Source organism: Dermacentor albipictus, chromosome 2, assembly GCF_038994185.2.
Source record: "Dermacentor albipictus isolate Rhodes 1998 colony chromosome 2, USDA_Dalb.pri_finalv2, whole genome shotgun sequence".
Taxonomy (NCBI): Eukaryota; Metazoa; Arthropoda; class Arachnida; order Ixodida; family Ixodidae; genus Dermacentor; species Dermacentor albipictus.
In genome coordinates this window covers 204,616,675-204,688,763 of record NC_091822.1, presented here as the reverse complement: position 1 = coordinate 204,688,763, position 72,089 = coordinate 204,616,675, and the positions used below count along the sequence as shown (strand labels likewise).

Sequence of the window (72,089 nt, the reverse complement as noted above, 5' to 3'; positions counted from 1 at the left end):
AACCGATTTCTTAAGGTCTCCCATCGGCAACGGTGATTTCGTTGGTTCTCTATATTTTGATTTTACTAAAGCCTTTGACATCATTAACTATAATATTTTATTTACTAAACTAGAATCATTGGGTATAACTAGTCCATCTGTAACATTAAAAAAAAGATATTACTTACTTGAACGCGAACAATCAGTCTGCATAGGCGGCGTTCATTCGTATGTTAAGGTCATTAATCAAGGGGTACCGCAGGGCTCAATACTTTGGCATTAATTGTTTTGTAGTACATTAATGAGTTACCTGATTGCATTAATATTTCTAACGTTGTCCTTTACGCTGATGACACTACTATTTCCATGTCACATAAATCGTCAACAACGCTAATCACTCAGCTTAACAACGAATTGACCAAAGTTATTCAATGGTGTTGTTTAAACAAACTAATTATGAACCCACTTAAAACTCAGTTCATGATGTTTAAAACAACTCAATATGTTCTCCCCTATCTACCGCAAGTATCCATAGGCCATCATTTAATCCCAGCGGCTGATTGTGTAACTTTCCTTGGCATAAAACTGAACCCTAACTTGAAGTTTATTAATCATATTGCTTGTGTTAAACAAAAAACTGCTTTTGGTATAAGAGCTCTCATTAAACGTAGTCCATTTTTTTTTTCTGATCACGCCTTGTTGTCTCTATACTTTGCCTTCATACATAATCAGATCACATATGGCATTACTTTGTGGGGAAATAATAAGCTTCTCTGTCGAGGGGAAATAATAAGCTCATAATGCAAAAAAGGGGGGGGGGGGGGCAGGCGTGCCGACACGCATGCAAGAGAAGTGGACAACACGAACGCCGACTATCAACTGAAGGAAGCACTGAAAAAAGAAAGAAGACACAAGACTCATCTGCGCATGCTCTGGAACGTGTCAATGGGGTACACGTGCCGGTCTACGTACGAGATAGCTGTTAAGGCATTTGATCTCTTCCTTATGTAAGGTAATCAAAGGCTGACTCACGCACGCACTTCCACCATATATCAATAACGGTCTCAACAAGTACTGCAGCTACGATGCAAGCTTAGAAGACTAAAAAAGAAAAAATCTAAACATGCGGGTTGCCCCTTGCTACAAGAAGCCATTTGTAAAATAGCAACGCAATTGAAACTACAAACTGATAATGATAAGGCAAAATACTACAGTGCATCACTTCTTTGCTTAAGACGTCCTCCGAAAAATTCTGGGGATCTATTGAGCCGTAGTCGTGCCCCAACATTTCGTTGTCATTTAATAGACTATGCGGTTTGTACAGCTTTCAATGATCATTTCAAATCTGTTTTCATGACAGATAATAATTATCTTCCAGTATTCAATATGTCTTTACCACGCATGCCGGATGTGCAAATTTCTGAGCTCGGCATTTTCAACCTTTTGTTAAAACTAGCTATTACAAATCTCCCGGCCCTGATGATATCCCAAATACTTTTTTAAAAATTTATGCAGAATGGTGTGCCAAGTGCTTGTTTGTATCGTTTAATAAGTCTCTGAAAGATGGTGTGTTGCCTGACGACTGGTCGACAGCTAGAATCAAAACACTGCACAAATCCGGTGACAAATCAAATGTCAGAAATCATCGACCCATTTCATTACCATCTACTTCTTGTAATATTTTCGAGCACATAATTTATACACATATAGTTGATTTTCTCGAACAACACAAAGTGCTAACCAATGAACAACATGGCTTTACACGAGGTTACTCAAGTAGCACACAACTAATTGGAATTACGGACGATATCGCAGTTGCAATAAATAAAAGAAAACAAACAGACATTATGTACATGTATTTTAGTAAAGCTTTTGATAAAGTCTCTTACAATAAACTACTACATAAATTAGGTTTTGTAATTACAAATCACAAACTGCTAGTATGGATTAGACCTTATTTTTCGAGCGGCTATCAGTATGTTTCCCTAAACGGCTCTTCCTCAAGTCAAGCTGGCTTTGATTCTGGTGTTCCCCGGGGATCTGTGCTTGGGCCACTACTGTTTCAGATTCTTATAAATGACATCACTACTGACATTAATGTTAATCTTAAACTATATGCGGACGACTGCGTGATTTACGAAATAGTTAGTTCAATTCAGGATCAAGTCAGGTTAAATGAGAACCTCCAAAAAATCATATCACGGTACGAGAAGTGGCAGATGACTATTAATTTTGAAACAAAGCGTCTTTATGCAAATAGCCCATAAGAAGAAGCCACTCCTCGTTCATTACACTGCAAACGGCGTTCTCTCTCAGAAGTAAGAGAATATTGATGCATGCACATTGCGCGTTTCTTGTGCACGATGCACACGAGCGCCCCGACGAAGACGGCGAACGCTCGGCGGCTTTCGAGCTGTCGGCTGGACGGGCCAGCACTGCAGTTGTAACTGTACTTCGTAAATAGTCTCCAGTTCTTAATCCTTCGTTCGCGTAACAATATAAATATCTACGCTTATGGATCACATTTATCTATCGTAGACAAAGCACATAGACGCAGTTACAAGTAAAGTACTACGCAAATTGTTTTTCCTGAGACGCTGATTAAAGTTAGCGATGCCTGCTGTACGTCTACTTGCATATCAGTCTATTATATGTCCTACGTTAGAGCATGCAGTACCCATTTTGGCACCCGTACACAAAGACAAACATCAACAAATTGGAAAGAACAAAAAAAAAGGGTAGCGCGATATATATTCATAATTCTTACGGGCGTACTTTAGTTACTAAACTTATCAAGAGAAGTGGATTACCTTCAGTTATCAACAGAAATCGAATTTGTCGACTAAAGTTCTTCTACTAGTTGGTAAAACGATATCATAGCACAGCTACATCACATATCATGCAATGCACATATTATCACTTACTGCGAAGGCTATACTAGAGGCAACGGCATTCTTTTACAGGAACACCTTTAGTCCCATGTAATAGCTGCTTTAAGCGCCCTTTTATTCCCCAGAACCATTGTAGAATGGAATAGCCTTGCCGATGATGTTGTAAGCCCGGATTCATTGTCTTGATTTGAGAAATACTCAGGAAAATTCATTGAGAAGTGTTACTTAATTATGTTTGCGTATGCCTTTTTTTCTTGTGCTATCTAGGGTTTGTTAGACGTGCAGTGTTATCTGGTCTTGTTCTGCCTTTTCAGTGTTACTTGGGGTTTGCTGTTCTGTCTCTAAATTATTTGTGTTATTCATCACTTTTCTGCATTTGAAATTTAACAACTTCTTATATTCATCCATTATTCTATAAGTAGTCTTCATTTTATCGTGTTTGTGTTTTTTTATGTAAAAAGTTTTTTATGTATCCCACATGCTATGATCTCTATTGGAAATCGCAGTATCCATCATCAGCATCATTATCATCATTATCATCATTACTATCATCATCATCGTCATCATCATCATCCTGGTTACGCCCACTGCAGGGCAAAGGCCTCTCCCATACTTCTCCAACTACCCCGGTCATGTACTAAGGGCCAGACAATGAAATCTTCCTTACCTCAGTAAGGAAGCCTTCATTGCAGTGAGGCTACCTTATGTCACTCTGAAAGGTTCCTTACTGAGGCGCCCTTGGTAAAGGCTTCCTTGGTGCTTCCTTGGTACTTCCTCAGCATAAGAAGCCAAACAATGAAATCTTCCTTACCTCACTAAGGAAGCCTTCATTGGGGTAAGGCTACCTTATGTCACTCTGAAAGCTTCCTTACTGAGGGGCCCTCGGTGAAGGCTTCCTTGGTGCTTCCTCAGCATAAGGTAGCTCCAAAGCTACCTTCATGCGTCCTTACGCCGCTCCTGGCCCTGAACGAGCGCTTCACCTCACTGCTTAACCACGTGGCATTCGCTTGCGCATGCGCACTGTCGCCCACCTGCGGAGAAGCGCGAGCACGGTACGTCTTGCCAGGCATGTTCGTTTCAGTCACGCGTGCGGCATGCAAGCATTGCTAGGCGTTGCTAGGCGTTGCAAGACGCCGGCGTGCCAGCGTTGCTGGAGCACATCAAGTTTTGCACTGTAATGCGCAACTTTTTTTAACTTTAGTAAACGAAACTAGAAGAAAGCGTCCACGCTTCTCCATATTAGCTATTCAATTTAAAGATTGTGTGACGATACTACAATTTTTAATAGAATAATGGTGTTCGCGGAAAGATTTGAAGAGATAATCTCGAACCCAGGCACGCGGCAACCGCTCCTTGGGTGAGGACGGGTGAAGGGAGCTTTCAGAGTACGCTTGCTTCCTCCATCGGTCCTACGCTGTAAGGAGGCCTCACGTAAGGTTAGGAAGCGCTCGAAGGAAAGGAACTAGGGGTGTGCGAATATTCGGAATTTCGAATACGAATAGAATATTTTCCATATTCGAAGCGTATTTGATTCGAGAAATGCATGTTCGGAAATTCACGAATATCCGAGGACGGCCGAATAACGGTGGAAACGGCGAATATTCGGATAGACTGCGAATAATTGAGCAATTAACCAATTGTATGCTTGCTCCGCATTCTCCTAAGAACATGTTTATTAACTGAGAACTTCGCATGATCCGCTCATTATCTGTATGCTCTGTTTCAGTCTATCTGCTTCAGGCATTTGAGACATGATCAGTTTCGGTTTCTTTTTCACCAAGCTTTATAATTCCAATTATTTTTGGAATGCCCCATTGCCTTGAAGGTTGCAAAGGCAACTCAGGGTTTGCTAACATTGTTGCAAAATGTATCAAGGCTCTTTGTGCGGAGTGGAAATTTGATGAAGTGGCCAGCCTAGGCATGTTTCTTGATCCGCGCTTTATGGCCACAGTTCATCAGGCATCTGGTCAGATGATCTGGGTGAAAAACCTTGTGACAAGGGAGCTCCAGGAAGCCATCGTGGAACACCGTGGGGACACCGCCGTGCCAGCGTCGACTTCGTGTCCACTGGTGGCATCGAGTGTATGGAATGCTTTTGACGATCTAGTGATGAACAAAGAGAAGACACATTTGGCATCTGCCCCTGAGAGGGAAGTCACAGACTACGCGCAAAAGCCTCTTCTGGAAAGGGGCATGAATCCTTGTGAGTGGTGGCAGTCCATTGGCCGCTTCAGGTACCCGCTTTTAAGTGCACTCGCCCGGAAGTACTTGGCGATCCCTGCCACTTCAGTTCCTAGTGAAAGAGTCTTTTCTACCGGTAGAAATGTGACAGTGCATAGAGAGCGTTCACTTTCTGGCCATATTGAGCAGTTAATTTTCCTTCACGACAATCTGTAACAAGCGTTTTACCTGACTGAGGGCATTACCTGAGTCAATTATCTATAATTGAGTACCTTTTTAATTTCAAGCAACCTTGTAAAATGCGATGTTATTTTTAAAAGGGTAATAAAGCTATTCTTACCTCTCTTGCAATTTTTTAATACTACACATGTATTCGATATTCGATTCGATATTCGAAGAGAGTTATTCGCCTTATTCGTATTCGATTCGTAATCGAAAATTTCAATATTGGCACACCGCTAAAAGGAACGTTTTTTTGTTTGGGCCAAGCTACCTTCATGCGTCCTTACGCCGCTCCTGGCCCTGAACAAGCGCTTCGCCTCACTGCTTAACCACGTGACGTTTGCTTGCGCGTGCGTGCTGTCGCCCACCTTCGAAGAAGCGCGAGCACGGTACGTTTTGCCAGGCACGTTCGTTTCAGTCACGCGTGCGGCATGGAAGCGTTGCTAGGCGTTGCTAGGCGTTGCACGACGCCGGCGTGCCAGCGTTGCTGGAGCACATCAAGTTTCGCACTGTAATCCACTCCTTCTTTAGATTTAGTAAACAAAACTAAAAAATAGCGTCCACGCTTCTCTATATTAGCTCATCAACTTAGAGATTGTGCGACGATACAACGTTTTTTATTGAATAGTGGTGTTCTGGTGTTCGCCTAAAGCTTTTAAGAGATAATCTCGAACCCAGGCATGGCGCCAACCGCTCCTTACGTGAGGACGGGTGAAGGGAGCTTTCAGAGTATGCTTGCTTCCTCCATCGCTCCTTCGCTGTAAGGAGGCCTCACGTAAGGTTAGGAAGCGCTCGAAGGAAAGGAACGTTTCATTGTTTGGGCCTAATTGTGACCATGTCGTCCCTGCAAACTGCTTAATCTCATCCGCCCACCTAACTTTCTGCCGCCCCCTGCTACGCTTCCCTTCCCTTGGAATCCAGTCCGTAACCCTTAATGACCATCAGTTATCTTCCCTCATCATTACATGTCCTGCCCATGCCCATTTCTTTTTCTTGATTTCAACTAAGATGTCATTAACTCGCGTGTGTTCCCTCACCCAATCTGCTCTTTTCTTATCCCTTAACGTTACACCTATCATTCTTCTTTCCATAGCTCGTTGCGTCGTCCTTAATTTAAATAGAACCCTTTTCGTAAGCCTCCAGGTTTCTGCCCTGTAGGTGAGTACTGGTAAGACACAGCTATTATACACTTTTCTCTTGAGGGATAATGGCAACCTGCTGTTCATGATCTGAGAATGCACCCTAGCCCATTCTTATTCTTCTGATTATTTCCGTATCATGATCCGGATCCGCCATCACTACCTGCCCTAAGTATATGTATACCCTTACCACTTACAGTGCCTCGCTACCTATTGTAAATTGTTCTTCCCTTCCGAGACTGTTAAACATTACTTTAGTTTCTTGCAGAATAATTTTTAGGCCCACCCTTCTGCTTTGCCTCTCCAGGTCAGTGAGCATGCATTGCAATTGGTCCCCGGAGTTACTAAGCAAGGCAATATCTTCAGCGAATCGCAAGTCACTAAGGTATTCTCCATTAACTTTTATCTCCAATTCTTCCCAATCCAGGTCTCTGAATACCTCCTGTAAACACGCTGTGAATAGCATTGGAGAGATCGTATCTCCATGCCTGACGCCTTCCTTTATTGGGATTTTGTTGCTTTCTTTATGGAGGACTATGATGGCTGTAGCGCCGCTATACTCAGTAACTTTACATATGGCTCATCTACACCCCGATTCCATAATGCCTCCATGACTGCTGAGGTTTCGACAGACTCAAACGCTTTCTCGTAATCAATGAAAGCTATATATAAGGGTTGGTTATATTCCGCATATTTCTCTATCACCTGATTGATAGTGTGAATATGGTCTATTGTTGAGCAGCCTTTACGGAATTCTGCCTGGTCCTTTGCTCGACAAAAGTCTAAGGCGTTGCTGATTCTATTTGCAATTACCTTAGTAAATACTTTGTAGGCAACAGACAATAAGCTGATCGGTCTATAATTTTTCAAGTCTTTGGCGTCCCCTTTCTTATGGTTTAGGATTTTGTTAGCGTTCTTCCAAGATTCCGGTACGTTCGAGGTCATGAGGCATTCCGTATACAGGGTGGCCAGTTTCTCTAGAACAATCTGCCCACTATCCTTCAACAAATCTGCTGTTACCTGATCCTCCCCAGCTGCCTTCCCCCTTTGCATAGCTCCCAAGGCTTTCTATACTTTTTCCGGCGTTACCTATGGGATTTCGAATACCTCTAGACTATTCTCTCTTCCATTATCGTCGTGGGTGCCACTGATACTGTGTAAATCTCTATAGAACTCTTCATCCACTTTAATAATCTCATCCATATTAGTAATGATATTGCCGGCTTTGTCTCTTAACGCATACATCTGATTCTTCCCAATTCCTAGTTTCTTCTTCTCTGCTTTTAGGCTTCCTACGTTCCTAAGAGCACGTTCAATGCTATCCATATTTTACTTTCTTATGTCAGCTGTCTTACGCTTGTTGATTAACTTTGAAAGTTCTGCCAGTTCTATTCTAGATGTAGGGTTAGAGGCTTTCATACATTGGCGTTTCTTGATCAGATCTTTCGTCTCCTGTGACAGCTTACTGGTATCCTGTCGAACGGAGTTACCACCGACTTCTATTGCACACTCCTTAATGATGCCCACAAGATTGTCATTCATTGCTTCAACACTAAGATCCTTTTCCTGAGTTAAAACCGAATACCTGTTCTGTAGCTTGATGTGGAATTCTTCTATTTTCCCTCTTACCGCTAACTCATTGATCTGCTTCTTATGTACCAGTTTCTTTCCTTCCCTCCTCAGGTCTAGGCTAATTCGAGTTCTTACCATCCTATGGTCACTGCAGCGCACCTTGCCAAGCATGTCCACATCTTGTAAGATGCCAGGGATAGTGCAGAGTATAAGGTCTATTTAATTTCTAGTCTCGCCGTTCGGGCTCCTCCACGTCCACTTTCGGCTATCCCGCTTGCGGAAGAAGGTATTCATTATCCGCATATTATTCTGTTCCGCAAACTCTACTAATAACTCTCCCCTGCTATTCCTAGTGCCTATGCCATATTCCCCCACTGCCTTGTCTCCATCCTGCTTCTTGCCTATCGTGGCATTGAAGTCGCCCATGAGTATAGTGTACTTTGTTTTCACTCTACCCATCGCCGATTCCACGTCTTCATAGAAGCTTTCTACTTCCTGGTCATCATGACTGGATGTAGGGGCGTAGACCTGTACAACCTTCATTTTGTACCTCTTATTAAGTTTCACAACAAGACCTGCCACCCTCTCACTAATGCTATAGAGTTTCTGTATGTTACCAGCTATATTCTTATTAATCGGGAATCCGACTCCTAGTTTCGGCCTCTCCGCTAAGCCCCGGTAGCACAGGACGAGCCCGCTTTTTAGCACTGTATATGCTTCTTTTGGCCTCCTAACTTCACTGAGCCCTATTATATCCCATTTAATGCCCCCTAATTCCTCCAATAACACTGCTAGACTCGCGTCACTAGATAACGTTCTAGCGTTAAACGTTGCCAGGTTCATATTCCAATGGCGGCCTGTCCGGAGCCAGTGATTCTTAGCACCCTCTGCTGCGTCGCAGGTCTGACCGCCGCCGTGGTCAGTTGCTTCGCAGCTGCTGGGGACTGAGGGCCGGGGTTTTATTGTTGTGTTCATATAGGATGTTGTGGCCAAGTACTGCACCAGGGTGGCCAATCCTGCTCTGGTGAGGGAATACGTTACCGGTTCTGGTCACCGGGATCAGGCCGCACTACAGGCCTGGTTGTGCAATTTTATCAACTCGCGGTTTTTTTTTTTTTTTTTTAGTGCGGTGGAAAATAGCGCGGCACCCGGATTCGAACCACGGACCTCTTGCACGCGAGGTGGGTGTTCTAACTCTACGCCACCACTGCACTATCCATAAATAAATAAATAAATAAATAAATAAATAAATAAATAAATAAATAAATAAATATAACTGTCACCTTTCGCCCACAGCACATTGAGAAACAGGTCGTTCGCATTATTGCCAACAGTTATTTTTACTCTATCGCTGCCCCGCTCCTTCAGGCTAACTTCATTCTTCCTATATCTGGCTTGTTGAAATATGGCTTACTTATCACTCTATTTAAATTACTTAACAAGCAGCTCGCATTTCAATTCATAGACTCTAGGTTGCTCAGAAATAGCAATATCACTACGTTTGCCCATAATCACAACTTTCTATCATCTAAATGCAGCACGAACTATGGCAAAATGACTTCCTCCTTCTCGGCGTATAAATTATTTAATGACTTACCCCATGCACCTAAATCATCAACAGATTTGCATGCATCGAAATATGAACTTAAGAATTTCGTTTTTTAGGACTAGTTTCCCTGATTAATTTACTTTGTGTGCAAAGTTTGTACATTACGTCCTAAATAGGTTTAAACAATTTAGATTGGTAATGTGCGGTTTCTTTTTATGTTACCTGTATGACTCCTCGTATAAAAATCTAATGTATTCCTTTTTCCTACTTCGTTCACGTTTTGTTTACTTGTAGATTGTATAATTTTACACTGCTGTATTAATTAATCATGTTGTACCAATCTTCTGGTTAACCAAGGGTCCTGCTGCAGTCATTTGTTTTTGAGATCCTCGCCTGTTCACTACTAACAAGCAACTATGTATATTAAAAAAACGTCACACTGCTATTCGGAGTATTACGGATTACATTTATTTATTTCCTTCAGTTCGCATAAATTTTCTTTTGCACCGCGTAAAAGAAAACAAATATTTAGCCTTGTCGTTATTCAAGGATGCGAGAAAAGAGCGAGTGGGAAGCAAAGCGACACTCTTTTTGCGAAGGCTAATCGGTAGTGTTGTTGTTCTTTTTTTATTACTTATTTCACCATTAACGGTATGCGCAACGTTTATTTTCGCAAACTATCAGGTGACTTTGACGCAGTCCAAATACTCCCTCGTTCAAAATAACGTAGGGCAAGGTCGCTACACGAGTGAGGTTTCTTTATCTCGTCTCGCGCAGAACACGCGCACAGTTCGCCCAAGGTGCGCGCAGCTTTTCCTTTCTTCGGCCGCAGCCCCCGATTGCTCGCTCCCATTCTGGCCGTGGAATAAATCACTCTCCCCAAGCGTAGATTATGAGTATCATGCAGGGGGGGGGGGGGGTCGAGCGGGCCGCCGCGAGTGGAAGGAGGAGAGACACGTGGTCCGTGCACTGCAGTGGAGATGCCCTTCCAGGAGGAAGCTGCGCCTCGCTGCCGCGTAGCCCTCGGCTAATCAGGTTCGCCGACAGTGTTGTGTGCAGATAAAGGCGGTGCGCGTGTCCCGACAGATTCGTGCTGACCGCGACGTCGGTCGGCCGCGACACGTTCCAGAATGGAGACGCGCTCCTACTACCGCGGGTCACTCGGCACTGGCCTCCAGCGCGCTGCACGTTTTTGAGCCTGAGAGCGAACAGCACAGCACACACACGGAATGAGATCGCTCCGTGTCCCCCATAGGTAACGACGCGCGAACCGCCCCGGTTCAATCCCTGCGCGGGCGCGTTCCGCAGGATCCGAGATCGATAGTTCGAACATTTTCAAATGACAAACGACGTAACCTTGCTGGTCGGCGCGGCATGGCGCCACCGATCAGGGCCGACGGGACAAGAAAAGAACGGGCGGCAGTTGCGAGGGCGAGCGGAGAAGCGAAACAAAAAGAACAGGGGCGGAACCGCGAGCGTTCATTGGCCGCCGTTCTGTCCAATCGGGAGCGGGAACAGGAAGTCTGGACCGTAAACGCACATACACCTAAACTGCGCAGATTACACTCCCCCCCTCCCCCTGCCGCTCTTTATTTTTCTTCCTCCTCTCTCGTACTACGCGTCCCCGCAGTCGCTCCGCTCACGACCGACCAGCGCAAGGTGGCGGTAGCTCGGTGCCGCCGCTAAGCCGGATGTAGTATCGTAGCACGATCAGGCTGCAGCGAAAATCCCTGAGAACGCTGTGGAAATGTTCTTGTCGAGTCAGGGTGCGGTGTTTCATCCGAGGAGCTGTTGTCGTCGGTTAAGAAAGAGAACAAAACGGAAATTTAATATTGTCGATGCAGGCCAGCATTATAATATATATATATATATATATATATATATATATATATATATATATAGATATATATATATATATTACAACCTTACGTAAGCACAACGCGCCACCCGATGGGGAACGACAACATGTGTTCCTCGCCCTTCTGTACAGACTCGCCCCCACTCTACGAAAAGAGAGAAGGGTCGCTTTTGCTCAACCGCAGTACAATGCTGCAAAGGGAGCGCCATCTCGTGAAGGAAACGTCGAAAGAAAGACAGAACTTCGTTCTGGTGGCTCGTGATTCGAGCACCAGATGGAGGGATTATTTGCTCCTTCAACTTCGACTTCTGGGAAACTAATACAGCGCACTTTATAGCAATTTGCTGCTAGACAAGGTTGCCTTGCATGAAAGTGGGACCCTAGAGTGCCCGAGAGCAGCCACATACCTGAAAGGTGGTTCTTCCAGGTTTCTCACGAAATGCTTACGTGCTGCGGGGGCAGCTGCCAAGCCGTAATGAGGCTCCACTCCCGAAAAAAAGGGGTAGTGGCCGACGGATTCCTTACCGAGAAGAATACAAAGAGTCGCGACCACCGGAAAACCAGACCTGTGGCTGAGAGAAGGCTGGCAGCGGTTTTTCAAAAATAATTTATTCTATCTCACGAATGTAGCACTTCTCGGTGCTAACTATAAGCAGCCCAAACTTCACTCAACTGAAACAGCGTATATGTTATCGAGGTACGACCAGTCTACAGTTAAACAGCGCCAGCCGGCGGACAGTTCGGTGACTACATCTGCATATCGTCACACGAATAATTTGCTTCGTTTGTTCTCGATATATATGCGCAGCCAAATTTGTTTACCCCTGGCCTTCAACGTATACGGGCTGAATTCACTTAGAGAGCCGCTAATTCATCTTAAGCATCGTTGCGTTATATTGCCGCGTAGCGTACACTTAGCTTAAAATTACGGGGTTTTACGTGCCAAAACCACTTCCTGATTATGAGGCACGCCGTAGTGGAAGACTCTGGAAATTTGGACCACCTGGGGTTCTCTAACGTGCACCTAAACCTAAGTACACGGATGTTTTTGCATTTCGCCCCCATTGAAATGCGGCCGCCGTGGCCGGGATTCGATCCCGCGACCTCGTGCTCAGCAGCCTAACACCATAGCCACTGAGCCGCGTACACTTAGTTCAAGTACACATTAAATTCTCAGACCTGAGGGCTGGTTGTACACAAATTAGGCCTCGGCGTGCGGTCGCAAGAAACTTCGTTCTCTTCTTCCCCGGTCACTCTTCCACCACACCATGTTGCATTACTGCTCCATTCCCTCCTCCTAACACGTATGTTGCCCAAAACATCGGCTATCAGGGAGTGTAGTACGCTTTTAACTGCACAACGTGCACAATTGTGGTAGTCGACGTCGGGACAGCTGGCTTCCGCGTCAGGATGACGTTGATAATTCATGTCACTAGCTCGCCTCAGCACTCCGAAGTAATGGCTCATAACTTTCTCGGACAGTGCTTTGCGGTGAACGGGGGGTCTAGGCCGAACCTGCTCACCAGGTTGGAACTCCGATTGAACAGGTTTGCGGTAACGCGAATAAAAGACAGGACGAAATAAGACACACACAGAGGAACACACGGCACCGTGTGTGCCCCTGTGTGTGTCCCGTCTCTTATTCGCTCTACCGTAAACCTGTTCCAGATGCGTTACCAACAAGCCCACATTGCAACCCTCGTGGAACTTCGCCTCTCGATGGCGGAGGATGTAACAGTTGCTTTTCACTCGGGCGAGCTAACATGCGTCTTGCGCGCATTGCTCGAATTGCTCGGCATCCTGGGATTGCAAGCTGATCGACGTTGTCAGACGGGACCTTAAGCGAGGTGTGAAGTGTTTTGCTTCTTGAGTAGGGGTGCCGCATACGCAAGCGCTACTTGCGACTCCCAAGCTCAAGCTTGCCGCCACTGCTTCCCCTGCATATAGGCGAGAGCAGCGTCGCCATCTAACGGCGTCGCCACGTAGCGCTCGAGTGCTGGCTCCGCGTATCGCCGTTGTTTCGCGGTGGCTGCAGCGGTCGCACGAGGCGGCGGCCAAGGAAGCCGCCATTGTTGCGTGCTGAGCTGCCGCAAGAACACCCAGCGTCTGCAGCCGCCTGCCAACGTCTAAAGATTCCCGGATAAATGGTATGGAAAACAAAGCAGACAGGCATGGATAACCACAGCCCGCAGAATCAAATAGATCGGAATGTCAAAGTTTCAAGTCGCGCGACACGACGACTCTGATGTCCCAGAAGTCACCAAACTCAAGACAAATTAAACGCCGTTCACACGGGCACTTCGGATCGCAATCGAGTCGCGTGCAGACGGGCATCTTCGACGTCCATTTCGTGCAGTCCAAATCCAGTAGCTCGCGACCGTCGTATACCCACCGTCACACGCTGAGTGAACTCAACCATCTCGATCCATCCTTGATCGTAATATAAAAAGGTTCTCCAGATCGGGCTTTATCGCGAACGAAAGTGCCCGTGTTGCACCGGTATTAAACAACGGCCGAAAGCCAAAACAAAAGCAACAGAACTCGCGGTCCGCATTCTTTTAACAAATAAGTTACCTAATCACACGCCTGTGCTAAAGCGCTTCAACTGCTTGCGACTTGCTACAACAGAAATGTTACCGATCAAGCACGCGCTGTCAAACAAGTTAACACGAGAAACACAATGTCTGTCGCACGCGCAAATCAGCAGAGCGCTCAAGGAATCGCTCAAAGCACGTGGAAGTAGAGCTTGCAGCAATATTCTCGTCGTCACGAGCGAACTCTTGACTGAGAAACAAGGAGACGCAACAACGTCACCGCAAATAATAGCAAGCGTTCGGGAAAACGACAAGCTTTCGCATATCGACTTCCTTGATTCTGCGGGCGGCGGTTAGCTATGCCTTATCTAAGCTAACAGCGTTGCAACGAAGGTTGGCTTACCCTCAATTGAAGCTAGTCACGTCGAAGGGTTGCATCGCCTTCCTTCTGGTCCAGGCAGAGTGCCTGTGGACATGATCCGTTTTTCCAGTTGAGCTACAAACTGGTTTTCAAAGCGAAGAGAATGCGATGATGACGTTAGATTCTTTGATAACCTAACCGTTTTCAACAAGAAGTTACTGTGGCTCGCTAAAACAAAGCCAAATAGATAAACTACGACTTCGTCTGGTCAAAAGAAGGAAACGTTTATGCTCGAAAGCAACCAGGGGCACGAGCCATTAGAATCCCCTGCGAGGAAGCCATTGGTAAGATTGTTTCAGATCACGTAGCTGCAGGGCTGCACAGTACGCTTGCTTAACGACGGCATCATTCACTTCCGAATCATTTTCTGACATGTTAAAAAATAGTGCTTAGAATTCGCGAAACGCTTTATCCTTTTGCCATTTAAACTGTCAGAGCTTAAGACATAAATCAGAACAAGTAGACGCCGAGTTAGAGAAATCGTCCGTTACTTTTGATTCTATTGCTTTTACAGAAACATCGTTTTGTTCAAATTCAGATGTCCTACAGTTTGCTGACTACAAACACATCTCAGTGTTTCGAGACGGAAAGCGAGGTAGTGGCGTGTCCTTATATATTCATAACCGGTTGTCCTTTGATGTCTTGTCCAGTTATTCTCTTGTTCATGATGACTTTGAAACAGTCTGCATTGTTAACTGTAGAGTAGCCGTAATGGTTGTGTATCGTCCACCTCAAGGCAATTTGTATAACTTCTTTCGGCAGATTGATTCCTTTTTTGAAGCATGGAAACCTTCAAAAATCACGTATCGTTGTGTTAAGTGATTTTAATATGAACTTGCTCGAAGGTAATCCTCAAAAGATTAGGTTGAGTGAAACTATGCTGTCAAATGGCTTCGCGAATGTTAATGATTCGCCCACGCGCATATCACAAAACTCGGGAGCATTAATAGATCTGTGTTTTACTAAGTACCCTCCGAATTGCAATATGCCAGGTGCATTTTCATATGAAAAAAGTGATACATTTACCTTTTTTTTGGCTCTTTCCGAAGAAAGCGACAATGAGTGCTCCCGCACGCCCGCGGTAAGATTATGATAAGAACCGTATCGCCCACTTTTGTAATTTCATGTCCACTATCAACTGGGCTGATGTATACAATGAATCACACTCATCTCGAGCGTAAGATATACTTATTAAAAAAAGTATTACAATGCTATGACACTGCATTTCGGACACAGATTATAAAAAACATAGGAAGGCTACAAAATAATGGATGACAGGAGCATTTTTGGAAAGATTTCAACAAACGAATGAAGTGCTTTCGCGCTTTTTGTAAACGAGAAATCCGGATGAGTTAACTGAGTTTAAGAAGCTCTGGAACAAATTAAACTCAGATTTAAATAAGGGAAATTCTTTATTATATATTATTAAGTTTTCGTCTATCTTGCACAACCCTAAACTACCTTGGCAAGGTGCCAGCTCAACGACAGAGAGCATAAAAAATGACCTCCCCTCGGAATTAAGGATCGATGGAGTAACTTATTCAGGGGTCTTACTTGCTAATAAACTTAGTGATTACTTTAAAGCAGCAGGAGCGTACCGTGCATCCGTTAACACTCATTTAACCAGGATTATAGACTCATACTTACCCTTCTGTAGTGCCGATTCTATATTTTTGTCACCTACATCAACAGATGAAGTCGTTAGGATCATTAATGCCTGTAGGAACACGTGCTCACCTGGAGAGGATGCACTTGCTGTGCTCCCTATATTAAATGCGATGTTAATGTTTTTCGCTGGCCCACTTACGCATATATGCACGCTGCTCTCTGGAGTATTCCCAGACGAACTAAAAGTGCCGCGCGTCACTGTTTTGTTCAAAGGAGGCAGCAAACACGACACGAACAATTATCGTCCAATTTCGATACCGCCAATCTTCTCAAAAGTAGCTGAGCGCGTACTTTCTAATCGGCTGAACAATTTCATACAAGTTGAAAATTTTAATTTTTAAACAATAGTATGATTTTCAGTGCGGTAAATCAACTCAAACTGCATAGTCAGATATAAAAAAATACCATAATTATCTTCCCAGAAGAGGGTTGCAGTGCCGAAAAAGACAACACATAGCAAGCGAGACGGGACAGGCGCAAGGACAGACTTGCTATGTGTTGTCTTTTTCGGCGCTACAACCCTCTTCTGGAAACATGCCCCCAACAAGTATTACTCAGTCACCATAATTATCATTTTTGAAATCAGACTACATCCTGTTGGAATTTTTCTAGATTTTTGTAAAGCCTTCAATTCTGTGAAGCACTCAATTCTACTAGAAAAAATTAGATATTTATGGCATTCGCGGTGTTGCAAATGCACTTGTGAGGTGTTATATAACTGAACAGCCACAGTACACACAGATGCATGGTGTAAAATATAATTTTGGTATGGTGAATTTGGTGTCCCGCAGGGTTCAATTTTGGGACCTCTTCTTTACCTTATAGATTAATGACATATCCACATTCCCTTAACTAACATTCTGCTGTATGCTGATGATATAAATGTATCTTTTCCTGGTTCTAATCTTAAAGTATTGGAGCAGCAGTGTAATGCCTAGCTAAACCAGCTATTCACTTGTCTGTCAACCAGCTTCAATTTAATGCCAAAAAACTAAGCTCATGCTCTTTCATCCAAAAAACAAACCATTAAGTCACATGAAATTAGAATTCAACAAATCGCGTATTGAACAAGTGCATCGTTGCCGGTTTCTGGGTGTATGCTTCCGCAGCGACCTTGGGTGGACAGATCATGTGAATTAGAATGAAATTGGCCAGACCTATTTGTGTAATCTATCGTATCAGGCATCTTCTTCCACAACAAGTTAAGAAACAGAGATATTTTTCTCTCGTTCATTCCCACCTTGTATACGGTAACCTAGCATGGGGTAGGTGCCACAAAACTGATTCCTTTAAATTGTTTTCACTTCGAAAAATAACCTGTACGAGCGTTGTGCGCAGGCCCAACAGTCGAAGCAAATGTTTTCGAGACTTGCGATGTTCGCAATCTTTTTCATGCCTATAACTTGAGCTTGGCAGTTTTTATTTGTTATAAAATCAAGCAGGATTTCGATACTCTCAGTAATACTTATCTGTCGAGAGTTATAACATGATTTATGTATTGTCGCATTGTCCACCACCAGATCTTGAACAAATTATGGAAAACAACGTTTACATCACCATATCGCAACCCTGTGTAATACGTACCAATTTATTGTGGAAATAGCTGTAGAAAGTACTAGTGTATCGATGTTTAAGAAAAAGTAAAGATGCTTTTTCCTTCTGTATAACTGAATAATCACAGAAACATATAAAGTGGCATCAATTGGTTTGTCCTGTTTTTACTGATTTCCTATTGAGGTTTTTGTTTTCCCCGCAGCATTTTCTGTTTTTCGTTTACTGCTAAATATTTTGTGCAATTCTTTATCATTAGTGTTGGTACACATTTTGTCGTTTTTTTGTGGTATTAATGTTCGTGATCAGCGTTCCTGAGAATTACGTGCTCTGTCTGTTCGCCAACGGTGCCACGACTTGTAATCAGGGGAGAAGGCCTTGTCAGCAGGCATGATTTATCTGCTTCTTCTAGCCTCTCCTCGGGGTCATATTGTACAATATGCCAAAATGAATAAATCTTGAAAATATTGAAATCGCGCCTGCGTTCCTTTTCATACCCTTTACCCGGGAAACTGTAGAACTTAACAGGCCCCAGTGTTTTTGTCACTAATGTGGAAATTCACCACGTAACAGTACCGGGCTCCTTGGCCCGTCCCTAAACAAGGGAGGCAATATCACAGAGGTCGTGGGCATCGCCAGTGCCGGCGACCTGATTGTTGGTGACGCGACTCTCCACTAGAGGAAAGAATGGCGCTGGCGTCTGTAGGCAAACTCGAATCTGGGAGCTCTATGCGCGCCTCCAAGCAGATGTTCGCGACCTGGTGGCCACGCCGAGAAAAAGCCGATCCAGGTTCAGATTTGAAGCGAAAGAGGGCGTCCTATGACGGCATGCTAAGAAGAAATCAGGAAAGAAACAATTTATGATAACTCAAAGGGAAGCTCATTACTTTTCGAAGCGAGATCGGGATGTCTCAGAACACGCCCTATAAAGCGAGATATAAGACGGAAGAAGAAGCATGTGCTTGCTGCGGTAAAGCTAGGGAGACTATGGAGCATGTTTTATTAGAATGTGAAGACGTCTAGCCAGCGGTCGATTTAGGCACCACTGGCCTCCGTGAAGCCCTTGGGTTCAGAGAGAGCAGTGGAAAAGTAAATATGTCCGCAGTAGGCATTAGTAAGAGGCGATAGGAGGATTGGTGGAAGAAAAGTAGGGAAACGACAAAAAATGGAGACTTACAAAAGCACAGTTCGCAATAGGGGATGAGAAAATTTGGTTGTGGGATTTCATAGTGTTTTCATTTTCTTTTTTTATTGTTTAACTTAGGTAGGACATTAGGCAGTATAATAGCAAGAGCTGGGTGGCACAACCCACCGCCCCGTTCCAAAGGGGATGCTCATAACATCCATCCATCCATCCGCTGAAAGCCTCGTAGTTCTCCTATCGTCGTGAAAGTCCAATCCTGAAATACACTTTGTTGTGTATTATTATGCGTGTTATCGGGGAGGAAAAACCGCCGTGTATGATTTCATAGTTTCTAGAAAGAAGGAGACAAATCGCTTCGGAGAGCGACTCGGATAAGAAACTTCCGCATTGGGAGAAGCTGACTGATACCCTAACGGCATCGAAACACTTCACTCGGGTCGACTTCTTCCTTCCCGGCAAGTAGATCATTGCTTTCTCTTTGTTTATTTCAAATATTTTGCTGGCGTTTCAAATCGCGGAGTGTACTTTCTCCAGGCAGCCGCTTTGATATAGTGATGGACGCTTGTAACCCTCATTTGGGTTTTATAGTTCTCTGCCCCAGCATTAGTGTTGCTAGTGCTTTAAGTAGCAAAAATAATCTCGCTCATGTACATTTGTCTGCAGGCAAGGTAGCAGGAATGGTAACTACCTCGGAAGGTCTGAAGTTGATCATCACACACCTTCTATCGCGAAGCGACATATCGTTTTCATGGCACGCTTTACTTCAGCGGTGCATGCAGAAGATGCTGTTTTCTCATTCAACGCGGTGAATTGGCAGTTTATTTACTCGCAAGAAATTTGGAACCAACTAACCAACTGCTAACGGCGCTCGTTCTAGCTTTGGAGCATTCGACCCGCGAACAGCGCCGCTAGTTTGCTTTCCGACACTATGCACGCACTTAAATTCCATTACAACTGGTTCAATTAATTTCCAAGTCATGGATGTACACCAGTACCACTGACTTTGCGAAGAGAAAACCCTGGCTAAATTTTGGAATCTTGTTGGAAGAGACTCACCTTAGTCAAATTGGTTGTTATTCACTTTTCACATTTCAACGGGGTTTGAGAATGTCTACGGGCGCCAGGTGTCTGTTGTACCATGCCCGGGCCCTACCCCGAACCGTGCGTACGGCGAGCACGAACCCGCGCCATTCATGGCACGCAGACGACCTCATCTCACGTATCAGATTACCATCAACAGAAAGGTGCACCCCGACTCACACACAGAGCTCTCATTTGTTTCTATCCCAAGACACACTGACTGGGTAACTTTACGGTCTTTAGCCTCATTCTATCAGTGCGGAATCAGCTTGTATAGCGTCTGAAAGCACGACACAGGTTACTGCCGATAATATTGCGAGATGCTACATGTGATATACTGCAACACGAGTCAGTTGCCTGTGAAGGCCGAGAACAGTGAAATATCGCACCCGAAGTTGTGGGGTAACTCCGCGCACAAGAAGTGCTTGCCCCATCCGGAGGCCCGCGCACAAACGCTTCCTTTTTTAACCTGCGGCTCGCTTGAAAGACTCTTTGTCTTTAAAAAGAATCTGATGCGGCTCGCTGGGCAGGCCGGACGTTGGCGTGCACAGCGCGACTATTTCCGCGATTTCGCCGCTCAACTCCTTGAGACCAATAAAAGTAAGGTGATCGGCAGCAAGAATTTTTTCGGATCCCACGAAACACCTCGGTTCGATGCCACGAAAGAGAAACGTGGCCACAGCACCACGCGAAAGAGCCGCCGTGAACATGAATGTCGTAGCATTGTTTGTTTGTTTGTACAGTGTCGCCAGCTCAAGTAGCGGATTCTGGAGTCGCCAAATGGGAATGCGGCCACGACAGCACAGTCATTTCGGAATCAGGGCGGAGCCTTCCGTGCTCGTGACATGGCCGAGCTCCTCGTAGCCCACGTGTCACTTCTGCGGCGTTTGTGTTAGGTTTGCCGATTGAATTGCTTGGAGTAGTTGAGGCTTGGAGTTTAGGACGCTCAGCGAAGCTGTCGGCAAAAACGACCACGTCATCCAGGTAGACGATGCAGGTTTGCCACATGGGGTCGGCCAATACAGTTACCCACGGTCCGTTCAAAAGTGGCTGGGGCAGAGCAGAGACCGAAAGGAAGAATTTGAAACCCGTCAAGACCGTCCAAAGTGACGAAGGCAGGTTGGTCACGGTCCCGTTCATCAACGTGAATCTGCCAATATGCCAGAATAATATTTAGCTCACCCCAAGCGGTCGAGGGAGTTATCCATACACGGCAGTGCTTAAACTTTTCTTTTTGACGTTGCTTGACGGGTCCAATAATGGAACTGAAAGCAAAGCGTGCTGCTTTTTTTTCTTGACCACGACTGGGGATGGCGGCCCCTTCGTAACGCACGTTATGGTTTTGCACAGACGTATAGTTCAGGACGTGCTGAGACTCAACAGTAACAACTAGAACGTTTTATCCTAGGGCCAGACAATGAAATCTTCCTTACCTCAGTAAGGAAGCCTTCATTGCAGTGAGGCTACCTTATGTCACTCTGAAAGGTTCCTTACTGAGGCGCCCTCGGTGAAGGCTTCCTTGGTGCTTCCTTGGTACTTCCTCAGCATAAGAAGCCAAACAATGAAATCTTCCTTACCTCACTGAGGAAGCCTTCATTGGGGTGAGGCTACCTTATGTCACTCTGAAAGCTTCCTTACTGAGGGGCCCTCGGTGAAGGCTTCCTTGGTGCTTCCTCAGCATAAGGTAGCTCCAAAGCTACCTTCATGCGTCTTTACGCCGCTCCTGGCCCTGAACGAGCGCTTCACCTCACTGCTTAACCACGTGGCATTCGCTTGCGCATGCGCACTGTCGCCCACCTGCGGAGAAGCGCGAGCACGGTACGTCTTGCCAGACATGTTCGTTTCAGTCACGCGTGCGGCATGCAAGTATTGCTAGGCGTTGCTAGGCGTTGCAAGACGCCGGCGTGCCAGCGTTGCTGGAGCACATCAAGTTTTGCACTGTAATGCGCAACTTTTTTTTAACTTTAGTAAACGAAACTAGAAGAAAGCGTCCACGCTTCTCTATATTAGCTATTCAATTTAAAGATTGTGCGACGATACAAAATTTTTAATAGAATAATGGTGTTCGCGGAAAGATTTGAAGAGATAATCTCGAACCCAGGCACGCGGCAACCGCTCCTTAGGTGAGGACGGGTGAAGGGAGCTTTCAGAGTACGCTTGCTTCCTCCATCGGTCCTTCGCTGTAAGGAGGCCTCACGTAAGGTTAGGAAGCGCTCGAAGGAAAGGAACTAGGGGTGTGCGAATATTCGGAATTTCGAATACAAATCGAATATTTTCCATATTCGAAGCGTATTCGATTCTAGAAATGCATGTTCGGAAATTCACGAATATCCGATGACGGCCGAATAACGGTGGAAACGGCGAATATTCGTATAGACTGCGAATAATTGAGCAATTAACCAATTGTATGCTTGCTCCGCATTCTCCTAAGAACATGTTTATTAACTGAGAACTTCGCATGATCCGCTCATTATCTGTATGCTCTGTTTCAGTCTATCTGCTTCAGGCATTTGAGACATGATCAGTTTCGGTTTCTTTTTCCCCAAGCTTTATAATTCCAATTATTTTGGAATGCCCCATTGCCTTGAAGGTTGCAAAGGCCACTCAGGGTTGCCTTTGCAACCCTGAGTTGCCATTATCTGTATGCTCTGTTTCAGTCTATCTGCTTCAGGCATTTGAGACATGATCAGTTTCGGTTTATTTTTCACCAAGCTTTATAATTCCAATTATTTTTGGAATGCCCCATTGCCTTGAAGGTTGCAAAGGCAACTCAGGGTTTGCTAACATTGATTCAAATTGTATCAAGGCTCTTTGTGCGGAGTGGAAATTTGATGAAGTGGCCAGCCTAGGCATGTTTCTTGATCCGCGCTTTATGGCCACAGTTCATCAGGCATCTGGTCAGATGATCTGGCTGAAAAACCTTGTGACAAGGGAGCTCCAGGAAGCCGTCGTGGAACACCGTGGGGACACCGCCGTGCCAGCGTCGACTTCGTGTCCACTGGTGGCATCGAGTGTATGGAATGCTTTTGACTATCTAGTGATGAACAAAGAGAAGACACACTTGGCATCTGCCCCTGAGAGGGAAGTTACAGACTACGCGCAAAAGCCTCTTCTGGAAAGGGGCATGAATCCTTGTGAGTGGTGGCAGTCCATTGGCCACTTCAGGTACCCGCTTTTAAGTGCACTCGCCCGGAAGTACTTGGCGATCCTTGCCCCTTCAGTTCCTAGTGAAAGAGTCTTTTCTACCGGTAGAAATGTGACAGTGCATAGAGAGCGTTTACTTTCTGGCCATATTGAGCAGTTAATTTTCCTTCACGACAATCTGTAACAAGCGTTTTACCTGACTGAGGGCATTACCTGAGTCCATTATCTATAATTGAGTACCTCTTTAATTTGAAGCAACCTTGTAAAATGCAATGTTATATTTAAAAGGGTAATAAAGCTATTGTTACCTCTCTTGCAATTTTTTAATACTACACATGTATTCGATATTCGATTCGATATTCGAAGAGAGTTCTTCGCCTTATTCGTATTCGATTCGTAATCGAAAATTTCAATATTCGCACACCCCTAAAAGGAACGTTTTATTGTTTGGGCCAAGCTACCTTAATGCGTCCTTACGCCGCTCCTGGCCCTGAACGAGCACTTCGCCTCACTGCTTAACCACGTGACGTTTGCTTGCGCGTGCGTGCTGTCGCCCACCTTCGGAGAAGCGCGAGCACGGTACGTTTTGCCAGGCACGTTCGTTTCAGTCACGCGTGCGGCATGGAAGCGTTGCTAGGCGTTGCACGACGCCGGCGTGCCAGCGTTGCTGGAGCACATCAAGTTTCGCACTGTAATGCACTGCTTCTTTATATTTAGTAAACAAAACTAAAAAATAGCGTCCACGCTTCTTTATATTAGCTCATCAACTTAGAGATTGTGCGACGATACAACCTTTTTTATTGAGTAGGGGTGTTCTGGTGTTCGCCTAAAGCTTTTAAGAGATAATCTCGAACGCAGGCATGGCGGCAACCGCTCCTTACGTGAGGACGGGTGAAGGGAGCTTTCAGAGTACGCTTGCTTCCTCCATCGGTCCTTCGCTGTAAGGAGGCCTCACGTAAGGTTAGGAAGCGCTCGAAGGAAAGGAACGTTTCATTGTTTGGGCCCTAGTTTCAATCCACATTTCCCCCAAAAATTGCGCCGTCCAACGCTTCAATAATGGCCAATAGAAAACGTATAAAGCACAGCCGTTTTAGAAATCGGAAATTGGTCGATTACTTAAGCGTTCATCACGTTAAATGGCGCTGTTCCTTCCTTTCCACCGGTGAAGCGGTCGCACAGATGGCGGCGCGGCTTACCTTACTTTAGCTGCACTCGTGAACTGATCTGATCAGTTGTGATCTGATCAATCGAGAGTGGTTGGGAGCACCATTACTTCCGTAAGATAGCGTCTGGTGAATCTTTGCTAAAGCAGCTTATGACATTCGCGTTATGGTGAATGGTTAACAGCAGGTCGTATCCAGCATAATTATTCGAAGAATGTTTACTCTCAATAAGTTGGAATAGCATTTGATTTTGCATGACAGCATGCTCACCCGAAAAATGGAAAAGCGAGACAGAAAGCGTGCCGCACAAGCGTGCGCGCTGAAACAGGGAACAGCAGACTATAGCAGACCGGCTGTGGTGGCAGCAATATAGCTTCGGCACTCCGCTGCAGGTCGTGCTTGACTGCAGGCGCACACTGCACGTTATATACAGGGCGCAGGCATTCCCGATAAACGTTCCCGTGCAGGCCCACTAAGTGTCCACCATACATGCGCAAAGGCAGAGCCGACGCGGAGCCTTCGGGGCGAGGACCAAAGGCCGGCCACTGAGGGTAGCAAAGGCTGCCCCGAGGACGCGGTCGCGCTTCCTGCTCCAAGACGGGTGATTTTTCAGCGGAAATATGAATCCCTTCCTCGACGGTAAGTCCCGGCCGTTTCGAGTTCGCTAATGGCTTGGCCGCCCCGACGTCCGCGCGACACTTTGTCTCCGCTCAAGACCAGAGGATGCCCGGTGTCTGGATGTGCACACGTATTTTCGGCCTTGAATGCTGTCGCACGAAAAGTACTTGGCTCTTGGCGCTTCCTAAATGTTTCCCTCCAGTGTTGCTAGGAAATTACATGAATTGCATCCACCATTGTGACACTTATTGTCACTACTTAACCGTAATTCACGCCACGCAACGCAAACACAGGATGACGCTCTCATGCATATTAATAAAGCGAAACGCTTAGAAAGAACACGAATGCATTCCGATAACAGTGCCTATAGCGATAACAGCGCCTATATCTAACCTACGCATTACGTTACCTGCCCAGCTCCATTTCTTTATCTTAATATCAATTAGAATATCGGCTGTCCCCATTTGCTCTCTGACAGACACCGCTCTCTTCCTGTCTCCTAACGTTACGCCTAACATTCTTCGTTCCATCGCTCTTTGCGCGGTCCTTGTTCGCGAGCTTCTTTGTCCGTCTCCAAGTTTCTGCCCCATATGTTAGCACCGGTAGGATACACTGATTGCACACCTTTCTTTTTAGTGATAGCGGTAAGCTTCCAGTCAGTATCTGACATTGTCTACCGTATGCGCTCCAACCCATTTTAATTCTTCTGTAAGTTTCCTTCTCATGATCAGAGTCCCGTGTAAATAATTGACGTTTAATCTGACGAGAAATTAACACCTAAGTACTTGCATGCACTTACAAATTAAATTTCGAAGCAATACATCAGATAATTTGGCGGTGGGTAGTATATTGCCGGCGATGAAAAGAAAGTAGAGTTATGTTTTGTTCGTGTTTAATGACATGAGCTTCTTGTTGCACCAGATTTCGATTCGTGAATATCAAACTGAAGTCGGTGAATGTTGTTAATTTGACGATATAGGACGCAGTCGTGTGCGAAGAGTCTGACCTTACAAGCAGTGTTAGTCGGTAAATCGTTGATATATACGAAGAATAATAGTGGGCCTAGGACCGTGCCCTGAGGTACGCCTGAGATGACAGGACGGTAGGCAGAATACAGATTATTGGGGTGGACGAATTGCTGACGGTTAGTCAGGAAGTCACAAATCCATTCAAAAACAAAGGAAACAAGGTTAAGGAATGAAAGTTTTCGAAATAGGCATTTATGAAGAACTTCGTCAAATGATTTCTCGAAATCTAAAAAAAAGAAAGAAATGTCGACCGGTGTGTTGGCGCTAATACTAGAACTAATGTCATTAATAAACAGTGAAAGTTGAGTATCGCAGGAAACACATTTCTGGAAACCGTGTTGGTTTTTATTAAAATGAGTTTAAAGACGTTAGAAATTTAACTACGTGAGAAGATCCTCCATTACTTTTGAGCAGGCACATGTGAGGCACATGGGGCGATAACTTTCAGACGATGATGTCGCACCTTTCTTTGGGATTGGAATGACCGTACCCACAGTGTTGTGGCACCATTCCGGATGAAAGAGACTGCTGGTACGTTGCAACAGGATCACGGTTGTTACGGCTTTAGTATTCTTCAATATTTTAGTATTGATGGATGCCATTGGATGATGTCATATTTAACGAATAGATGATTTGGTAATACCATTGGCGTCGAACCTGATTTCAGGCATAACTGGGTGATTCACATGAAATGCATGAGAGAGTTCGCTATCAGGTTCTGCTTTAAAAACTGAAAAGTCTCATTTAGCACTTTTGCAACACCGTATTCTAGAAATCAGAATATTATGTTCGTCTTTCAGCACAATGTTCTATAAAGGAGTAGTGCACAATGAGTTGATAGTTTTCCATAATTGTGTGGGGTTATTGCGTAATATGCCAGGAAAACTAAATGAGCAGAATGAGCGCTTGGATTTAGCAGCAAGAGAATCGAATAGCCTTTGCATGGTCTGGTATGTATTTGAAGCGCATTTTGTATTTAGGATCCTTGCGGACCGAATTGACGATTTTGTTTTTAAGTCGTTTCAGTGCAGTGTTGAACCACAGATAGGCTGATTGTATGCTGATTGTAATGGTGGGGGACATAGCTTCGGATTATTTGCTGCAGCTTAGTTTTAAATAGGTGCCAGTTAGTATTCATAGGACGGAGGGCAAAATCAGGGAGAAACCATTGTTGAAAAACGGACAGTACATTATTTACGGCAGCGTAGTTGCCTTTATAATATAATATATTTTGGTGGTTAGGTAGGTAGGATATAGATGCTGCGTGAAGAATATCGTGATCGCTTATAGCTGACAAATGTTCAATACAAGAGATGTTATACGGAAGAGTAGTCAGCAAAAGGCCAAGAATGTTAGAAGAATGATCCGTTTGTCGTGTCGGCTCAGAAATTAGCTGCGACAATCCAAATGTTAAGCGTGAATTCAGCGAGTCACTTTCAGTATTATGTTTCCATGCCGTTTTTACTGCATCAGACCATGTTATGCCGGGAGACACACCTAGTAAGAGAATCGCAGCGTTATGATATGCTGTCGTAACGAATCAAGAGCGCCGCGGAAATGACCGATGAAGGTGGCATCTGCGCCCGCGCCGATTATAATGGCTGGGTTAGGCGCGTGGCAGCTAAAGCCCCTTGATAATTTGAAAGCAGCGACACTCTCCTCCCCGCGACGCTTTCCTCCTCTATTCTCCTCGCCCACCAGCTTTTTCCTCCTGGGATCCGGCGGACGGGCCGCGGCATTCTATCGGGGCGCGTTATTTTGGGCCAGTTGCGCACCCCATTAGTGTAGAAAATTTTGAGAAATGCTGATAACAGCATAGATAATGCTGGAGGCAACGTTTGTGATGAGGTTGTTTTTTTTTCTTAAAGCCGCATGAAAGGGGTATACTGATGTAAAAGGAGCTTTGAGACGAGTTCTATACTCTTTTACTATACTACTACTTACTATACTTTTACTATACTATACTATACTTTTACTATACTATACCATACAATTTTTCTGATACATAATGAGATGCTTTACTTTGTGCGTCTGATCTAGTATTGCTTGTGGCATATCCCTCTGCGTGTGGCTTATTAAGCGAAAGCCTTATATCTCTGTTTCAAGGTCGCGTTGTGAAGTATAAGAAACATACCGCGACCCAAGGAAGGCCGAAAGCGAAACAAAGCATGTCCAGCCGTGTATAAGATATGATTACTGATTAGCAAATGTAATTAATGATTGATTAGTGATTGCATTAGGATGAATTAAGGTGTATTAAGGAGGATTAAGATGCATGAATAATTAAGGTGGATAAAGGTCGATGAAGGTGAATTAGGGTGGATGAAGGTAGATAAAAGTGCACTAAGGAGGATTATGGTGGATTAAGGAGGATTAAGGTCGATAAAGGAGGATGAAGGTGGATTAGGATAAAATACGTTGGAGTGCTAAACATTATCATCGCAGAATATTCTCTGCATTGGTACTTCATGAACACAATCATGATTGATTGCTCAAGCTTCATAATCAAAGCGCATTAATGCAATGATTTCGGCTCGTGTTAAATCAATGGAAAAAGTTTCCCCACAGAAGAAAACTGCCGAAAGGTGGTTTTAAAACATTCGCTATTAAAGCGAAGATTCCCGGCCTCCGCCTAGATGTCGACATCAACAGCAAGCGTGCGCGATCATGTTGTCCGTGAGAATACCAAATAATAATCGTCATGCACTCATGTGTGCGTGGCAGCCCAATTCAAAGCAAATTCAAGAACTGAAAAGTAATGCAGAAACTCTATTGGAGTTGTCTAAGCGTGTGTAAGCATATCCTCAAATTTCATTTGACGCACCCCCGATTTTCAGCTGGCCCACCCCGATATTTCAGTTGGCCCACGTCCAAATTTCAAGTTGACCCGCCCGCACATTTAAGTTTCTTTTTTTAGGGGGCGAGGGGAGTTATATTGTTCCTTATCGCTTATATAGCTACGTACCAATAATCTACATTTACACTATTATAACGATTAAATGTCTTAAGTTTGCAAATTACGTATTTTTATGCAGCTACAAGGCATTGCACTTTTTGCATGACGAGGCTGGGGTAATCGCCAAAGGACGCTTACGCATTAAAAACGCAAAGTAGACTAGCTAGCGTTCATCACTCGCAATGCCACCCGTATACTTGCCATTAATTTTTTCAGGGCTTGCATTCATTGTACCTAAGTGACTGAGAGAGAGAGTGAGCTTTACAGAAAAGAGCACACGAACGTAGGTAGCTCTTCCGCTGTGCAGTGGGTGGTCCCCTCAGTCCAGGAGCCCAGTGGCCTTTAGCTTCCCTTCTCGCTCGGCTGACCAAGTTGAGCTGGTCCGTCTAGTCTGAGCTGGACAGTGCTGCCTCCCGTTGCCGTGGGTTGTGTTATGGATATGAGCTGTGGCGTGCTTGCGCACGCCCATACCATGTGGCAAAGCGTTGCGCATTGAAAGCAGTGTGGGCATTTATATTATAGACTCATCTAAGTAAACTGGAAATAAAGTTCTTCAACAAGCCGCTATTTTGATTTTCAGTAAAACAGGCAACGGACCCTAACAATCCCGAAAAGTTCGATCTGCATCTTCGCACATGTGTCTTCTCAACAGAAAGCACAACCTATAATGCTGCATTTCCAGCTGAATAACACTAGACGACGTACGAGGTGATGAGTGTCAGCAGAATATTCAGCATAAAGAGGTTACATGCTCCAGTTACATGCGCTACAGCACTGCAAAGCGCTAGCACAACACCGCAGGAAACACAGCGTTCAACGTACGCTGCGCCGAGCAAGACGCGAGCTAAGGAGAAAGATGGCGCTAACGAAAATTAAGAACACAAGCAAAACGCAAGATCCGCGCGTTTCCAAGGGCAACGGCAAGGATACCAATCGTCGTGCAGAATAGTTATGCGTGGATCTGCTATCGCAGACACCAGCAACCAGTGGAGCTAGGCGAAGGCCAGTAATGTAGCGCCAAACCACACACTTAGCTTCCCCCAGCTCCGCCGGTGTCTGGCGTTTGCGATAGCAGAGCCACGCATAATTTTTTTTCCACTGCGACAAAAAGAGCCGCCGATGCGAGCGCACGTGTTTTTATCGGATAGCAATGACGTCACACCACCTGTGTAGCAGGTGCTTGGTGTGGGCGAGTTGGTGTAACATACTTGAAGAAAAACAGCGCTACGACGAACATGTACGACGTACAGGCGCTAACTTCCAACTAAAGTTTATTTGAAGAAACGGGGTTTATATAGATGGAAAAAAACGAATTGTACTACCGCGACGTGAAGACCTGTCTATCGCACCAGAAATGCAACCTCCTTTTCGGCAAGTGCCACTTTCACGTGCCACTTTCACGTTGCATGTTCCCTCGGCCCTAGCGATATAAAACGCTTCTTATATCTCCCTTTCTAGTCTAGCTCCAAAACGTATATATGGGAGGTGATCTGGCTTAACATTGTAAACGTCACAAATGCAGTTCGTACCTTACTGACGCCAAGACCCTGTGTCAGTAAGGTACGAACTGCATTTGTGACGTTTACAATGTTAAGCCAGATCACCTCCCATATTGTTATTTGCGGCCCAGTTGTGCTCTCGCGTCCTTCCATTGTAACAACGTCCCGTTTGCCCAATATAAACCTGGTTGCAACTTAGAGGTATCTCATATACGACATTCCTGTTGCATTCCGTGTACTGCGCTGCATGTTTCTGAGAGCAGGGCTCTGGTTTTGCTTTTGTCAGCATATCTCAGACAATTTTCATGGCGAGCTAAAGACAAATTAACATTGTGCCTTTGCGCAACCTTTTTGAGGTTGTGGGACACCCTGCGCCTAAATGGAATCACTTCTCCCCTCTTCCTGTCCTCTGGCTTATCTTTGTTAATTCCCACCTGTTTCATCTTTTGAAGTAGTTTATCACAGACTCTAGAAACCAGATAAGAAGGTAAACCGGCTAGGCGCAGCCTTGTAACCTGGTTGTTAGAGCTGCTTTCTACTTTGTGGCTGGAATATTTTTTATCGAGCTTCCTTTAGACAAGTCAGTGTAATACCTATTTTTACTAACTTGATATCAGCTGCTTGTTCAATCGTGGCTGGTACTCCAAACAAATACGCGTATTCATTAAAGTGAGATTCAGGTCAGGAAACGAATGCAATTATCAGGTGACATTTGAAACGAATGCAATTATCAGTTGGCATTTCGCGCTTGATGTTTAAAGCATCCGGCGCATTTCTAAAAGCGGTAATTACCTATTCCACAGTGTCATCTAGCCTCGACCCTGGTACCATATGTTAATTAGTTGGAAGTTGGCGCCTGCCCGTCGTACACGTTCTTCTTTTAGTCGGCGTCTTTGTAGCGCTGCTTCTTCAAGTACACCACCTGTGTCCCTGCCGTGCCGCTCCTTCTTCCCCGCTAGGCTCCACCCAATCTCGCCGCGTCGCTATGCTGCGCGATGCCATTTGTATACTCTGCTTTCACTCTCTCTCAGCTCTCTCTCCCCCATCTCGGCGAAGCTGCGGACACCGAGAGAAACCCAGCGAGGTTCTAACAGCTCCACTGTAAAACGGATGCAAGGCTGGTTCCCGCGGAGAGGACGCTCAAGGGGCGAGGAGGTCGCGCGGCGGCGGCAGAGTTCAATGGGTAGCGGTACTTTCAGATTATCAAGGGACTATACGCGCCGTGCACGCTGACTGACGCGCCACTCGTGGCGGCCTTGCGCAGAACACGCGGGAGAGGAGCCTGGCGCGCGCCGTAGTTTGTAGTGTCGTTGATCGCGCTTCTCTGTCTTATTCACGTTTTCAGAGCAAGATAGGCGACACCATTCACACGTGTGGGGTGGCCAAAGGCTCAGGGAATGTCGAATAAGAATTGTTGCAGGGTGGGGGCTCAAATACCGGTGAATACGTGCCGGCGATACGGTTCTAATGATTCCCGGCAAAGCCTCATCAGCGGGAGCAACGGTCGCAAAAATGGATCGTCGCTTCGAAGGGAAATTTATTGTTCTCATCCTTTCCTTTGTCTCGTCGGTGTTCTTTTTTTCACTCGATCATAGACGCGTGAACTACGAAGTTCGTCTGCAGTGCAGCATGAGGGTTAAAGGCATTTCGCTAAAGTTCGGAATGCTGTTTGCCGCTTATATTGTTTTCCGCTTCTTTACCGCGTTGCGCTAGCTAGGCTGCACGACTGCACGATCGCATGTCGTGTATGTTAAAGCTACTGAAGTTTGCAAGAACTGAAATTGTTGGTTTCATGTGGCGCGGCAAATCCTCGCACCAGCTGTCGCGCACTTCATGTTTTTACATCTATTTTATGCGTGGCTTTGCACATGTTTAACTGTTGCTAGTTGCTCCATGCATAACTCTTGTCGATTCTTTTGAGCTGCGAAGTTTTCACCCTGCCTTGTTTGTAAAGGGTATAAATTACGCTGTGTCTTATCGGAATGATACCAAGGAAGTGCTTCTTTAACAGCTTTATTCTATTCGCACGAGGGCATCTTAGATATTGTTGCGCTGCTCTGCCTTTAAGTATATCATGTGGCACCTCTCTCTAGTAATATAAAAAAGTACTGAAAAGTTAGTCAGTCTTTAGCTTTGTACGTTTCCAAGCAGCTCCCTTGGGGAATTTAAAATTGCACAAACTGCAGCGGGAACGGTGGTTCATCGGCGTATGCAGCAGAATTGCATCGGCGGTACAGCACTAACACGCGCTTTTATTAACCCGTGTGTTTGGTGACTTCGTTGGCTAGTGTACGCGTTTCCATCGATAAATTGGCAATTACTCTTCTTGAGGCGACTTAGACTGCACTTATTCGGCGATGTCACATGTATTCATCGGCAGAAAAATCACAACGGCATATGCAGAGATCGCACCGTGCGAATTTGTTTGATATAAGTCTGCACTAACGACGGGTGCTCATTATTCAGGTACAGAAGCAGCATTGCGGCTAGGGTAGAATAAAGAAAAAACCATCGAGAGATCGCATAACTCAACAAAATTTATCGGCTAGTGAACATGAGCTCCATGTCATGTAAATGGGGTTCATGGCGTTTGTCTGTGAGACACACCTTGCACGTATGTGGACCGTGTTGTCCAAAACCCCGGTAACTTCATACCCGCTCGCGCGGAGGTCAGCATCTTCCCTACAGCTGTCACCGCAGAAGAAGCAGCCTAGCACCCGAACAAAGGAGAAATCGCAGCCGCGAACTTCAGCCATCCTTGCTGCAAAGGGTTGTCGTCTGCTACTGCTCCCGCGTGTACTGTTGGAAGCGTCCGCTAGGTGCCTTTCAGTGGCGCCTCTATAGGCGGTGCACGAGGCGAATACGCGAGGCACGCGCTCCCGTGTTTACGCTAAGCATGCTTACGACTGTAAATATGGCTATGTCATAGGGCACATCGTCGCACTGCTTCTACGTAGCGTCAGCTGCTATACAGTTACTGTGTTATGTTGGCCGATCGCGGAGATGATTGGAGTCTAAAGTATAAGCCCCATGCCAGCGATCCTGCCCGCGACAGCGACAAGAGACGCGATGGAGATGGCTGTCGCGTTCGCTCGTCTCTTAAAAGTCGTGCCCCATGCGAACGACGATTCTGAGCAAAGTCTCCCTGGTGTTGCCGGTATGAGGGCACAAATACGCGTCGAAACTAGCGTGACGCATGCTCAATTAGCTTAAGTTGATGTATTTTACTTTAAAAAGCAGCATCAAATATTTCGGAATGTCTTGCAGCAGGTTCTTATTCTTGCACGCATAAAAATTCAATCGTCTGCTCGTTCCGCGGAAAATCGGTAGTATTTGAGTCATGTACATGCAGTTCTGACTTCCCGATATTGGCTATTCACTCATAGCGGTTCCAGGCGACGAGCGACGAATTCTGTTTTTCAAGATCCGAGTGATCAAGCGACATACACGAATGATCTATTCAAGCGATGGCCCGTTTCGTCACTCGAAGCCGTCGCTCGTCGCCATCGCGCAAAATATAGCCTTAAAGTATAAACCCTATGCAAGCGATCTTGCGCGCGACAGCGACAAGCGACGCGATGGAGATGGCTGTCGCGTTCGCTTGTCGCCCTGAAGTCAAACTCCAAGCGAGCGACCGCTTCGCGCGACGGCTCTCCAGTGTTGCCGGTACTAGGGGATCGAGTTAGCGCCAAACCTGGCGTGGCACTTGCTATAATTATTTAAGTTGATTTGTTTGGCTGTACAAAGCAACATAAAGTATTTCTGAAGGGTCTGGGAGTAGGTTTCTTTTCGTTTACATATCGAAATTCGATAGTTCGCTCGTTCCGCTCGTTCCGTTTGTATACTGAGAAGCGCGCACGTGAGCAAACCGGTATTATGTCAGTAATGTACATCCCGTTCCGGCTGCCTACTATTGCCTAGTCGCCCATAGCACTTCCAGGCGACGAGCGACGAATTTTAGATTTGCAGAACCGAGCGATCGCGCGACAAGACCGAGCGATCTGTTCGCGCAACGGCCGGATCCGTCGCTCGAAGCCGTCGCTCGTCGCTGTCGCGCACAAAATCGCGCTCATGGGGTTTAGCCTTAACTCACCGTACGCCTCAAAGCCGAGCAGTCATGTGGAAAGGGCACGAGAAACTCGTACGTGAAGCACGCGACAAACTTCTCAAAGAGTCGCTCGGCTTTGGCACGAGAGGAGTATGTGTGCGATGGTGGTTAAAGAATTGGGCTGCTGTGCTCGAACGTGGACGCACTGTCGGTCACGCGCTCCTTTCTTTTACAGAGGTCCGACGTGCGGCGATACGCGAAATAACCATCTCTCGCAACGTGCCTCGAATGAGGCAAAGAATGCTTCGCATTAAAAGAAAAAATTGTCCTAATTCGTGAAATAAATGTTTAAGAAACTGATCCCACAACTGGGTAAATCCTCCGGATAGCTCTGTCGCAATAGGCAGCAATTCATTTGCCCTCATATTCCTCGGAAAGCAGTTGAATGGAAACCAAACTGGAAGAAAGCGGCAATGCGGTAAACAACGGCACTTTTTCACTCAGTACTACCTGCCACGATAGCGACCGTAATTTTGTTTGGTTTCCAAGAATATTAAGGCCTAAAGAGGAATATCAGATAGTTTTGACTATGAACTATAAGTTGGCCGCGGCAGGCCACAATCTGTGCACTAAATATTGGATACCAGGGATCAGTGGTTGTCATCACTTCGCTCGCGTTCCATGTCGATACAGGACGCTCTTGCTTGCAACACCTCCTCTTCCCCACCTGTTGCCAATGCCCTCCACGCCTTCTTCTGTCCTGGTCACGGGTCACAGCTGCTGAACCTCCCTTCCTCCACAATCTGCCTTTTTCTTTCGCTCTCTTCTCACCTTTCCCGTGCTCCCTTTTTTGGGCTGCAGATAAGAGCACCTTTTCCCCACACCACGACACTTCCCCCTCTCCCGTGTTCTTGTCTTTTTTTTTTGCGGATGCGGGAAATTAGCCTGAATTGACTTACACAACGGCTACGGCACCCCCATAAAGGAGCGCTTGCGTATGAAAGATCTAAAAATTTTTGCGGCACTACGAACGGTACGGGTCATGGGAAAATGACGATGACGATGAGGTCTAACACTGAAAGCTTGCAGACGTAGGCGACTATAATATGGGCGCACCAGACGAGGAATCGGCCGTCAGCGATACGTCTGTAGCTTTGCGCAGCAATGAACATCCATTCTTCATTCGACATCCAAGCTTCAGTTCATCATCCAAGCTTCATCCAAGCTTCAGTTCGACAGTTCAAATTGCACTGCTACCTGCTCTGTTTTCGGTGCGCAAATGCGCACCCCGGCAGCTTTCTTTAGAAGCGCAACTGCCTTCCGAGTAAAGTCAGCAGCGCGTCAGGTCCAGTCATTGCTTTGTATTGTCACGTGGTAGTGACGTTAAATGACACAGTAGCAGTACTGTGAAAGACACAACTAGCTTTTATTGGGCGAACCTGTGCCCACAAAACAGGCTACACTTAAAGCACAACGATAGCGGCGAACACAGTCGGCGATCGTCGAAAATCTGATCAGCGGGTCAAGCGCGTCGGCTTTTATACAGAGTTGTCGAATGTTCCAGACTAATCGTTGGGACCCGCGTGCCTTCCATAAAGATCTACATCATTCGCGTCAGGCGAATAAATCAGATAACACAAGGTTCGGTGATAACAGACTGCGGATAGAAGCATCGATAACTTTCCAGAAACTTCGGATACATGCAAGCGCGTCCCGCGCTGTGCGATAAGATTTGTTAGGCGGCGAAACCTGGTCGCCCGATAAATATAAATACACGTGTCAGTATTCTCTCGCGTGTTTTTCGTCTCAAAAAGTATGAACCAACTCGCCCAACAATAAGTGATTATGATCTTTAATAAAGAGACAAGTAAACAGGGTGTCAGTCCGACAGCAAGTCATACCCATAGTCATGCAATATAAAACATCAGGGTACACATAACGAAGGGAAGACATACTCAAACATCTAAGATAATCCAAGACCAAGGATGAAGGTGAAGCTGAATGTAGCAATAACGAAACACAGAGTGCTGTGAGACTACAAAAAATGTGAGGTGGTGCAACGAATTTAGAAAAGAGGAATGGTGCCAGCGGTAAGTGCCGTTCTGTGCTTAAAATCAGAGATCTTGGCCAGGCTGGAAGTTAACCATAGGTTGGTTGGCCTATTGACATTGGGGGCCCACGGTTAATTGGGGGCGTGTAGTATGGAAAAAAAAAATCGGGAACACCGATGGTTAGAACTGGGCCAGCTGATTTCACAAACATCCGTAACACAAAAGTGAGGGCACACATTGAAGGAAAAGGTCAAGTTGGCAACAAAGTACAGCGCAATTGAAAGTATAAAAAAAAAACGGCACTCACAAAAGAAGAAACAAGGAGAAACAGACATTAACTTCTATGCAAAGGACGGACACAAAAATGGCCACTGAGATTTACGCGTTCATTGCTTGCCTCGGCTGCTTCCGTGTCTCCAATGGACGTGCATCACGTCGTTGTGACTCAGTAAACCTCTGTCGTGGCGGATATCATAGACGGTGAGTGGGCGGACGACACAAAGCTTTCGCCACAGCTTCGATGGATATGTAAGCGCTTTCGGAGTTCTTTCCGCCTTGTCCAAACGGGGCAAGCCGCGCACACGATCCTTGTACCACAGAAGCGGGGCCAGAAATATATTTCAAGCTGTCAAACTCAAGAATTAAATCAGGATCAGTGTGTTTTGTCATTCGCCCCTTACTTGGCTAACGATTTGAAGCAGCGCCTTCTCATGTTTCTGGCTCGGTAAGGTTCCTCGGTGCGGTCACTATCTTATTATTTTCTGCCTAGTCGCTCGCTCGCTGACGTGCTTAGTTGCGATAGGCTTATGCCTGCTGCGTACAAGAGCTTGGAATGTAGGTGTTCTGTATATTGTTATAACTCGCGGCAAATACCTATTATCGTTACTCGCTTCCTCTCTGAACCATCACGAAAAAATTAGCTTCGAACATTCACCTGTTGCCGGTGTAGTCAACGTCACCCTTGCTTCGGCGCGTTGATTCAAGTGTACACCAATTCACTTATTCTTGATATGTTGGCGATATCGTTCGCGTGCGTTTGTGTGTGATTTAGGGTGGATGTGTGTAGATAACGTGTGTTACACTTATTATTCCAGGAACGGATGCTATTACCTTTGTCGCTGTGTCACGAACGGTACTGCCGATGCTGTGGGGTTGAAGCACTTTCTTTTGAGGATAGCGATACAACGCTGCCCGATGAGCCAATTTTTTTTATCCCCGAGGAAAGCCGTGCATCGCCATGGGCCGGAAATACAGGGAGTCCTTATGTAGCAGCGGTTCGTGGACTTGGTCGTATAGATTCATTCCATTCCTTAATATGCCAGTGACCTTTTCGCATCCAACTACTGCACACGTTTTCCCTCTACCATCCCATATCTTGCAGCATGAATGGGGTACAGTGCATTATCGAACACCTAGTTGCATTCCCGACAGCTAATCGCACAATAGCAGGGCAGAAACGGGTAATGGTTTCGTTTTCGTGCGCTTTCACTCAGGCAACGTGCATGATGTTGATTTATTGGCTGCCATTATGAAACGGGGCCCTGACAAACAGTCACCCAGCCTGCTTGATTTAATCAGATGTGATGTTCCGGCGAAGAAGAAGAAGACAGAAGAGACAAGAACAGGAGGGGAGAAGAGAAAGAAGTGATCAAGATGGACACCTGTAAATAAATGAGTGTATTTTAACTCGTACTTTATATTTGGCGCAGCCGACCATGTGGCTTGAAGTAACGTTGGCAAGAAGAACAGATGGGCAGACGACCGTGAAGACCTACCAGCTTGACGGCGAAGATCCAGTGCTTCTTCAGGAATCAGCGACTTCATCGGAACTGCTTCGCATCATCGCTGAGAAGAGTCAACTGAACGAAGCAGCCCTCGTTGAGAAAGGTGTGGTAAGAATTGATGCTTCTATGTCTGAATTTGAGGTTATGTTTCCGGGACATTCAAGGATAGATTCCAAGAACGAGACTAAGCACTCGCATAACGCCTTGTTGCAAGCGCTGTTTCAGCAGCAGACCACGCAGTATGAGCAACAGCGACTGATTTTCGAAGCAGTTAGCGACTCACTAAGAGCACAGAAACCACATCAAGAAGAGTTCAACCGCGATAGTTTCGATGGGGTGTCTAATGCCGCCAACTTGTGGCTCAGATTTTATGAATATGCATGTACGCAAAACCACTGGACGTCATTGGACGACAAAGTGTGTAACATGCGCCGTTTTCTATCTGGCAATGCCAGAACATGGTGGGACATGCGAATCGCAAGTCAATGCCGTGATTCATGGCAGAAGTGGAAAGATAGTTTTCTTTCTGCTTTTGAGCGAAATCCGGTTGACAGATGGGACGACGCATTAGCTTTCAGACACAGAGAAGGGACAGTCATGGATTATTTTTTCGAGAAGAGACGTTTACTCTACATTGCCGACCCTAATCTACCGGACTCTGCAATCCTTCCCCTGATAATTCAAGGCATGACTAACGAATCGCAAAGAGAGGTTTGTGTACACCGTCCAACCTCCACGGATGACTTACTTGCTTGCCTTAAGTATGTGTCCAGTGATTTTCTGATTCACGGTCCCATCAAAAGGCATAGTAATCTACCACTGAGCATTGACGCACATGGCGAAACGGTAGAATATTTTAATACCGAGTCCGACCAATGTGACACGATGGAAAATGTATACCTTCTGAAGTCAAATCTCCTATTTGTTAAAATGATGGTAAATGGAAAATGTCTGGACTCCCTGGTTGATACTGGAGCATCTGTAAGCCTGGTAAATCAGGAAATCATCCAACCGAGCAAGGTTTATGAAGGAAGAATAGTTAGTGTTCAAAGCTATGATGGAAAAACTAGAAGGTTGCAACACTGGGCAGAAGTAGAGGTTGAATTTGGTGGACATCACCTAAAAATAGATGCCCTTGTCATGCAGGGTGTTGATTTCCTGTTTCTTTTATCTCGGCCTGATATGAAGCGATTGAAGATGAATATTTCTTGGAGAGACGAAGTGACTATTGACGGATCATTTAAGCCTAACTTGCGTGGAATTGAAAATTCACATCGAAGAGTTAGAAATGCTGATCAGATACTGACAAATTTTCCCGAACTTATTTGTGTTGAGACGTACCCGCCAGCAGCAGATGTCTTCGAGGTACCGTTTAAGCTTCGTGACGTCACAGTAGTGCGTAAAAAGCCGTACAGTCTTTCCCTCGAGAAAAAGACCTGGCTAAAGGCCGAACTGCAGCAAATGCTAAATGCCGGTATTATAAGGCCATCAACATCCACTTTCGCGTCACCAGTCACCATAGTACCGAAAGACGATGGCTCATTTCGCCTTTGCACAGATTACCGGCAGATCAACGGCCAGACTGATTTGTTTCCTTTTCCCATGCCCCGAATAGACGAGATCATCAATGAAACTGGTGGATCAAATGTTTTCTCTCGGATCGACCTCTGTAAAGGATACTGGCAGGTGCCACTACAAGAAGATTACAAGCAGTACACTGCTTTTGTAACACCTTTCGATGTGTACGAGTACAACCGCTTACCATTCGGTTGGAAGAATTCTGGAGCTTGGTTTCAGAAAATGATGAATGGCATTCTTGATGAGTTCCTGGGAAAGTTTTGTAACGTATACATTGACGACATCATCATATACTCACGTACAAGAGAAGAACATGAAAAACACCTCTCGTGCGTGTTAGAAGCCCTCAGCAAGTCAAAGTTAAAGATTAACAAGAACAAGAGTGAATTTTTTCAGACAAATGTTGTCTTTCTAGGAAGAGTTTTTGACGGCAAAACTAAAACAACCAAAGAGGAGTCTATACAAAGGATGAAGAAGCTCGTCAAGCCATATGACCTACACTCACTCCGTGTTTTCCTCGGACTCGCCGGTCATTTTCGTGCGTTCATTAAGGATTACGCTGCAAAGACAAGATGCCTCACCAAGCTGACGCAAAAGGATGTGCCATTTATCTGGAGTGAAGAGTGCGAGAAAGCGTACGAGTACCTTGTTGAAGCTATATCGTCGGATCCTGTGCTTGTGCTACCCGACTTCAACAAGCCTTTCGAGCTGTGTACGGACGCTTCACAATATGGTACAGGGGCCGTTCTATATCAACGAGACACAACGGAACAGCAAGGACGCCAGCTCAAGGTGATTGGCTATTATTCTTCTACGTTCTCAAAAGCTCGAGAACATTATACGACCACAGAAAAAGAGGCTCTGGCTGTTGTGATGGCACTCCGGTATTTCAGAAGCTACATAGAGGGTCGTCATTTCCGGCTTTTCACTGACAACCGAGCGTTAACCTACCTCTTGGGATTAACCCAGCCCAAGGGCAGAGTGGCGCGTTGGATCAGTGAAATACAACAGTTCACTTTCGATGTAAGCCATCGACCTGGTGATAAGCTTCCTGACGCAGATGCACTTTCCAGGCTTCACATCACAGAAGTGAGAACATCTGATCATGAATATATTTGCAGCTTGTGGGAAGGCACCGAAGATCTGACTTGCAATAATGGCAAATTTTGTGTGCCAGGAACTTTGGTCAAAAAGGTTTTGAAGCTGTACCATGACAGCCCAGAGTCAGGAGGGCATGATGGATTCTGGAAAACTTATTGGAAGATAAAAAGTCGATTCATCTGGAAAAATATGAAGGAAGATATCAAGAACTACGTACAAACATGTCACCAGTGCCAAATTAACAAGGCCAAGTATCGTCCAAGAGGGAATCAAATGGTCATCGCTAATCATTCCCAAGTCCCATTTGAAGTAATTCATCTAGATTTTGCCGAACTAAAAAAGCGAGGAGAGAGAGTCAGTAAGACTCAGGCATTCCTTGTCGCAATAGATGAATGCACACGCATGGCTGCTGCAAAGCCAGGAAAGGAAGACGCCAATTCTGTTTTGACGTTACTGGAGCGGAATATGTTCAAGAACACCAAGGTAGTGGTCTCCGACAACGGGCCAGCTTTCCGCAGTAAGAAACTTCAAGAATGGGCCCGTGATAGAGGAATTGCCCTGAGATTTGCCACACCCTACCATCCAGAAGGAAACGGCCTAGCTGAGAGGCTCATTCGGGATTTGAAAACATTCATCGCAATTTACCATGATTTCCATGGAGGATGGAAGTGTGCCTTGGAAGCAGCAGTCAGGCACCACAATCATTCTCATACCATGGGATTAGGATGCACGCCTAACTTTGCTGCATCAGGCGAAGCAACTTGGCTACCGGCCGACTACGACCTTGGAATCGTTGGGAAAGTAGATCTGCAGGAAAGGCGCAAAACGGAAGAGGAGCTTTCACGCTACAGATCAACAATGAAGAGACACTTCGATCTGCGACATAGCCCAAAGATGCCTGTAAGGTCGCTCTGATTGTTCGGGTTCTTAAGTCTCACGAATCGGCCTCGTGCTTTGTGTATAGAGAGGGGGTTCACTTCCCCCCTTGTCAGCGGGGCGACAGTTGCTGTGTTATGTGGGGTCACAGGCAATGCGCAGGGTTAGGTGACGCGTCGCGGCAGGTGCCAGGCGGGCGTGTGCCGATTCCTGGAAGTCAGTATTGTGCGCACGATGTTGGCAGTCCGCCGACGGGTCACACAGACCAGCTTTGAAACGAACCGCTGTACAAAAGGTATTGTGGGTCTGGCGCCCGAGTCCCTGACTAATTGGAGGCGCCGCCGAGGTTAAGAAGGACTTAGCAACTCTGACTCCGTGCCGCATGCAGTGAGCATGGACCTAATCCTCTACGTGTCCGGAACGTAATCGCCAGCCTTGTTGTTGGGTGCGACTGCCTGCGTGGTGTCTAAGACCAGCTTACCGTGCACGCTGTAGGAATGCGGTGCACACGTAAAGAGTGCATTCGCACGACGGCGTCTTGGAAACACGCACTCAAAGAACTTTGTCTTGTAGACAATAAGTTTGAAGGACAAGGAGGGTCATCCGTCTCCCAGACGGCCAAACTTTGAGTACAGCGGCACTTCGTGGTGCCGGTGCCCCTGCTTCCGAGACATTTGCAGCCTAGACGCCGTTGGGATTTGAAACGGTCTAGCGATAACTTGTTCGGGCCTGGCGTGTTTTGCTGAGCCGGTCACTCACTACCGAGAAATGAGAGGGCAACGGAGTTTTGGCGAAGAAGGAAAAGAGCTTTGTTTTCCAATATGTTTATTTTTAAGAGTAAGCCCATCCCTGTGGGTTGGGGCTTAACAAACGGTTGACTCTGATTGGCAACTGAACCTGTGGGACGGGCCAACGGCCCTACCGCCTTTTTTCTTTGTATATTTGGGCTATAAAAATCGGGACGACATGCTGTCCCTCAGACTTGGCTGAGATCAGGATTGCTGATAGACCAGTGAGCCTCCGTACTATGTACGTTAAAACGAGTCTGGGCTCTAACAGTCATTGAGACAGTCGAAGAGTGAGACCTTGTTTCTCAGTTGTTCAAAATTGTAATGTATTTGTTGTACCTGCCATGTATATAGAAAAGTTTGCCTATAAATATTTCTTGTACTTCTGACCTCATCGTTTCCTGCCTGCGTTTGATCAACAACTGCCGATCATCATCCGAGAAGCTTCAAGTTCCAACGGTGAAGCGAGGACGGAGAACGAACGAAACATTACTGGCGCAACCGACAGGATCGGCAAGCCCCACAACGAGCAACGAGCAGCGAGCCAGGCGCAAGGAATCGGAGGGCCACCAGCGAATTCCGCAAGGGTTGCAGTTCATCTGGACAAGGACGTCAGGCGGCGCCCCCAGCAGCAACGGGTGAGCGGGATTCCTTGCGTTTTGTCTAGGTTGGCATGGCTGTTGTTCAGTGAGGTTAATGGTGTTCACGCGCAGAACAGCAAATGCGAGTGAGGCTAACGTAAACATTGATACGGCATCTGAACAAAGAGAGGGTCAGAGACGGCAGGAGCTGCAACGCGTCGGAGAGACCGAGTCTGAGACGTCGGATACTGAAATGGATAGTGAGACGCAAGGCGCTGCGCAGGGTCCGAGCACGACGGATCCAGAAGCCATGGCGGTGAGACGCCTGGAGCTGGAGCTGGAAAAGGTGCGCCTACAGCTAGAGTGCGAGCGCATTGCTCTACGGAGAGTGGAGCTCGAACAGTCGAGCAGGCCGCCTTCGGTGTGGGAAGGAAGCGATCGGCGCGGTGCCATCACGGATGGAATAGCACAATGTGCTAAAGTGCTTAAGGCATACCGGTTGCCGTGTGACGCTGACGTTCCGATATGGTTTGATGAGGTCGAAAAGTTGTTTACATCTTTTCAAGTACCTGCACACAGCCGTGTACATTTGATCATGCCGGCGCTGGCCGAGCGGGTTCGTTATCTGTTGCGTGGCCTCAATGACGAGGAATGTACAGATTATGAGACTGTAAAGAAGGCAGTATTAGATGAACTTAAGCTCACGCCAGCTAAATACTTGGAGAGGTTTGAAAAGGCTTCTAAACGAAAGGAGGAAACTTGGGCTCAGTTCGCGTCCCGCGCTAGAACCTATTTGGCCTATTACCTTCAATCTCGAAATGCAAACACCAAAGAAGCTATGACGGAGCTTATGGTTGCTGACCGTATGAAAGCCAGTCTAAGCTCAGGAGCCCTTGAATATGTTCTTTTGCGGGAGGGCGAAGATTGGTTTAAGCCAGTGGAGGTGGCAAAAGTACTCGAGACTTTCGAGCAAGCTAAAGGGAAAGGACGAGCAACTAAGCCAGCCGCAACAGCCTCATTGCCGCAGCGCGCAAAACTAGCTGGCCCGCAGAGGACAAATTTAAGATGCCACGTGTGTCATATACAGGGTCACCTAGCCAGAGACTGCCCAAAAGCTTCAGATAAAGAACCGCAGGGGAAGCCACCGACTGTGCAAAAACAAAGGGTACAGAAGGTTGCTGTTGTAAGTGAAGAACCTCCACCAGAGCAAGAAAGGGTGCTAAGCGCTAGAGTACATGTCGTAGCTCAAAATGCTAGCTCGGGGAGGTCGAAGCTGGACCTAATCCCTATCATGTGCGGGGATATAGCAACGGAAGCTGTGTTGGACACAGGTAGTGAGATAACGGTAGTCCGTAAAAGTATGTTGCCCATCGATTTACAGGAGCCATCACGAACAGTAAGACTTGAGTCGGCATTCGGAAACACCATTCGAGCTAAGCTAGCTACGCTGCCCGTAGGCATGCATCGCCCGGGGGCTGTGATACAACCGCAGAGGATCGATCTGGTGTGCGCGGTTACCGACGAACTTACAAACGGGGTTGACTGCCTGCTGTCAAAGGAAGATTGGGAACTACTACGGGCGCAGGAAAAAGAGGAGTTTGGAGAGGAAAATATTCCGCGGGCAGGGGTCCGATCAGTCGAAATGGTCGATAACACTGAGCCGGACTGCGGTCTAAGTTTCGAAGAAACGACAGAGCAAATGCCTAAGTTGCAAGAGAATAGTTTCATACAAGATGTCACTGGGGTGCCCAGTCAGCGGGAGCTAGAACTAGCCGAGAGTGTAGCTGAGTTGACAGGCACCGAGTGCCAGAGCAAACATGCTCTAGTTTACAATAGGAGGGCACGGACTAAAGAATTTAATGTCGGGGACCAAGTACTCCTCTTTGACACAGGTTGGGCAACCAAGATAGCTGCCATAGAAGGTCTTGTGCCACCTCACACAAAGAAAGAGTTGCGAAGTCTGTTGGGGCTTTGTGGGCATTATCGGGACTATGTCTCAAACTACGCCGACGTGGCGAGCCCGCTTACAGCTTTGACAAGGCGAGGGGTTCCTAATTCAATTCCATGGTCGGAAGAAGCGCAGTGCGCGTTCGAAAGTCTGAAATTAGCTCTCTGTCAGGCTGTCGCCATGAACACACCTGAGCCTCGTCAGCCGTACTGGTTATTCACTGATGCGTCAGCGACGGCGGCCGGTGCCTGTTTAGCTCAAATGTCAGCGGACGGAAAAGAAAAGCCGATCGCTTTTGCTAGCCATCGCTTTAACCCGACACAGGTGCGCTGGTCGACTATAGAGAGAGAAGCCTTTGCTATTATTTGGGCACTCAAGAAATTTGACTACTGGCTTTTCGGAGCAGTGGTGAATGTTGTCTCTGATCATAACCCACTGTCATATTTGACAACCAGCACCCCGCAGGGGGCCAAGTTAGCAAGATGGGCGCTTTCACTACAGCGCTACAATGTAACGGTGCGTCACCTGAAAGGAACATGTAACGCCAGTGCTGATGCATTGTCAAGGCTCTCGAATCGTTCATGGGAGCCAATCGAGTAAAGAGCAGAAACGAAAGGATAGACAGAAACAGCCATGCCAGCTGGGACAGGCGTGAATGTTCCCGTTCACCCGAAGAATGTGTGTGTGGGACAGTTCAGCCTTGGTGGAACTTTCTGTGGCTGTTGTCGTCTATGTGTGTGAGGGTTATAAGACTATGGACATACTATGTATATAACCTGCATATGTTACTTTGCTGCTGTTGTGCCGTGCAGTGCGTTGGAGTGTTCCTGTACATACATCAGTGTTTCTTTTGCATGCTCACTGTCATGAATGTGTTGAGCTTTCGCCCTTTTCTTTTGTCGCTGTGAGAAAATTGTTTTTTTCTCCGTGGTCCTTTCAGTTAATTTTCCTGTTCCTTACGGACTCCGCAGCACCCGTGTTGGGCAGCGTATGTCAATTTTCTTTGACGACGGAACCTTCAGAGCCTAAATCTTACGATACAGCGCCCTTTGGCTCTTGTAGTATAGCTGGGAACATTGTAAGCCCACTATACTCTTTAGGAGGGACGTGTAAGGTCGCTCTGATTGTTGGGGTTCTTAAGTCTCACGAATCGGCCTCGTGCTTTGTGTATAGAGAGGGGGTTCACTTCCCCCCTTGTCAGCGGGGCGACAGTTGCTGTGTTATGTGGGGTCACAGGCAATGCGCAGGGTTAGGTGACGCGTCGCGGCAGGTGCCAGGCGGGCGTGTGCCGATTCCTGGAAGTCAGTATTGTGCGCACGATGTTGGCAGTCCGCCGACGGGTCACACAGACCAGCTTTGAAACGAACCGCTGTACAAAAGGTATTGTGGGTCTGGCGCCCGAGTCCCTGACTAATTGGAGGCGCCGCCGAGGTTAAGAAGGACTTAGCAACTCTGACTCCGTGCCGCATGCAGTGAGCATGGACCTAATCCTCTACGTGTCCGGAACGTAATCGCCAGCCTTGTTGTTGGGTGCGACTGCCTGCGTGGTGTCTAAGACCAGCTTACCGTGCACGCTGTAGGAATGCGGTGCACACGTAAAGAGTGCATTCGCACGACGGCGTCTTGGAAACACGCACTCAAAGAACTTTGTCTTGTAGACAATAAGTTTGAAGGACAAGGAGGGTCATCCGTCTCCCAGACGGCCAAACTTTGAGTACAGCGGCACTTCGTGGTGCCGGTGCCCCTGCTTCCGAGACATTTGCAGCCTAGACGCCGTTGGGATTTGAAACGGTCTAGCGATAACTTGTTCGGGCCTGGCGTGTTTTGCTGAGCCGGTCACTCACTACGGAGAAATGAGAGGGCAACGGAGTTTTGGCGAAGAAGGAAAAGAGCTTTGTTTTCCAATATGTTTATTTTGAAGAGTAAGCCCATCCCTGTGGGTTGGGGCTTAACAAACGGTTGACTCTGATTGGCAACTGAACCTGTGGGACGGGCCAACGGCCCTACCGCCTTTTTTCTTTGTATATTTGGGCTATAAAAATCGGGACGACATGCTGTCCCTCAGACTTGGCTGAGATCAGGATTGCTGATAGACCAGTGAGCCTCCGTACTATGTACGTTAAAACGAGTCTGGGCTCTAACAGTCATTGAGACAGTCGAAGAGTGAGACCTTGTTTCTCAGTTGTTCAAAATTGTAATGTATTTGTTGTACCTGCCATGTATATAGAAAAGTTTGCCTATAAATATTTCTTGTACTTCTGACCTCATCGTTTCCTGCCTGCGTTTGATCAACAACTGCCGATCATCATCCGAGAAGCTTCAAGTTCCAACGGTGAAGCGAGGACGGAGAACGAACGAAACTTTACTATGCCTGTAATAGAGCCTGGAGATACAGTTTTAGTCCGGAGGAGTTTAGATGGACCGAAGTCCAAATTTTCTGGGCCCTACACAGTGATAAAGACGGTCAAGCAACAAGGAATCTTGAAATCGCTACACTATTTGGGACCGGAAGGAAAAACTGAAATAGCAACAGTGGGAAATGTCATGCCCTATCATCCCAGGAGGGATGAAAACCGAAGTCCGGGAGGATGTGATGTTCCGGCGAAGAAGAAGAAGACAGAAGAGACAAGAACAGGAGGGGAGAAGAGAAAGAAGTGATCAAGATGGACACCTGTAAATAAATGAGTGTATTTTAACTCGTACTTTATATCAGATATGCTATACACGTTCTTCATCCTAACACATTTCCTTAATCTGTTTTTCTATCTCACAACTTCTCTATCTACCTTGTACAGCTACAAATTCGTTTACGTATACCGAGGTGCTTGTTTACGTTTTACATTCCTTGGCGTCGTTCAAACGTGCCAGGGTTTTGTAAAGCCCACTCTTAGTGCGTTAGTTTCAGTATCACCAGCGAGAGCGTATTGCGCAATCTCTCTACAGCATACTCAGCTTCCACTTCGCCGGCATGCTGCCACTGTCATAGGGTATTGGTTCGTCACAGTCTGCGCCGTCGAAACAGAAGTCAAAGAAGAGGACTGCGAAGAGCTTGGTGAGGAAAGCTCGCTTCATAGAAGCGACCCAAGCGCCCAAACCGACCGGTGCTTCATTGCTTCCAACGCATGCAGAGAAGCGGCGAGGGGGGCACGCTCCTCACGCCATTCCCCTTGCCCCCTCCCCTGTCTAAGCGTGGAGGCTCATAATAAGCGTGGGAGAGGGGACCTTATCACGTCTGCTAAGGGCGGAGAGGGGTTGCTGATCACTCCTAGCAGGCGTGATCGGTAAGCTAGGAGAAATATCACGCTTAGATTACGCGTGTAAAAAAACTGCAACCGCACACTTAGATAAGCGTGGAATATTTAGAATGTACGAGCTATCTGAGGAAATCCTTCGTAGATGTGCGTGCCAAATCTGAGGAGCTGATGCATCAGAGAGCTGTGGACGCGCGTTCTCACACGCTTGGCAAGTAGTGGTCTGGCACGGCCTCGTCTCATTATCTGAACTGAGCCCGCTCTGTTGAATTATAATGTACAAGAATAGTTGCATGCGCAAGAACTCTAACGCACGTGTTTACACCAGGAGAAATTAGTAAAACTTAAAAGGTGAATGCATAGAACTGCTAATCAAATTTCTGTGTCATAGTGTGCGATAAGGCAAGCACATAAGGAACATGGTTAAATTTTCGGATCTTATACATTCAATATGGACTCGTATTTGCATTCGAACGCGTAGCCATTCGACGGCATTCATCACGTGGATGGCATGCAACATTAGCAAGCGTAATAAAGTGCGGAATGTCAGCCGCAAGATGACCAGCGATATCGTGGAAATAAATTCAAGAAAATCTCCAAGATAAAGTGTTCCGCGATTTCTTGGCGTAGCACTGCTCAAGCGCAGACTGAAATTTGGAGAGGATATTCCTCTCTCGAGTTAAGCCTGTTTCACATGATGCGATTTTCGTCGCACCGGAAGTGCGATTTCCGTCGTTTGCTATGAAAATCGCAGTCGCAGTACCGACCACCCGATTTTCGGCTGCGACCAACCGGTTGGTTGCACAATCCACCGCCGCACCGATCGCTGCGATTTTCCGTCGAAATTGCGCGGAGAGCTGTCAACGGAGTTATTTCGCCGGTTTGTTTTCGAAAATGGCGTCTCGCACGACAACTGCGATGCGCGGAGACGTGGATCGTCGAATTCGGTACGTACGCGAAGGGAGAATAAAAAATGGCTGTGGCTTAGGTAAGGTTAAGCCCAGGATGCGAAGCATACTAGCCTTTATTTTAGTTGTTGAACCACTGTTTAGCCTGGTGAACTGCTGTTGCTTGGCTATATTTGGTTCGGCTAGACGAAGAAACAACTCATGCATTACTTCTTCGCCTTCAAGAGTGGAACGCGACAGCGTTCCCGTCGACCCGCCAAGGGGTGTAAGACAATGGGCTACAGGGCAGCGACTACGCGCCCCGCATTGGACGCGGTGAGCGTCGAGCAAAGCAGCGTTCGGCGCGGCAACGAAATGTGCGCCTGAGCAAGAGACGCACGCCTTAGAAACAGCGCGTTTCTAAGGCAACACCGCATTCACTAGAGGCGCTTTTGTACCGCTTTGAAGCGTTGTACTCGTGGCTCAGTGGTAGCGTCTCCGTCCCACACTCCGGAGACCCTGGTTCGATTCCCACCCAGCCCGTCTTGCAAGAGTTGAGCCAAAGCCACTTCTCCTCTGTCGTGACGTCACGGTGTCACGTGATTTCATGGTCACCGCCGCGCCTGAGGAGCTGGGTTGAGCCCTCGTCATATGCTTCGCATAAAAACTTGTACCGCAGATTGCATTCTCCGATTTCTATTCGTTTGTTGACACGCTACACAGCAAATGAAGTGCATTTTCACGTTTGCTTCGTACGCCTTTGCGAGTTGTCAGTGCTAGGAGGTGTTCGATCCCCAGCAAACGACGAGGTCGTCACAATTTTCTTTTGTTGAGTAGCATGCACAAATCGCGCTTATGGAGAAGCTTGAATTATTTCAACCTCGGCAAGGGCAAATGACAAGACAGCAAAGTACCCGAAGATTCAACGTTGCGCTGAACGCAGTACCATTCAGTTGCATTTTCTATCGGTTTTCAAGCATGAATTTCCCGATGCATCTTGAAAGCTTATCTTGCCTCTTATTAAATTTGACAGAGCGAAAGAGTAGGCTATCGTAATGAATTTGCTACGATAGCATTAAATCCGTGGCTTGAATAAAACATTACATGCACGTCAAGTTTCACCTCTTCTCTGGATATTTTTTTTTCTTGCACAGAAACCAATGAACATTGACTATGTTGCGGACTTTGTATCCTTAGTGCATCTGGATGAACACTTGCTCTGCAAGGTAATTAACTGTACAGCTAGTAGATTAAGTAAATTGCTCGCTCTTAGTGGCACAGTAACAACGTATCCTCCTGCACAATCATGTAGAACTCGTGCAACAGTGCGAAAAGCAGGCAAACGGCCTGTTCTTGTGGGGATAAAACAGTATAAAACGACACGCTGAAGAAAAGTAAATCAAAACTGTGCAGTGAAGTCAGCCAGTACAAGCAGTTATTGCACGTTCACAGCTGATCAAGTATGCAGAAACATTCATGCCTTACATGTTTCTAGTAAGTTTCTAATAAGTTTGTGATCACATATACTAGTGTGTAAACCCATATAACGATATCCGCTGCGATTACTATCTTTATAAGTAATGAAATACCATGCTACTTGCAAGAACGTATATCACCGGAGGATTTTACAACAAATTTCTGCATTTCTACTATACACAATACGTGGTTTATTCAATAAAAGACCACAAACTGGGCTTTTTTGCAATGACAAACTTATTCCAAACTTTACTTACATACAGGCAAGAAAAAAAATTATAGACAGAAATATTGTTCTTCAATTTGTTCACCTGCCACTGTGGCTATAGCATTATGCTGCTAACACAAGACGAGGGGTTGATTTGCCAGCCATGGAAGTCGCATTTCGATGGGAGTCATAAGTGAAAAAAAAAGAGCTCTTGCACTTGGATTTAGTTAACCTTTTCTTGAACCCTTACACTTCAAAATACTATTGCATAGGGGGGCATGCTTATGCAAGAACTAACACCAATAGAAAGCAAAGGACAGAATTGTAAAACAACCATCTTTCATGATAATTCGAGTGTGCAAATATTCATTGCATCAATATGTATTGTTCAACAGCACTGCACAAATAAGCATGATCAGGTATAGCAAGTACTCTGTCAGGAAGCTGGTTCTACAGATGTATAAATGTCAAGGTATGAATGCTCATACTACGTCGCACACATAGCACAAAGAAAACCTTTTTCAAGAGTTATCCCTTCTGGCAGATATGAGTGGGCCATAAGCAGTAGAAACTTTATTGCAGGACATTGTGTAATACCGCTTATGAAAGAATGAAGAGAGTGAAGGGGCTTTTAACAGCAGTACCTCATGCTACTCTAATAAGAGGTACGATGAGCAAAAACAGGTAGAGCACTTAAACAGTGACTTTCTGAAAGACAGAAAATTCCAGGTGAGAGTTGGAGGTACATTTGGCCTACACACACCAACAACACGGGCATACTACAAGAAACACTACAGCCTATGGTGTATTACAGTCTATGGGAAAGCTATCTTATACAGAAATCAAGAATGATGCAACAAGCCCTCGACAACACTGCAGACTTTCTTGGCCAGTCTGGCCTCTCGCTTTCTGATAAGTCAGCTCATATCGACGTCGGAAAAAAAGAAAGACTAGAATCAACAACTACCCCAGATTGCACATTGTGATCCACATCGCTGGACAAATATGCCCGCAAGTCAACATCCACAAATCCTCAGCTAGTGTAAGCCCATGACGGCAGAGCCAGCACGTGGGTGAAACAATTATGCAATGCCTGGACGCAACTTCCACACCTGGTGAAAAGAATGATCTCGAAATAATGGGGGTGGACGAGTGGATACTATAGAAAATCGCAAATGCTGTGCTTGTGTCCAAGGTATGGTACGATATGAATTACCAGCAGCACATAAAAAAGACAACTCATCGAATACAGGCATCGGGTAGTAATAACAGATCTTTCCAACTTTACCATGCTTGAAGACCTCTATGAGAAAGAGCTAACGAACAAGCACCTAGACAGAGTAGAGTTGCAGCCTGCAGCACAAATTCTTTGTCTCAAGAGCTCAGAACCTCGTCCCAAGATACTATGCCAGCTAGCATATGAGATGCAAAGACGACTACCCCTCCCTTCAGAAACACAACCTTGGGAGTACCTGAACTTGAAACACAACAGGCCCATACCGTGGAATATGGGGGCAAACAATTAGGCCAGGAGATTATATGCAACTGCCAAACACACAGAGGAGGTTGCTAATCATGAAGATGCAAGCAAACATAAGGCACATATGGCATGGCAATATCAGTGTAACAGTAGTATGGCACTACATAAAACTAAGCCCCATATAAGTGAGTACCATTCCAGGTCATCCTACACCTATAAAAGCTGAACTGAAAGCAATCAAAGCAGCAGTTGTAGTGCAGATTGCACCCTGCACAACACCCTGCATGGATTCACCAGAAACTGTCTGTGCCTGCACATCACACAAGATTGTCAGGAAAATCAGGAGAGTGACACGCGACTTGCAAGCACATGGCCAGAAATTAAATTACAGGATACATAGCCGTGCAGATATTCCAGGACACAAGCGGGCTTATAAGCCCGACATAATAACTGAAAACTAGATGAGTTTGTGTGTATTCATTATTAACTAAAGTGCAACAGACAGACAACAGACAAGAACGAAGCACCCTGTTCACTTAGTTCCTGTCCATCGATTTTCTGTTGCACTATAGTTAATGAATTCATAAAGCTGCACAGGAGAAGAATGATGGCCCAAGGGCCCGATCTCACATGCAAATCCACGCGTGCGTGCGTGCGCGCACACACACACACACATACACACACACACACACACACACAAATGTTGCAAGAGTGCATAGCATGAAGCAGTATCAACAGGATGACACTAGATATGGATGAGGACTAACTTTGAAATGAGGTTCATTTGTAAAAATGTGGCAAGCTATATAAATTACCAGAAAAAAAAGGACGATGAGCAAAACGAGAACAAGATGAAAGCAGGAGCCAACGTTTCGACAAGTGGACTTGTCTTCTTCAAAGTCCACTTGTGGAAACGTTGGCTCCTACTTTCACTTTTTTCTCATGTTGCTCATCGTCTTGAATTTCCATCTCCTGCCTTCCCCGAGTTTTCCCCAGAAAAAGAAAGACATCTTTGAAGGATAGATAAAAATTGGTGCTTGATGCAGCCAAACATAAATAAAAATGCTACAGAAAGAAAATAGAGAAAAATTCCAAGTGCAGGAAAAAATCATTACAATTGCCAATCCTGCATGCCAGCACCTTTCAAGAAACACTGTTGTTATTCAAATCGACAGACTGACAGCTAGCTTATACAAGCACATTCTTCCAGTTCCATGCCATTGGGAAAAAATGAATATCCTGGAAGGTAGCCACATGCACACTTGGTGATCGCAATGTTTTTTTTTCCCTGGACTTGTATATCTATATGTATTTTCTCCCTTTCCTGCTTTTATGTTTGGTTTCATCAAGCACTAGTCTTTATCAGGTTTTATTGCTGAACTACTTTGTGGTAACCTTTATAGATCACTGCATTTTCACAATAAACCTTTTAATTAGAAGTTAGCGTACCCTATTTTTACTGTTTTACATGAACATTCTTGCTACATTGGCCAAACAAATGATGTTATAAGGTATCATGAGCGCCATTAAAGTGACTTGTTGCAGTAAAAAAAGAACGAATAGCCTGGCTGCAAATGGCACCAGAGAACACATAGGGCAAACAAGAAAACGGAGATGATCTAACAACCAAAAGTTTAATGTACACACCGAGTAAATGCTCGCTGACAAGCAATAGACCGAACATACACAAAAAGGAGAAGCAAAAATTTATGTGCATTTAATTACAGAAAATGCATCCATTTCTAACGGAGGCCATGCTGACAAGATTAACCCAGCATTCCGTAATTTCTCTAGGCAGCCGATATGCACAGAATGCTAGCTTCTTCCTCTACAATACACGCTCAGATGTGGAGAGTGCATTGTAGAGGAAGAAGCTAGCATTCTGTGGAGATCGGCTGCCTAGAGAAATTATGGATGCTGTAGATGCAAATACACTGGGAGAATCTTGTGTCAGCATGGCCGCTGTTACACTTTCAGAGACGGATGCGTTTCCTGTTGGGATCTGTATGGACACGCATCAGATCTTGCTTCTGCTTTTTGTGTAAATTCGATTTATTGCTTGTCGACCAGCATTTACTCGGCATGTTCAATAAACTTTCATTTGTTAATACGCCTCATGATTGTCTTGGTCTCTAGCAGAAAGGTGTTGATTCTTTGTACAGTGAAGCTGTATACGCCTAGGCGAAACACTCATGGTCCGATCCCAAAAACCCTAGTGTAGGGGTATGAGCCATTGTTTAAGGGGGTGTGAGCCATTGCATGCGTCTTGCATGATGGACGGAGACATTTATTGTTGGGTAGACATAGAAATGCTTATGCATTTCAAACATACATTTATCTGCGTATTATTGCAGGGAAGGGACACAGAGGGGGATCATGTTAAGACAAGATCATGATGTCATTATTATCTCGCAGCAAAGGTGTGGTGGGCCATTGGCTAAACCGATAGTGACGTCGTTTCTCTCTAGCAGCAGAGCGCGCGTGCAGCAGCCTCTCTCCGACTTCCCAACAGGTTCGAAAATGTGTCCCTGTGCAGCCCCGGTGTGTCACTTCGTAACTACAGTGCATAACTGAGTCATAACATTATGATTAACGCATTACAAAACACAAGTACGTAACATAATTCAGAAAGACTTTGATGGACCCGCTGGATTAACACAATGAACGACTCATTGCACTTTCCATGATGGCGATCTTGCAAAGTGCAATGTGAGGCATTCCAAATAAACAATGTGATAAACCCAAGCCAAACATATGCATAACCTCATTAAGAAACACAGACATAACCAGTAATATAGAAAGACTTGAATAAACCATTGGAATTAACCTAGTGATAAACACCGGGGCTGCACATTTCAGCTTCGCTGGTTTACCGTCTGTACAGGGTGCATGGGCAGTAACTTTTTCTGTCATTGTTTGTTAAGTATTGTATAATGTTGTTCCAGCAAAACACGTTGGGCTAGTTGGTACAATGTATTGGTATTGCTCTTTTTGCTGTTTTTTTTCTTAATTTTGTGCCCTTCTTCCTTTTGTAACAACTTTTTTTATTCCCCCTTGCATAATACTCCAACCTTGCAGCCTGCGAGGTATATAAATAAATAAGTACATAAGCACGTCATTCATTCATCTGCATACACCTTGCACCATTCCTTGCTCAACAAACGTCACTCCGTTGACGTCTGGCAGCGTGAATCTACATTAACTGCCGTTTGCGTTTCAGTATGGTTTGTGAACAGTGTAATGCATAACGATTACATGACATTAAGGCTGTGACCTATGCGGTGCATAAGCAAACCTTGCAAAAGATGATATGTTGGATTGTTGAAAATAAGACAAATTGTATATATCGCAGCTACTTTAACAGCATTTAATTGACCTCTTGACAAAAACTTCACTTCGCATAGATTCCAACACGTACACTGAAACTGCAGTTTTGTTTTTTACTGCATGGCCACATTGTAGATTTGAAAACAAAGTGAAATAAATTTGTTGGTTGCAATATAACAATATGTGTAGATCACTGCGCTTGTAACACCAGAACTTGATACAAACATGCACACTATAGGATGCAGACAAATGCTCAGGACAAACTCCAGAATGTTTGCATCATGATACTTATGAAAATGAACGTTTCCATTCCATGGCTGTCAATGAGAAGGAGAGAGGAAACTTAATTGTGTTCGTGGAACAAAAAACGCATTGATAAGCTTAGACATATAGTCATTGCTTAACACTTTCGAAATGAATAATTATAGCTTGCTATCGACATTGAAGCAGCCTTTCGACAGCAAGAAAAGGAATCAGTTTTTCCAGCTCTGAACATTGAATGGCAGAAAATGCAAGCAGGCATAAAATTCTGCCAATATAATCTGTTTAGGAATACCAAATTAGAATAAACATTGAGGCTTGCATTTGTACTTTCTCTGGCTGAGCAATCTAGTTTGAAATGACTCCCATAAATATGTCGTAACAATGTTGATCTAATTGTTAAGAATGGCGAGCCGCTAAGCAAGATTGCCACCTTGCCACCCGATTACGACAAGGGGTGCAAGACGCGCATTCCGCACCCTCTCCGTCACTGCAGCTAGGAGGCGTTCGAAGAAGCGGCCTTTGTGCTGAAAACCCGCTTCCTTCCTCCAGCCCCATCGACATCGTGACGGGACGAGTTCGGTGTGTGAACAATGGTCTCGGAGTTCCCCAACGCGGAGCTGATTTGACACGCATGGACAAGCTGCCGCGGGAACGACGTATTTTGGGGCTTCTCACGCTTCTGCATGACGCAAAACAACGAGCGACCCTCGATCGGCACCGATAGTTCCCGGAACGGCACCCTTCCAACGCCGTCGTTTGGGCTTCGGAATGTGTGTGCCTTTGTGTCTGTAAACTGATCTGCAGAGCAGCGGCGAGTTGGTGATGAGTAAACGAACAGTCGCCGCCTCGTATGGCCGGCGGATCGAGTGTATAAAAACTGTGGTTGTGCGAATGCTGAACACACTTCTCTTGAGCAGTCATGTTAGACTGAGTCACTTCTCTCCGGCAGTCATGTTGGACTGTTACTCTTTTTCTCAAGTAGTCATGTTAGACTGATTTAATTTCTGTAAATAAACCCTTTGTCCTCGTTCTCGATGAGAAGCAGTTCTTCACTTCATCAACGATCTCAGCGTAAATAAGTTGGACGAAGGCATGGGCCAGCTACCTTCGAATTCATGCCGTACTCCAATCTTGGCAAGGGACCACGGACGATGGGATTGAGCCCCCAATCCTGACAACTGGCTGACAGCGGTGAGATGGACTTTGCGACATGGTGCTGTATCTGCGGTGAGTGCTTGGTTTTTGCTTTGACTCTCTAGGCTTCATTTTGGGGTTGTTCTGTTTAGAACAGTAGGGAAGCTAGATTGTTGTGTGTTAGCTAGGTTGTGTTTTCCTAGCTAGATTTAGAGAGCAGAATCAAGGCAGTAAAGCAGCAGTCATGGAGTTAAGGACACTGCTGAGAGACGAGTTGTTGATTGTTGGTGAGGAACTGGGCCTAGATGTACGCAAGGAAATGCTCAAATCGGAATTATTGGAGCTAATTTCCGAAAAGGCCAGTGAGGAAGAAATTGAAATGGGGTTTGAACTTCTGAAAAAGAGAGAAGAACGAGAAAGAAAAGAACAAGAGAGAGAGGAACGCGATAAAGATCGCGAGTTAAGAAAAATGCAACTGGAACTTGAAAGCAAACGTTTGGAGATGTCTCAAGGAAGTGAAGGCGCTCTGGGACGATCAAGTGAGGCAGAATCGTACCGCATGGACAGGCTATTAAAGCCATTTGAGGTCGGGACCGACATAGGCTTGTTCCTAAGCAATTTTGAAAGGACTTGCGAAAAGATGAACTTCGGCCCGAGTACATGGCCACAGCGGTTGCTGTCTATGTTGCCGTGTGAGGCGGCGGAAGTAATCGCCAGATTGAGTGTGCAGGATGCATATGATTATGCAAAAGTTAAGGCTAGTCTCCTGAAGAAATACCGCCTTTCAGCCGAAGCTTTTCGCCAAAGGTTTAGGAGCACAGGCAAGAAAGATAGCGAGGGCTATCCGGAGTTTGCATATAGCTTAAAGGCCAACCTAGTCGAGTGGCTTAAAAGCGCGGAAGCGTACGATAGCAGAGACATGATCATTGAATGCATGTGTCTAGAGCAGTTTTACAAAACCATCCCCCAAGCTGTGAAACTGTGGGTGCAAGACAGAGGTAATGTAAACACTGTGGAAAGGGCGGCTGAATTAGCCGAAGAGTACGCAACCCGTAGAAAGTTGAACGCCGAGGAGGGAAACTGGGACGGTCGAAATGGACCGCGGAAACCATTTCCGTTCAAAAAGGGTGCGCAAACTAGACGATCAGAGCCTGTAGAAATGGCGGAAAAGCCCGCAGAAAAGAGCGAGGAGAAACCTAACGGAGAAACCGCACAAAAAGAACAGAAAAGAAAATTCGAATCTGTTAGACCAATTCGCTGTTACAAATGCCACAAACTGGGACATATAGCTGTAAACTGCGAGAAGTCTAGCGTAGTTTTTTCCTACGTGGAGGAAAAAGATGGGAATATGGCACTTTTAAGTCCATATCTCCACGACCTGCAAGTTAATGGAAAACCATGCCGAGTGCTAAGAGACAGTGCCGCCAGCCACGCTGGACATTGTCCATCCGTCTTACGTGATGGTAGATGACTTCACTGGAGAAGTAGCATGGATAAAACAGGTTGTAGAAGAACACAGCGTGTGTCTGCCCATGGCCAAAGTCAATATCAGTGGACCATTCGGGGAGCTAGAGACTGAGGCTGCAGTTTCCAAATTTTTGTCACTGCAGTATCCCTACATCTTTTCGAATCGTTCGAATCAGTTACTGCGTGACAGAGGGCTCAAACTGGGAGAGGGCATAGTACAGGCATTGACCCGAGGCCAAGCTCGTAAGATCGCGGCGCTTTCGGCTGAAAATGCTCAAGCTCCTCCAGCGGAAGCAGAAAAGGGGATAACTTCAATCAGGCACGTACCCAGGATTTTTTTTCGGGGGGGGGGGGCCCACCACCTCCATCATCATCATCATCATCATCATCATCATCATCGTGTTTTATGTCAACTGCAGGACGAAGGTCTCTCCCTGCGATCTCCAATTACCCTGCGCCAACCGATTCCAACTAGCGCCCGCGAATTTCCTAATTTCACCGCTCCACCTAGTGTTTTCTCGTCCTCGATTGCGTTTCCCTTCTCTTGGTACCCATTCTGTAACCCTAATGGTCCAACGGTTATCTAACCGGCGCATTACATGACCTACAGCTGCATTTTTTCCTCTTGATGTCAATTAGAATATCGTCTATACCCGTTCGCTCTCTGATCCAAACCACTCTTTTTTCTCTCTTAACGTTATGCCTAGCAATCTTCGTTCAATCGCTCTTTGCGCTGTCCTTAACTTGCTCTCAAGTCTCTGCCCCATATTTCAGCACTGGCAAAATGCACTGATTGCACACCTTACTTTTCAATAATAATGGTAAGCTTCCAGTCAGGAGCTGCCAATGTCTGCCATATGCGATCCAACCTATTTTTATTCTTCTGTGAATTTCCTTCTCATGATCAGGGTTCCCTGTGATTAATTGACCTAGGTAATTGTACTCCTTCACAGTCTCTAGTGGCCGACTGGCGATCTTGATCTCTTGTTTCTTTGCCCGGCTATTTATCATTATCTTCATCTCCTGCTCAATAATATTCAACCCCACTCTTACACTCTCTCTGTTAAGGTCTACAAGCATTTGTTGTAACCCGTCTGCATTGTTGTTGAATAGAACAATGTCATCGGCAAACTGAAGGTTGCTGAGGTATTTGCCGTCGATCTTTACTCCTAAGCCTTCCCAGTTTAATAGCTTGAATTCTTGTGGAGAAATTGTGTCTCCCTGTCTGACCCCTTTCTCTATAGGTATCTCCCTGCTTTTCTTGCGCAGAATTAAGGTAGCTGTAGAACCTCTGTAGATATTCTTACGCGAAGGACGAGTCAGTAAGACGAGAAACTATTTACAGATTATATTTACAACAACGGTTGCAGCGCTGACCGGTTAGATTCACAGCGCGAGCCCAGTTCGCTCTTCCTCCTCTTTTCTGAAGTGATGGCGCCTACGCGCCTCGTTCAAACAAACAAATACCACACATATGTAGCAATATTTTCCAAGCTTTTTACGTAAGCGTTCTGTACTCCTTGATTACGTAGTGCCTCTACGATTGCTGGTATCTCTGCTGAATCAAATACCTTTTCGTAATCTATATAAGCCACATAGAGAGGCTTATTGTACTCTGCAGATTTCGCGATAACCTGATTGATGACATGGATGTGATCCATTGTAGAGTAGTCCTTCCTGAAGCCAGCCTGTTCTCTTGGTTGACTAAAGTCCAGTGTTTGGAGATTATTTTGGTAAACATTTTATATAATACTGGGAGTAAGCTAATGGTCCCATAATTTTTCAATTCTTTAACGTCTCCTTTTTTGTGGATTGGTATAATGTCTGCATTCTTCCAGTTTTCTGGGACCCTTGCAGTCGATAGACACTTCGTATAAAAAGCCGCCAGTTTTCCAAGCATTATGTCTCCTCCATCTTTGATTAAATCGACTGTTATTCCAGCTTCTCCTCCCGCTCTTCATCGTTTCATGTCTTGCAGGGCCCTTCTGACCTCATCGCTAGTTATAGGAGAGTTTCTGTATCCTGTTTATTACTCTTTCTAAGTGAGGTATCGTGACTCCACTGGATACTGTATACAGGTCAGCTTAGAATCTTTCCGCTGCTTTTGCTATATCTTCGAGATTGCTGATGATATTATCCTTCTTATCTTTTAGTTTAGTGCATACATCATGATTTGTCCTATGCCAGGTTTCATATTTACTGATTTCAGGCTGCGTTCATTTTTTACGGCTTCTTCAGTCTTTCTGATGTTATAGTTTCGAATATCAGTTATTTTCGCCTTGTTCAGTTTTGACAGTTCCGCCAATTGCGTAACGCTGTGCGGCCGCCAGTCCCATACAACCGCGTAACGCGCAGGACTCTGCGATTCTAGACGTACTGCGCTCACCGCGAAAGGTTAGAAAAAACCCACATAAGCACAGCAGAGAAGTGACTACGTGAGGCGGTTCGACCGATAGCTGTAGAAGCGTCATTCAAAACAAGCGATTGTTCTCCACTTCTGGCGGCGTTTTCTCTACTTCCTTTTTAAATAAAAAGATGTTGATCCATAAATATTCTCATAAACAACGGTTAACTTTTTTATTATTTGCTGTTGCTTGCAGTTTGGTTGTTGCTTTGGCTCTCTACCTTAGTAGATCGCTTAATTTCTCAACTCCTTGCGATTTTTGTTTCCAGTTGCCAATTTCGCAGGAAAGTGCTATACAATTAGGGAAAACAGACGAGGTAACGGGCGACAGTCATCTTGCTTATGGGTTTAAGGGTTATTGCAGGGTTTCATGATGGGCGCTCTTTCACATTATTTTATTTCCCACCTTATCTAACCAATATCACGTGTATGTGGTTCAGGGCATGTGCCAGCGTCACGGCGAGCCGTAACTCAAGGAAATAATGAAGCAAAGGGATAAGTTAAACGAAATTGGCGTTTTCTCCAGCCGCAACTCGTTCCATGAGAGTGCAGGCCAGCTGAGTAACAGCCGCATCCCTCTTCTGGTCCCAGGATCAGCCTAAACAAAGAAGGTTGAACTAACAAAAGCAACAGCTTTGCGCGTGACGGTTGAATAGATGGTGACAACTGAACGCATCTCGAGTTAATCGCGCGGGTGCGGAATCTATGAGAAAACTGTCCTTCACATTACAAGAGATGCCGATAACTACCGCCATCTAAAAGGAGTGAAAAAGGCAGCATAATGCTGACCGATGAACAGCTGCCAAGTCTCAACATTGATCTGGCGGCGCTTTAGGAATGTGTGAGGAGTGGTGGCGTGGGTGGGGAGGGGGGGGGGGGTATGCCACTTGATTTCGGGGGGGGGGGGCCCGGGCCCCCCCGGGCCCCCCCTTGGGTACGTGCCTGACTTCAATACCCGAATCCGAGCTAAGCCCGAGGGACAAAAGAACAGTTGAGGAGAGCCTGCCAGCTGACCAGCTCAATGAGAGCGTAGCACTAGAGTGTCAGAGTTCTAGCTTGCAGGAAGAGCAAGTAGACGCGCTCACAAGCGAGACAGGGTCGTTATTATCACCGGCCTCAAAGAACTTTGATCAACTCTTACGCGTGGATAGAGAGTCACTGGCAGCTGAGCAAAAGAATGATGAGAGCTTAGCTAAATTACGTGACACAGCTAAAGAAGGCATTGCTAGGCGTAACGTAACGATACATGAGAGAGGAGGATTGTTGTATCGGCATTACAGAGATCGAAAGGGTAGGATTTTAGATCAGTTAGTCATACCTACTAAGTATAGGGAGGACCTTTTGAGTCTTTGTCATGGAAATGGGTGGTCCGGCCACCTAGGCATAAACAAATCAAAGGAAAGGTTGCTTATGGAATACTACTGGCCTGGCTGTTTCAAAGATGTAGAAAACTTTGTAAGATCATGCGACGCCTGCCAGCGTTCTGGTAAACCAGGAGAGACTTGGAAAGCTCCACTGAAGGTAGTGCCCTTAATAACAGAGCCTTTCAGACGACTTGTAATAGACACGGTAGGGCCTCTTCCAAAAACAAAATCAGGTTACAGGTACTTGTTTACCATGCTGTGTCCGGCTACCAAGTTTCCAGAAGCAATCCCTTTGAAAGAGCTCAGCTCCACCGAAGTAGTAGACGCGCTTTTGACAGTGTTTGCACGAGTTGGGTTTCCAGCCGAAATTCAGGCAGATCAAGGGTCAGTATTCACGAGCGCACTGACTTCCACATTCTTGCAAAAGTGCGGGGTAAAGTTAATACACAGTTCTGTCTATCACCCTCAGTCAAACAGTGTAGAGAGGTGGCATTCGGTGCTTAAGCGAGTTTTGCGTGCGCTCTGTTACGAGCACAAGGAGGACTGGGAGAACTGTCTGCCGGCAACGTTGTTTGCTTTGCGAACGGTTCCACATGAGGCGACAGGGTTCTCACCAGCAGAACTAGTGTATGGGAGGAGACTCCGGTCTCCACTGAGAATGTTAAGAGAGATGTGGGAGGAAAGAGGGGAGAGTCCAACCGTGGTTGAATACGTGCTAAATTTACTGGAACGGCTAAGCGCAACCCGAGAACTAGTCGGAAAGAACATGGAAATAGCTCAAAGGAACGCCAAATTCTATTACGACAAGAATGCGAGGCTTCGTACGTTTAAAGTCGACTTAACGATGAAAGCGGAAAAGTGTAGGTTTGGTTGTTCGCAGGTTACTTATCTGGGCCATGTTGTCGGTCAGGACATGAGACGGCCGGCTGAGCTGAAAATAGCTACGATTGGAGAATTTTCTCAGCCGCGCCCGAAAACGGACCTTCGTTCATTTTTGGGACTTGTGGGGTACTATCAACGGTACATTCCGAATTACTCGCAATTGGCAAGTCCATTAACAGACGCCCTTCGAAAGGGAGCACCGAGTAACGTACACTGGGATAAGGACAAAGAGAACGCTTTCCAAAGTTTGAAAACGCTATTGGTTTCTCGCCCTGTGCTTCGCGCGCCAGACTACACAAAGGAATTCATAGTTCAATGCGACGCAAGCGACAGAGGTATGGGCGTGGTACTTAGTCAGGTCGGCGACGATAACGAGGAGCATCCTATCCTCTACGCCAGCCGTAAACTAAATGTAAGAGAGGAAGCCTACAGCGCTTCAGAGAAGGAATGCGCTTGTTTGGTTTGGGCCGCCCAGAAGTTGTCGTGTTACTTGTACGGAGCGAAGTTCATCTTCGAGACCGACCACTGTCCTCTGACGTGGCTCAATCAAATGTCACACAAAAACGGCGGCTTGCTCCGATGGAGCCTCACTCTCCAAGAGTACAACTTCTCTGTTAGATATAAGAAGGGAAAGTTGCATAGCAATGCGGATGGTTTGAGCAGGCTAATTTGAATTCTGCGTTTGGGGGTCCCGCCTAAATTTTAGGGTTACTAGTGTTAATTTTATTAAACGAAGAAGATCCCCTCTCATTTGGCAGGATTCCCTCCATGATTGCTGAATGTGTCAGCAGGAATTTGCTTCGGAAATTGGCATAGCGAAATGCAGCATTTTTTTTTGTTTCTGCACTTATGTTGTTGTTTTTTTGAAGCCTAGCGAGTCTAAAGTGAGAGCCAATGCGCGTCATCTCGGCGCAGAGCCGTGTTGTGGGGTTCATTTTGCAGTTGCCTGTCCTTGTTGGATGTTTTGGGGCGGTGACATCAATGCACAAGTGATCACTGCGAGCCAAGACATCAATCCCCCCCTGACCAGCAGCCGTTCTCTTCCTGCCTAGCGGTTGTCAGCGCTAGACAGTCGAGATTTTTCGGGCCATGGAGGCGCTGTTAAGAATGGCGAGCCGCTAAGCAAGATTGCCACCTTGCCACCCGATTACGACAAGGGGTGCAAGACGCGCATTCCGCACCCTCTCCGTCACTGCAGCTAGGAGGCGTTCGAAGAAGCGGCCTTTGTGCTGAAAACCCGCTTCCTTCCTCCAGCCCCATCGACATTGTGACGGGACGAGTTCGGTGTGTGAACAATGGTTTCGGAGTTCCCCAACGCGGAGCTGATTTGACACGCATGGATAAGCTGCCGCGGGAACGACGTATTTTGGGGCTTCTCACGCTTCTGCATGACGCAAAACAACGAGCGACCCTCGATCGGCACCGATAGTTCCCGGAACGGCACCCCTCCGACGCCGTCGTTTGGGCTTCGGAATGTGTGTGCCTTTGTGTCTGTAAACTTATCTGCAGAGCAGCGGCGAGTTGGTAATGCGTAAACGAACAGTCGCCGCCTCGTATGGCCGGCGGATCGAGTGTATAAAAACTGTGGTTGTGCGAATGCTGAACACACTTCTCTTGAGCAGTCATGTTAGACTGAGTCACTTCTCTCCGGCAGTCATGTTGGACTGTTACTCTTTTTCTCAAGTAGTCATGTTAGACTGATTTAATTTCTGTAAATAAACCCTTTTTCCTCGTTCTCGATCAGAAGCAGTTCTTCACTTCATCAACGATCTCAGCGTAAATAAGTTGGACGAAGGCATGGGCCAGCTACCTTCGAATTCATGCCGTACTCCAATCTTGGCAAAGGACCACGGACGATGGGATTGAGCCCCCAATCCTGATATAATAGAGGTTAAATGCATGACTAGCTTAAGAAATCTGGATGATTGCTATAAATTACAATGAAGAAACTATATCTAACAACATTAATAATATAATAATATTTATTTCCACAAAACAGGCTAACCGTGAGTGGCATGCGAGGCTGAGCAGAAAGCTGAAAGATTCTACGGCAAGTGCGCCTGCCGTGGGCCTACGATCCTGCATTATGAATAGCGCGTATTGATATGGTCTTCTTGTTAGAAGTTCCGAGGATACTACCAGCGCGAGACAGGGGACAACAATGTGGACGAGAAGCGTGTCTTTTAGAATGCTGTGTCACAACGTACAGGTTTCTACAAAAGTGACGGTAACTGCTAGAAACATTTGATGCATCGGCTTTTGCGCCTTTAGAAATATTTAGAGAGGGCTCCCATATATATATTCGCAGCGCAAGCACGGCGATGGACGAACCAGGCTAGCGCTAAGGTTGAATTTCACAACACAATTTTCATTCCACGTCGTAATCACACAGATCGTTTGAGGCTTCGTTCAGGGGCACACGCGGGCGTTCGGGTTGGTGCTTCTTGTTGAGTTTGGCGTAAGAATATGGCTAGAAGCAGGCACCACATATGCGCAATGACAGGAATATACACGCATCATTTCTCCAGAAGCTGACGCCGAGCACGGGTAGCGCGAGCATCTTGTTGGGGTGACACGACAACTTCGTAGCAGCCGAATTCCGAATACTGCATATGCGGTGAGGGTAGCTATATGAACTTGTCGATAGGTCATCTTGTAGATTGTTGTAGCGCAGGCAGAACGAAACGGTCATAGAAGGTAGATAAGACAACACACAGCGCTGAACCATAGAATAAAGAATCGCTGAACCACCTGCGAACAGCTGTTTACGTGCGCGATGTCGCACTGAACTACAGAAACCGCCGTCGCGCACTCCAAGACAAATTTTTAAGTTAGTAAACGTACAGGCGCTCCCAGAATAATTCGGAACGCCACACACGCGGCCGCTCGCCGGCGGAGCGCACCCGTGGAAGAAGTAGTACCATGGTCTGCGCCTGCGCGGTCTCCCTAGCAAGCAAGGTTGGCTCCCTAGTGCATCTAGTTTGTGTTGCCTTGCTCCAGAATGGTAGCCCTAGGTGCCTCTTAACGTTTTGTCCAGGGGGGCTGGGCCGGTGGTGTCTGGGACAAGCTGTGTCTGCGCATGCACTCGAGTTGGAGCGTGAGCGCTCGTGTCTGCATGTTCGCGTGCTTGGCCCTTTTTTTTCATTTTTCGTGTGGGCTGTATTTATCATTTGCTAAAAATATTTATGGTAGGTTACCGTGACTGGCGCTGGCAAAGAGCGGCGCTTTCGTCTGATGCAACCGTGATGATATCGGCGGCTCGATTGATAAAGGGATACGAACATATTTAAACAACGACAGTTACGCGAATTCCGCCCTATTCCAATCGAGGCAACATGTCGAAAAGAGTGCCGATGAATGTGCGGAGAAATATAGTTAAGCTCAGTTCCCAAGGTATACCTCAACGTGAGATATGCCGCCTCACAAAAACGTCTATAAGTGCGGTCAACCGAATAATCCAAGCCTACAGGGATGAAGATGGCCGACTCAAAGATGCAACACGATCGGGACGACACCGATGCACATCGGAAGAGTCCGACCTTCTTATTGTTACTGCAGCCGTTGCTGATCCTTTCCAGAGCGCCCGCCAGATCAAGACAGCCCTCAACCTGCAAGCCAGTGAGGAAACAATTAGAAGGCGCATGCGAGAGGCTGGTCTTCGTGGATTTGTCGCGGCACAAAAGCCACACCTTACGGAGCACCAAAAACGCCGGCGCCTTGAGTTTTACAGGGCATATGAGCGCTGGACGACTGAAGAATGGAAGGAAGTAATATTTTCAGATGAATCGACATTTTCATCTAGATGGGACCAAGAGCGCCGCGTATGGAGACCATATAACTGCAGGTATTTTCATTTTCTTTCTGATCTTTTAAGCACAAATTCTTCGGACGCGCAAAAGGTATTTCATCTGAAAAGACCATTATCTATTCCCTTCTTTTCATGCAGATACGAGCCTGGGTATGTTTCGGAGATCCACAGCAGCGGCCGCTGTACTGTCAACGTTTGGGGAGCAATTAGCAAAGAGGGCCTCGGTCCGCTAATCCGACTGTCCCCATCGTTCACAGCTGAAGCTTACTGTGACATTCTGGACTACCACCTATTGCCATACGCGCTGGACGGGCCATTTAAAGATGGCTGCTACTTCTTCCAGCAAGACCTGAGCCCGGTGCACACCGCCAGAGCTGTGGCAAAACTTCTTCAAGAACGTGGGGTTCGCGTTCTTGACTGGCCTCCGAAAGGTGCAGACTTCAATGTTATGGAGAACGTGTGGGGCATGATGAAAGAAAGCTTATCCAAGCTGAATCTGGGAGGGGCCAGTGCCGACGAGCTCTGGCTCGCCATAACGCGCGAGTGGAAGCGCCTTGGAGAGAGAAGGGACTTCGTCGATGCGCTCTACGAGTCAATTCCACGCCGCGTACAAGCTGCGCTTCGCGTGGACGGCGCATTCGGGAGATATTGATAGCCGAACACGCCAATCGCTTCAGATGAAACAGTTACGTTTCGATTCTTTTTTTTTTTACTGTGGAAAAAATAAACCCCGTGTTCTTCCTATTATTTAGATTTACTATGTTCTCCTTACTACTTTTCTGCATACAGCTCACACAGCCTACCCTGGATTATCATTGTATATTTCCTCTGAGCAAAAAAAAAAAACTGTATCTTCGCCAACAAACGCCGACTCGCGATTAATACGTAAGGATACTCGCTACCAGTGGTCCAGATTCCGTGATTGATTGGCGCACAATATATACGAACGACGTAACGGGGTGCGTCAATAAATGAGTAGAGTCGTGAAGAGTTCATTAGAGTGACCTTTGCATGAAGTGACTAAATTGGCCTTGATTGACATAAATTGGCCTTCATGAATGTGCCGCGTAATATCATTTTGTGAACTCTTGTATTGCCACTATCGCAGACACACCCGTTAAGAGGGGTCATGTAATAGTGGAAATTGTCCTCGTATTGCGAAGCTAGTAGTAACACGGGTAGGGAGATATTTTACTAAGAGCTAATACTTCGCAGGACAGGCTAACACGGTGGAAAAATAAGGCAGCGTTGCCGTTGTAGCCAAGCCACCCCACTAGCACGTAATCACGCAAAGCATTGCTATCTCCCAGACGGGATGCAGACCATGGCGAGAATGCGCTGCAAGGAATGCAGGAGCCTTTATTTGTAGATAACGGTGCATGCATGCTGTGCTACAGACATTCATTCGCCCAGCCCCCATTGCACAACGCTAAAGGGCACCTAGCGCTACCTTCTTGGAGCAAGGCAACGCCAATCTAGATGCACTAGGGAGCGAAACTTGCTCGCTAGGGAGACCGCGCATGCGCAAATCTTGCCTGTATTTATCCGCCGGCGCGCTCCGCCGACGAGCAGCTGCGCGTCCAGCGTTCCGAATTATCCTGGGAGCACCTGTACATATTATTTGCTTGTAATCAAGATACGTCAATAATATTATAGTGTAAACGTTTTATTCACTACAATAAAATAATTATGCAACGTGTGCCATGAAACCTAGCAGTAAGCAACCCTGGGCGTCGCTCCAGTCGCATTGTTGAAATCGCAATCATGTGAAATGAGCCCTCTAAAAATCGCATTGCGATGCGTGCGACAGCACCGATTTTCGTCGTTGCAGTCGCAGCATGTGAAACAGCCTTTATCCCACGCCGAGAACCAACGGGTGCCTGGCGCCACCTGCCCCAACGTTTGGGTACCATTCGCACCAGTGTCCAAACTCCACGCGGGGCGCCGCTCGTAGTCCGCCTTCGCATACTGCCAGTGGCTTAGCGCAGGGCCGAACAAACTTTGCAAATGTGTCGTGATACAGATGCACGACATCATCGGATTAATTGAGCTCCATACGATACTTGTAGTTTGTATCTAGATACTTCGATAAATTAGTTCTGCACTATAGCTGCACTGTAGGGAGTCACTGCTAGTTTTCAGGTGTTTACTTCCAAATTTCATGCGTTCTGCCCAGCAGACCTTTCTTCTAAAATATTCTGTTAGCACGGAAACCTTTTTTAAATGTCCTATCACAGTAGCAATTATTTAACAGTCTACGAGAACGGACAAACGTGCAGCAGATTAACGCACAGTAGCAATTATTTAACAGTCTACGAGAACGGACAAACGTGCAGCAGATTAACGAAAATACGGCGCATAATCAGCTAACTTTCATGCAGCCTTTATAATTGATGCGATGCACTGCTTCGCAGTTTATTCGTAACGTGGGTTAGCATATCGTACTGCTACTTGTTCGGTTGTACAGTTTCATAATTGTCCCACAATAGGCTTACGCACTGCATAGGTTGCTCATGTGCTACAGAAAATGCTACATCACGCACTACAATTTTTCTATAAAATCAAGCGTTTGACGAAATACCCTCCGGCATAGGCGCCGAATAAGGGGGGAGGGGGGCGTTCTCTCCGAAATTTTCCGAAGCGGGGAACCCGAGCACCGCCCCCCCCCCCCCCCCCCCTTCTCCACCCACACATACACCTCAAATGCCACTATCAGAGATTGGAGAAGGGGGTTAACCGAGGGGCCCGATTTTTATTAATCATATCATAAGAAGCCAACAAACATTGAGACAAAGGACAACATAGGGATAACTACTTGCACTTAATAAATGAGTTGGGGAAATTATAAACAAATGGAAATGAAACTGGATCAAAAAAACAACTTGCCGCAGGTGGGGAACGATCCCACGTCTTCGCATGACGCGTGTGCGACGCTCTACCAAGTGAGCTACCGCGGCTCTGTTTCCTCATACACTTTCTTGGGTATTTATCTTCCCTACTAGAACCCTGATAGTGCCAGCGCCATCACTCACAGACCTTGGCGGCGGACGTGGAACGTCCCTTCTGCCGCAGGCGTCACGTGTACGTGACCTGTTTGGGTGAAGGCAACTGGTCAATAAACCCACGCATACTACCTGAAGGCATCAATGTTGCCGGATTCCAGACCCTCGTTATATAATGAACGAGAAGAAAGGGCGTTAACCAAGGGGCCCAATTTTTATTAATCATATTATAAGAAGCCAACAAACATTGACACCAAGGACAACCTAGGTAAACTAATTGGTTGAGCATCGCACGAATAATATGCATGCAATAAGCGCTCACTGCATCATTGTTGGCGCGGGCGTTCACGGCTTTTAATTCATACTTTCGTTTTATTTCTGCAAATCTTGACAATAGGACGAACATGTGGAAGGGGCAGCGCAACACAACGAAGACAGGAGGACAGCGCGGATCCTGGCTGCTCCTGCCTTCTTGCGCGGCCCCTTCGAGATGTTCAACCGGTACCAACTCGCCCAAGTGTCGATTCCTCTACAATAGGAGGACACCCGCCTTAGAAGCACTAGCGGCGGCTGCCTCATCTGCATTTTCTCACTTAAACGGTGTTTTATATTTCCACTACAAACAGCATGCACAAACAGATTATATTTAAATGTACACACAGGACAAAGTTTATTATATTTTTAAAAGAGATGGAGGTAGCCAATTAAAAATTATTTCTTAAGGTATGGATAGCCCTTGCCTAGAGAATGAATACATTGCTGTATGTTCAACAAGATTCAAATCGCTTTGCGCGCTTTCTTGACCAGGAAATAAACCTATCGACTTCAATGACCCCTTCACCGGTCTTTTATCTATGGTGTGTGAAATGCACATGAATGTTGTGTCTCAGCATTGCTCCTCTTTCCAGTAAGCGACGCTAACTACTCACGAGAAAAAATTTTTTTTGCTTACTGAGATTTAATTAGGTAACTATAATGGATTATCTAACTCGAGACGTACTATCCGAATTATCAAAGTGTCAACGAGGCATTTGAAGGCTCAGCCAAGGGTCATCTAACTGCGGTATCTTCAGCGACGTACTAACAGAGTACAAATTTCTTTTCAGACTGATAAATACACCCCGCGAAATATGAAAAATACCACGTGACTACGCTCCCACCTGCATCATAAACCAGCGCCCTCGAACAGGCTCCCTCTGGGTCATCCAGAACGAAATAAAGCAAATAAAGAAAAACATCGTGATCGCAGAGCCTTATCTGCCGCGCCCCGGCCGAAGTAGCATATCGCGTTTGGTGTTAGTTGGAAACAAGCTGTGATAGCTGTTGTGCTAGCATAGATAAAGTGCATGGATGTTTTTTTTTTTTTTGCCACAAAACCTATCACGACAAAAGCGAATCGACCACGTCAATGCCAAGGTTTAAAGCTGCGTTCTGTTTTGTCCCAGCCTCCATGTTTTTCTCTAATGAGCAGAAGAGCCGATATGGCAGTCAGGACGGCTGAAAAAAAAAAAAAAAGAAAGGAGAAGAAGATAGGATAATCTTTCAGTGTTCTCTTATTATCACTGAATTCGTAAGCTCTGTTGAACACCAGCTGCTGCCTAGAGGACATGTTCGAATAGGTCTCCTTCTGCAGCTACGCAATACTGAGTCCGTTTTATCACATGTGCAGTGACTTTCTTGATGACCGACGCTCGAATACGGCACAGACATCCGTTATCCTTCTCTTGAGCTAATCTGACGTCTGCGTCAATCATGTTGGCACGATCTTTCACATAACCCCAAAGAAAGAAATGGAGCGCAGAGATGTCAGGCGACCTAGCCGGCCAATTTACAGGCCCGTGCCTTCCAATTTATTGCGCATGAAAAGTGGCGTCTAGCCAGTTTCGTGCTCGCCTGCTCCTGTGTGCTGGTGCTTCATCTTGCTGATACTACAGGAGTGGGAGAGGTGACAGTGGGACTTTGAATGCCCTCAAGTCCCTCCAAGTCCCTCCAATTGGAGGGACTTAAATCTACACTGGGTAAATTGCAATCTGCACCAGTACCAGTGGTCGCTCAATGTGTGATTTGGAATTTAAGCCGTTGCTATAAACTGTCCCATCTTTTTAGATCACACACTGAACTGGAGAGCATTACGTGGACGAAATCCTTGAAGGAGTGGTGGATGAGTTTCTCCGCAAAGTCCC

The 72,089-nt window shown here is 46.1% G+C and overlaps 1 protein-coding gene across 1 annotated transcript; it reads left to right on the top strand.

Moving 5' to 3' along the window:
• The first annotated feature begins 43,257 nt into the window (after positions 1-43,257).
• On the top strand, positions 43,258-67,556 carry LOC135903432 (uncharacterized). The gene is made up of 2 exons (XM_070533381.1): positions 43,258-45,179; positions 67,043-67,556. The coding sequence occupies exons 1-2, from the start codon at positions 43,258-43,260 to the stop codon at positions 67,554-67,556; spliced, it is 2,436 nt and encodes an 811-aa protein (XP_070389482.1).
• Positions 67,557-72,089: the final 4,533 nt, after the last annotated feature.

What these genes read in the sequence shown, in the direction of transcription:
- LOC135903432 (XM_070533381.1), top strand. Translation starts at nt 43,258, where the DNA reads ATGGATAGTGAGACGCAAGGCGCTGCGCAGGGTCCGAGCACGACGGAT. An exon ending in TACTGGTTATTCACTGATGC is followed by an intron (nt 45,180 to 67,042) that starts GTCAGCGACGGC and finishes CTTTTCATGCAG; the next exon opens with ATACGAGCCTGGGTATGTTT.